The sequence below is a fragment of the Sorex araneus genome, chromosome 5 (assembly GCF_027595985.1).
Source record: "Sorex araneus isolate mSorAra2 chromosome 5, mSorAra2.pri, whole genome shotgun sequence".
NCBI classification, from domain to species: domain Eukaryota; kingdom Metazoa; phylum Chordata; class Mammalia; order Eulipotyphla; family Soricidae; genus Sorex; species Sorex araneus.
The window spans coordinates 118,930,455-118,994,422 of record NC_073306.1 but is presented as its reverse complement, the minus strand read 5'-3'; the positions used below and the strand labels follow the sequence as shown (position 1 = coordinate 118,994,422).

General features: G+C 47.4%; 2 protein-coding genes and 1 pseudogene across 3 annotated transcripts; 1 reads left to right on the top strand and 2 right to left on the bottom strand.

Moving 5' to 3' along the window:
- Positions 1-3,670: 3,670 nt before the first annotated feature.
- PROCR (protein C receptor) lies at positions 3,671-8,527 on the bottom strand. The gene is made up of 4 exons (XM_004612541.2): positions 8,319-8,527; positions 5,888-6,139; positions 4,511-4,792; positions 3,671-4,308 (listed from the first exon to the last, which is right to left on the bottom strand). Exons 1-4 carry the CDS (start codon positions 8,401-8,403, stop codon positions 4,190-4,192), a joined length of 738 nt encoding a protein of 245 aa, XP_004612598.1. The 5' UTR covers positions 8,404-8,527; the 3' UTR covers positions 3,671-4,189.
- Positions 8,528-33,564: 25,037 nt separating this feature from the next.
- EDEM2 (ER degradation enhancing alpha-mannosidase like protein 2) lies at positions 33,565-63,608 on the top strand. 2 transcript variants are annotated; one of them, XM_004612543.3, is made up of 11 exons: positions 33,565-33,763; positions 33,987-34,097; positions 36,756-36,795; positions 38,678-38,783; positions 42,542-42,667; positions 45,253-45,464; positions 47,991-48,132; positions 50,725-50,849; positions 54,026-54,170; positions 58,263-58,384; positions 63,034-63,608. In XM_004612543.3, the coding sequence occupies exons 1-11, from the start codon at positions 33,657-33,659 to the stop codon at positions 63,532-63,534; spliced, it is 1,737 nt and encodes a 578-aa protein (XP_004612600.1). In that variant the 5' UTR covers positions 33,565-33,656; the 3' UTR covers positions 63,535-63,608. The 2 variants fall into 2 exon arrangements, with proteins under 2 accessions (XP_004612600.1, XP_054994975.1); XM_055139000.1 differs by lacking the exons at positions 33,565-33,763; positions 33,987-34,097; positions 36,756-36,795 and adding an exon at positions 39,074-39,200.
- Positions 60,010-60,214, bottom strand: LOC129405478 (U2 spliceosomal RNA; annotated as a pseudogene).
- Positions 63,609-63,968: the final 360 nt, after the last annotated feature.

Genomic DNA, 63,968 nt, shown 5'->3' with positions numbered 1-63,968 from the left:
AGGACTGTTTTTATTTTGCAGGTGCAAAGATCCTCTAGGAATTGAAGCTAGAGGTTATCTACTGGCCATCTTCCCTGTGTAGGCGAGCAGCAAGTTTTCCCTGGACAGGACAACAGGGAAGCACAAATCGGTGCCTAGCTCAGCTTACCACAGAGAAAGGGGAAGAATGCTGCTGCTGCAAACAAATGCAGTGCGGGTGGGAAGGCTTCTGTGGAGTCCGCATTTTCCAGGGGCGGGGGGTGAACAGCAAGTAAAAAAAGGTTAGCACAGGTCTCTAAACCAATGGGCTTTGATGATAGCCTATTTAGTGGACAATAGATGAAGCTTGGGTGATACGTAAGTGTAGGATAACATTGGTTTGTCCCTCCTCCCTTGCCACAAGGAGTTTAGGTTTAAGTGCTCTGGAGACACTCCAATTCCTTTGTTTATCTGTAAACTCTTCTCTGTATCCTCCTTCCCAACCAGTTAATCACCTTTTCCTAATCAGATTCTGTTATCTTGTAAGATTAGGTCCTTTTAAGGACTCTGAACTTGTATTATAAGTTAGTGTCTTTTGCATAGTTTACCTTAAAGCAATGTCCTTTCTGTATGGACACAAGGAGACAGTTAATATTGTGTTTATAACTTGGGAGTTGATTGAGCCCAATAATATTTACTCCTGAGCATCTGCTTTCTCAACTCAGTTGCCCTTAGTTCCTAGCACCCCAAGAGCAGGGTCCCGACGAGGGACGAAATGGACCCACGGCAAGCTGTGAGCTACCCTGGCATCGAAATGGGCCAGGCCAAAGTGCCACAATACTCAACTATAAGTTGAGGGCATGATCATGACAATGCTGTCATGATCCAAAGGTAACGACAAGACTAGGACCCTGCTGGGGTTAGGAAGATTAACCTGGCCTGAGGACTGTGGTCTGGAATGTATTGTAAGATGTCCTCAGGAAGAACCAAACTTTATATCTCTTACTGTGCTCATAGAGAATGACATTGCTAGAAATATTAGAAGTAGATTTACTATAACTATTTAAGCAGATTACTAGCTCACACCCTGACACACCCTTGTTTGGAATCACACCCTTGAGTGGATCTCCTTGGATGAGATTTCCTTAGATGAGATTTTGTTAACCTCCTCAAGAAATGGTCTTACCCTTCTTTGTTGATTTGTTGATGTTAAACCCACCTTTGTGCTACTGCCCTATGTAATTTGCTATAAAAACTGAGACTGTGGGGCAGAGAGGGATATAGAAGAAGATCGAGAGAGATCGAGGGCCAGGAGAGAAGGAGAGAGAGGATGAAATAAACTGATCAAGCAACTAGTTTGGCGTTCATCCTTCCCTCGCCTGCCCTTGACCAACAGCCACACACAGCGGTTCCAGAGCACCGAACACGAGCAGTGAGACAGACCCGCCCAGAGAGCCCAAGAATGCAGCGAATGCACATGCCCTTCGGCAAGCCTTAGTTTTTTACACGTAAGGAATTTAGTTTTGGACATGTTTCTAAAATGTCTACAAAATAGTAAGGTAAAGATGACTTGTAAGAATCAATGCAAGAAGATGATGGGAAAGTGTAATGGTGGTGGGATTGGTGTTGAAATATTGAATGTATTCAATTAGTGTGAATAACTTTATGATATTAAAATTAAAAAATTAAAATAAAACAAGACAAAAAGATCCATGCAAGGGCACCGGAGAGGTAATATAGGAGAGTACAGAACTTAAGGTGCTTGCCTCGTCTGTGGCTGACCTGTTTGATCTCCAGTACCACATATGGTCCTTTAAGCACCTTTAGGGGCGAATCCTAAGCACAGAGCCAGGAGTAAGCCCTGAACACAGCAAGCCATGGCACAACATAAAAAAATAAATGCAAGTGGGTGGTCAGCAGTAAATTCTTATATGTACTAATACATATTATCATATTATACCATATTATGAATGCTTGGGTTTTAGGTCACACCCAGCAGTGCTTAGGTCAGGGCCTACTCCTGGCATTGTGTTCAGGGGTCATTCCAGGCAATGCTCAGGGACAAAGATCATGCTGGAAATGGAACTAGGGTCAGTCTTGTGCAAGTCTAGAACCTTTTCTCTTGACTTAGCTCTCCAGTACCTATATTATCTGATTTATTCACAATGCCTTTTTGAGGTAAGAAAAGTTTCTTATACACTTTTTGTGTATTTTCTTATATCATTGGTTTATAAAAAACTGAAACTTGAAGAAATTAAATGACTAGTTCAAAGAAGTCAGACTTGAATGTGTCTGACAACAAGGCCGATAAATTTTTTTTCTTTTTGGGTCACACCCGATGATGCACAGGGGTCACTCCTGGCTCTGCACTCAGGAACTACCCCTGGCGGTGCTCAGGGGACCATATGGGATGCTGGGAATCGAACCCAGGTCGGCCGTGTGCAAGACAAACACCCTACCCACTGTGCTATCGCTCCAGCCCCCAAGGTGGATAATCTTAAAGATGAAATTAGATTGTGTCTCTGGGAATCTGCCACAGAGAGATGCTATTTTAAGACACAGAAGTGAGCAGGTTATCCAGAAAGACCTCAGTTGAAAGGGATCCCCCTAAAATGGAATTCAGGTGCCCCATAGTACAGCGGGTAGGGTAGGGTGATTGCTTTGCAGGCGGCCAAGCAGGGTTTGATCCCAGGCATCCCATATAGTCCTCTGAGCACTACAGGTGTGATCCCTGAGCACAGAGCCAGGAGAAAGCCCTGAGCACTGCTGGTGTGGCCCAAAAACAAAAACAAAAAAATTTGGGGGGGCTGGATTGATAGCATAGCGGGTAGGGCGTTTGCCTTGCACGCGGCCGACCCGGGTCCAATTCCCAGCATCCCATATGGTCCCCTGAGCACCGCCAGGAGTAATTCCTGAGTGCAGAGCCAGGAATAACCCCTGTGCATCATCACCAGGTGTGACCCAAAAAGAAAAAAAAATTTTTAATTAACTTAAAGGAAGTCAACATTTCCAAGGTGAACTCAGCAAAATGGGTTGAACAAAGGAATTGTCTGAGAGGCCAGTTTCTATAAATTAGAAGTATCATATCTCAGATATAAGGGTTAACCATCTGAAATAGTAGGCTGGAGAGATTGCTCAGAGGAGTGGGGCACATGCATTACATGCAAGAGTCCTGGGTTCCATCACTGGCACCACATGGTCCCCTGAGTACTTCCAGGAACAACCACCAAGCACCAAGCTGGGCGTATTCCTTAAGCACTGCCAGGTATAGCCTCTGGATTGAAAAATAAATGAGAAGGGCTAGAGAGATAGTACAGCAGGTAGGGAGTTTGCCTTGACAACATAGCCAACCCAGGTTCAATCCCTGGCATTCCATATGGTCCCTCGAGCACAACCAGAAGTAATTCCTGCAGAGCCAAGAGTAACCCCTGAGAATCACTGGGTGTGATCCAACCCCCGTCACCCCCACCCCCCAAAAAATAAATAGTGCGTAATGTGAAATGTTGTAGATATCGGGAAGGATGCAGGTCTCCTAATTAGAGGTCACTGATGATCTTAGAATGGTTTATAGAGGTCAGACTTCAGTGGGTGGAAGTGTGAGTTGAGATGAGGAAGGGGAAACAAATAAAGGCTGCCTTTCTGGAAGTAAGTAGAGGAAATCATAATGCTTTACAATCAAAATGCAAGGAATTTATTAGTTTTATGCATAAGTTGGATAATTGTTAACTCCTTGCTCCCACATTGCTTGGAATTTACACTCCCACCATTTTTCTGTTTCTTTCTACTTGCATTAGACCAGGGTCCCTCTTGCATCTGACTCACCTCGCAACACTGAGCATGATTTCTCTTGGTCGTGGATGGTTTGTTTGGTCTGGTTCTATTTTCTGAATCCCTCAGGTGATTCTTTTTTTAGTTGGATGATAGGCCACAGACACACCAGCCCTCACCCTCACTCCATTCTCTTTCAGGCATAGATTAGCATTGCCTTCTTGGACCCATTCTGCACAGCATGCAGTTCTGATGCGCTTAGCAAGTACTCTGTCTCCCTAGCGTCTTTGCCTCCCCTTGCCCAAGCTCCGGGTGGGCAGATCTGGGAGAGGAAAGGTACTGCCGCTCCAAGCCTTCTGGGCTGTCATGTCCCCGTAGGGGAATCTGGTTCTGCAGTCAGCTGAAACCCTCCCATGTCAGCCTCCCTCAGTTCAGCCTTATGACAGAGGGGGCTGGAGAGTCCCTAACACCGCCGCCGTCCACCTGTGCACAGGAAGATGCCAACAGCCACACCAGCAATGATGAAGCAACCCATCAGGACGCCCAGGACCAGCGAAGTGTAGGAGCGGCCTTTTTGGCTGCCTGCAGAAAATGAAGAACCAATGTCTTTGACTTGATGATTCCCCCTCCCCCCAACCCTTCCCCAGGATTTTTGCCCCCAAAGAAGGTAGCAAGTGACTTAACATCATCAAGCTACTTAAGCTGTGTGTGATCTGACTCAAACCTCCAGCCCTGGGCCCCTCTTGCTGGAGGCATCGCCCGCCCGGCTGCAAGCCCTCCCTACCTGTCCCATCATCCTTCACGCTGCTGTGTTCCTGCACATACTGCACACACGTGTCCTGCAGGAACTCCTGCAGCTCAAACCGAGTCCGGTTGTAGGCGTTGAGCTGCTGCAGGGTGTAGCTGGCCACGTTGGAGGTCTTGCCGGACCCTGCCACCCACAGGGCTGTCTTGGGCTGGAAGCTCACGAAGGCGCTCCCATTCACGGTCACATCAAAGAAGGCGCTGGCTTTGGAACCCTCCGTCGGCAGCTCACAGCCCAGGGAGCAGCGAACAGTCATGGGAACTGTGGGCAGGACTTAGGGTCAGGGGCGTGTGGACAAGGGAATTGGGTGCGAAGGAAGCCCTCGAGGGGCATGTGGGGTGGGGGGTGTCTTGGGGCTCTGTGAAGAGAGACCAGGGGCTTGAAAGAAGGTGGAGGGGTGTGTGTGTGTGTGTGTGTGTGTGTGTGTGTGTGTGTGTGTGTGTGTCTAGAATATGAAAGAAAGGAGTTGGAGGTTAGGGGAAGAAATTGAGAGCTTTGAATGTTTTTCAGTTTTTATTTAGTTTTTGTTTGGGGGCCATGCCTGGTGTGCTCAGAGGTGACTCCTGGCTCTGGGCTCAGAGATCACTCCTGGTGGCCTCCGGTACCATATGAGGTGCTGGGGATGGAACCTGTGTCAGACGCCTGCAGGTTAAGTGCCCTACCTGCTATATACTGTTGTTCCCACCCGCGTGGATCTGACTCAGTGGTGCTCAGAGACTTCTAGCTCTGCACTTGGGGGCTGCTCCCAGCAGTACTAAGGGGAGCACGCAGTGCCAGAGATTGAACTGAGCTTCCCCTCAGGAGCCACTTCTGTGAGAGGAAGGATTTGGGGGAGTGTGAGGAGAGGGGAGCTCTAAGGGAGGCGGACAGCTGCTAGGAGAAAGGAGATTAGAGACTGAGGGTAAAGGCCTAGGGTGAGTGTGACGGAAGGAGGGATCTGAGAAGGAGTCAGACGTCTGGAAGTCTTCAGTGAATTTTTGTGGGGTCAGGGCAGCTCTGGCACGGGACCTCCAAACAGGGTCCACCTCGAGACCATGCCGGAAGGGTCTACCCCACCACCCCACCTCCTGGACGAGTCCACTCCAGACCGTGCCAGCCAGGTTCCCCACTCTCTCCAGCCTAGAACTCTCACTAGCAATCACCGCGGGTCAGCGTCCAAGAACCCCGAGAAGCTGGGATCCCCTGCACAGGACCAAGCTCACCCCGGGGCGGGGCGACCCCTCCTTAACCGGCTCCTTTGCCCAGGCCCCGCCCCATCTCCCTAAAGACCCGCCTCCCCCAAAGACACGCCCCGCCCACAGGCCACGCCCCCGCCGCCCAGTCCAGGGTTCCACTCTGAGCCGCCTCCCCACTCACAGTCCAGGTGGCGCTCCTGGTGCACCAGCCTCACGAGGCTGTGGAACTGCTCGATGTAGAGCCGTAAGCTTTCTTCCATGATCGCCCAGCTCTCTGGGTCCTGCAAGGGCTGCAGCTGGACGAACGTGACATTGGTGCCCCAGCCTTCCAGTTTGTGCGTGGGACGCCCCCCGAGCGACGCGTTGCCGTGATGCCACACTTGATTGGGGTTGCGGAAGTAGGAGATCTGGAGCATGTGGAGGTTCTGTGGGCCTGGGGGCAGAGGTCAGTGCGTTGGGGCCTAGGCCAGCGTAGGAGGGGTCAGCGTGGAGCGGGAGATAATGACCTCCTACCCAGAGGCAGGCCGCCCACCTTCTCTGCCCTATATAAACTATAAAGTGCCTTCCCACACAGCCTCCCACTGGGCACCCCCTGTAACTGTGCCAGGAGGGCAGGATAGGGGTTATTAGCTTTGTTTTACAGATGGGGAAACTGAGGCCGGAAGGGCAACAGCCATTTGCCCCAGGTTACTCCTGTCAGTGGAGGAACCTCTCTGGTCCTCCTTTCTCTCTCTCCTTCCTGCTCCGTTTCCGGTTGACCTGCAAATCCTGACCCATACTGCAATCCTAACTCCATGTCCTATTCTGAGTTTCTTCTGCCACCTCCCTCCTTCAGTTCTCCACGCCTGTGGTCTGGACTAGAGAATTAACTAACTTCCTCACCTCCAGTCCTGACACTTCCACTCCACTCCTCATCTGACCTCCAGTTGACCAGGAGTCAGATCCTCGGAGGAGACCCCTCCCTACGACATTCCTAATGATGACAGCTGAGCAATGGGCACTGTACTCATTAGCTTGTTTGTGCCCTCCTCCCCGAGCTGAGGGCGGTGACCACTATGATTAACCCCCTCGACAAGGGAAATAGCCTACAATGGTAAGACAGTGGAGGTTCCAATGGAGGGAGTCCAAGTCCCTCACCTTTTTTTGGGGGGGGTAGAGGGGGGAGAAGGGTAGCCACACGGTGAAACCAATCCAGTGGTGCTCCGGGCCTTGTGGTGCTGGGGGTTAAACCAATAGGCACTTTAGCTTGCTGAGCATCTTCCTCAGCCCAAGTCCACCACTTTGGCAGTGGAGGGGGAGTTGGGCTGCAGGTGGTGCTCACGGGGCTATTCCCAGCTCAGTGCTCGGGGGGACCTCAGAGGTGCCATGGATTGAACCAGGATAGGCTGCGTGGAGGGCCATTGTGTTACCCACTATACTACACACCCCCACGTCCATTACTCTCAGCTGCTCGGTTGCCCTGCTCCGCTCAGCTCTCTCTCTCCGCATAGTCAAGTCCAAAATCGCAAGTCAAGTCCAAGTCCACCTGCCTTTCACCCCTTCCCTACGCTTCCACTCAGCAAACGACCTGCAGTTCCCCTGTGCTGTTCTAGCTGCATGTGCACAGCCACAGGGCCGGCTCCCCTCGGCCCTCCCAGACTCAGAGAATCCCCGCGTCTGTGTACCCATCTCCATATGCCCCGGCTGCTCTGGGCTCCTCTAGACTATTACCAATTCTGGTTAGCTCCGCCGCTGTCTACACCCCCAAGGGAGTTGGCCCAGAGTTAGTGCCTGGAGCCCTCCTGAGGAGGGATGAGTCTCGGCAATGCCTTGGTGTGTCTGGTCCGGGTCTGCAGGTGTGGGAAGGTCTGTCTGTGTGTGGAAGCCTGGCGGGGCGCTTAGCAGTGCTGCCCCCCATCTCCTCTGTGAAATGGAGTGGTCAGGGGGCTTTTCAAGGGGGCCAGGGGGTCAGTCAGGTAGTGAGGAGCCCTCCCAGAATCCATGTCTTTATTTGTTCCCTTTCTGAGCAGAAAAGCCCAAGAGGAGAGGGCAGGTCACCTGCGCCTGGAGTGCAGGAAAGTCACTTCCCTTTTCTACTGACTCGGAGCCACTTGGAGTTTTCCCATAGACCTCAGCTTCTCCCACCCCATCCTCTTCCCACCCCTTCTCCACACTCCCCTTCTGCCTCATGCATCTCATCTGGGCTGTGGTCTTTCCCTCAACTTCTCCCAGGGTCTTCTGTTCCTTCCACTTCTCGTCACATCACAGAGTCTTTCTCTCCCATCTTCCCTGAACTCGCCCCAGTCCACGGCCCGACGCCGGTGCCCCTTCAGACCTCCGTCTCTCTGTCCTCCTCCCTGGGGCTAATTTCTTTACCTTTCTACCCACTCCTTTCCCAGCTCCGGCCTCTGCCAGGCTCCCTTTCTGCTGGCCCCATGGTGACCTCCTCACCTTAACTTCGGACCCCCCCCCCCCCCCCCCCCGACACACACACCAGACAGCACACTGGGCAGTGCCGGACCCTCTGGTCCCCTGGAGTGCTCCAGTTGCCTGTGGCATGAGCTCTCCGGTTTTGCCCAGGGACTGTCCTGGGGACAGCCACCAACACTCGGGCAGAAGCGTCCCTGACTCACCCTCCGAGGCTTCCTGGCCGCAAAGGGCCCCGCCAGGCAGGAGAAGTAGTGGCAGCAGAGACAGCAGCAGCGGCGGCGTCAACATCCTGCAGCTGACGTTCTGAACCCCACCTGGATCTGGCAGTCTGGCTGCAGCCGAGGGAAGAAGTGAGGGCTGTCTGGGGAGGAGGCTGGAAGGTGGCCAGTGGGACGGGAGGAGAATGAGGGCGGCGGGCTTATAAAGTGTTATTCCTCCCCCCTGCCTCATTTCCTACTCCGGGGCCGGCCCTCACTTACCCTCCCTCCGCCCCGCCCCGCCCCGCCGCTGCTGCAAGCACCCTCCTGCCCTGACCTGACTTTTCCCTTTTCCCTGCGCTGCTTCCGAGGAATCTTCGGAGCGGAAAGGGGGGAGCAGTGCTGGGAGAGAAGTCCTGCCCTCTCTGAGTCAGAGGGTGGGGCATCTGCGTCCAATTTTGCCCTGAAGGATCCACAGGTTCCGAAAGGGGAAACTGAGGGCCAGAGAGCTGCAAGGACTTGCTCAAAGCTTATTCCTCACAACGGGACAGATCAGGGATGGGAATTCAATTTTCTGATTGAATTTAGCCGCGTTGTGTCAGAAACGTACGTAGAGAGCAGTGAACTACCCAGTCAGGAGTGTCGCAAAAGCAGAGCCTCTTGCTCACTGAGACACGCTTGTCATAGGAAAGAGTTACGAACACCCTAAATCTCACCAGAGGACTGTTTTTCCATGTGCGAAAGCTTAGATTTAATCTCCAGAACCAAAAAATGAAATCAAAATTTCAGTGCATTGCCTTTTTCATGAAATAGTTGTTTAGTTGTTTATATGTGTGTGTATGTTTTTTAGCTTTGTGTGTGTATGTTTTATGAGTTTTGTTTTTTGTTTTGCTTTGGGATGACATCCAGCGTTCTCAGGGCTTATTCCTGGTCTGAGCTCAGGGATCACTCCTGGTGGGGGTCGAGGTGACCATCCATGGTGCTGGGATCAAACCCAGGTCAACAGCATGTAAGGTAAGTGCCTCACTGCATTATCTCTCTGGCCACTGTTTCATTGATTTTGCAAAGTGTTAAGTTACACTTTATATGGGGCTAGAGTGATAGTACTGGAGGTAGGGCATTTGCCTTGCATTCAGCTGACCCAGATTCAGTCCCCGATATCCCATATGGTCCCCCAAGCACCATTAAGAGTAATTCCTGAGGGCTGAGCTAGGAGTAACCCCTGAGCATAACCAGGTGTGACTCAATTACCCCCCCCAAAAAAAATCCCCAAACAATCAAACAAAAAGTGTATCTTGCTCAAGAAACAAATAGAAAATGTTCCCATTTTCAAAATTTATCTATTTTTTTCGCTTTTTGGGTCACACCTGGCGATGCACAGGGGTTACTCCTGGCTCTGCACTCAGAAATTACTCCTGGCGGTGCTCAGGGGACTATATGGGATGCTGGGATTTGAACCCGGGTCGGCCGCGTGCAAGACAAACGCCCTACCCGCTGTGCTATCGCTCCAGCCCCAATTTATCTATTTCTTTAGAAATACATACATAGGCATATATATGTCTCCCTGCATTTTTTATCGACTTATTATTAGTTTACAGTTTAATAGGATTTCAGGGGTATGTCTCAACTCCTAGTGTCCCTAGACTTGAGAGGACACATGGATATGACATTCCCACCACAAAAGTTCTAGTGCCATTCAATGACCATAAAGACCCTCTACCATGTAATCAACTATTGTGAACTACTTTATAAAATAAAAAGATTTTTAAAAGACTCTCTACCCATTTCTCCCATACGCTGCAAATAGAAAACTCTGAAAGTAATCCCCCCAAACTATGGAAATCTGTACAGTTCAATATTATGCAATTTTAAAAACCTCCTCTGCTCAGATCCTGGCAAGCTACCTGTGGCGTATTGGATATGCCAAAGACAGTAACAGATAAGTCTCACAATGAGAGACGTTACTGGTGCCCGCTTAAACAAATCGATGAGCAACGGGATGACTGTGACCTGTGCTCAGCGCCGAATTGTTTTCATCCTATCACTGAGCATGATCTGAAACGATGATATTTGTTGGTTTACATGGTTTTTGTCTGAAGATTCCACCAGATGTCTGCTCCCTGAAGGCTGGCTCTCCATTTTGTTCTTTACTGCTCCTGGAATTGTGTGCATATCTGATCAATAGTAAATGTTGGTTCTGGGGCCAGAGAGATAATACAGTGAGTAGGGAGCTTTCCTTGCATGTGGCTGACCAGGGTTCGATCCCCAGCACCTCATATGGTCCTGCTCGAGTCTACCTGAGTGTGGTGCTAAGAGAAAATCCTGAGCACTTCCAGGTGTGACTCCAAAACATACCAAAGATGTCAGTTCTGCCAATGACTGAATGAGGTAGAAGGATACACATAGGTCTTCAAGAGTACATCACATAGGAGGATTGCCCCATAGCTGGAAGCCTGCTTCATGAGCAGAGGGAAGAAGGCAGATGGAATACAGAAGGGATCACTAAGAAAATGATGGCTGGAGAAATTGGTCGGGATGGGAGATGTGTGCTGAAAGTAGATAAAGGTCATCAAACATGATGACCTCTCAGTGTCTGTGTTGCAAGCCATAATGCCCAAAAGTAGAGAGTATGGGGAATATTGTCTGCCATGGAGGCAGGGGGAGGGTGGGAAAGGGGGGCATACCGGGGATATTGGTGGTGGGGAATGTGCACTGGTGGAGGAATGGGTGTTTGATCGCATTGTGTGATTATAACACAAACATGAAAGCTTGTAACTATCTCACAGTGATTCAATAAAATTAAAAAAAAAAGTACATCACAGAACACCGTGTATGGTTGAGATCTGATTAGGTGCCAAACACATACAACTACTAGACAAGCTATTTCTCTAGAGAACAATGAGTCTGGAACCAATAATTGCAGTGGTGGATCTCCAGGGAAGGGCCAGAGATGAGGAGTGTATATGCCCCCACCCTGCTATGGTAGCATCCAGTACAAGACTTGGTTCTTCAAATGATCTTTGTATTGTCTGGAAATTCTCTATCTAGAGTATGGTTATCTCTCTATGGTTATCTACTTGTTCACTTGAAAATAAGAGTTTAAGTAATAAATTATGGCATAAGAAGGGGGTAGATCATTAGGATCTATGATATTGACATGAGACATTGATGGGGAAGAAGGAAGTGAATGAATGCAGATCATGTGAATTCCACTTCTACTTATTTCTTCTCTCCTTTCCCACCTTTCCTTTGTGGCTGTAATGACCAGGTGAGTGCGGCGCAGGCACCTACCTGCCTACCTGGCTGCGGTCCTTGCACATTGAGTCGTCTTGCTTGCCAGGCACAGCACCAGCACGCCATGCCCCTCTGTGGTGCTCCCTGAGATTTACACTTCTTTATTTCATTTTTCAATTTTTCAATATTTTTATTTTTTAATATTTTTTAAAAAATTGAATCAGTGAGACAGACCCTTACAAACCTGTTCAAACACCTATCCTTCCACCAGTTACACTCCTCTAGTTGTGCTGCCTGCACATGTTTTCACGGAGGGGTCAGGGTGCCACATTCTTGATTTGTTGCTGTCATTTTTCGTATTGGAGCCATACCCAGGTCAAGGCTGGTGGGACTCAGGGGACCATCCAGGCCTCCCCTATGCAAAGCGTGTGCTCTAGCCTGCTGAGCTAGTTAGCTCCCTGGCCCAGGGGTTGTGTTCTTTAGCCGAGGCACATGTTCTGCTGGCAGAGCTTTTTTTTTTTCTTTTTGGGTCACACCTGGCAATGCACGGGGGTTACTCCTGGCTCTGCACTAAGGAATTACTCCTGGCAGTACTCGGGGGACTATATGGGACTCTGGGAGTCGAACCTGGGTTGGCAAGGCAAACGCCCTACGCGCTGTGCTATCGCTCCGGCCCCTGGCAGTGCTTGTTGAGAGTTGCCTCGGTGCTCACATGCCTCTCACCAGGGGCTGTGATTCTTGGCCTGGAAATCACACAGTTTTGTATTGTGCTCACCAGAGCACACCCTTTGTGGGTGAGCTTATGCACCCCTTTGACGGTCAGTTTATACCCACCTGACTAAGGTACAGCCAGAAATCCTGCAGTACTCAGGGTCACTGTCGATCCTGTGGAGCTGCCAGGATCATTCCGTGGGACACCAGGGATTTGAACTAACTCTGTGCTTGCAAGACAGATGGTCTGAGCCACTGCCCTACTTCTCTGGGGCCTGCATTTCATCTATCTTTATTTTAAAATATTGCTTCTATCCAAGTGAAATGTACTTAATCCCATTCTTATATTAAAAAAGGATGAGTGTATCAGTGTATTTACATCTGCAAAGAAAAAATGACTGGAAGGATAATGCCTGAGATTATGCCTGAGGGAATAAGATTAGATTTAGGGTAGAGGATGGATAACTTTTTACTTTCCATACTGTTCTTTGGAGGGAAAACTAAAGTCCTGGTGGAATCAGGGCCAGCTCTGGATTCCCGTCAGGCTCCCAGCCTTGAAATTGAGTACATATGCATGAGTGGTCCTCATCACCTCTCAGTGGCAAGCTATCTTAGAAATAATATTCAGGTTCTTTTTTTTTTCTTTTTGGATCACACCCGACAATGCACAGGGGTTTCTTCTGGCTCTGCCTCAGGAATTACTCCGGGCGGTGCTCAGGGGACCATATGGGATGCTGGGAATCGAACCAGGGTCGGCCACGTGCAAGGCAAAAGCCCTACCCGCTGTGCTATCACTCCAGCCCCACATTCAGGTTCTTTTACCAGTTCATTAAAAATGGTCTAATGGGGAGAAAGGGACTCAGGAAATGGAAGAACTTAAATCACTGATAATTATAATGTCTTTACTTTTGTGAAAAATTGTGCTGGACTATTTTATGTTTGGAGAATTTTATTGCAAACATAAATGCCCCCCCTCAACATAATAAAATATTACAAATAAAAAGGAAGTCTCCTCTTCAGTGTGTCTCTTTCCCTCCACTCTACCATTAATTGGAATCTGCTACTCTTGGTTTCCTTACATTTCTATACATGTATGCCATGTATGTGTATATACATAAGTACTTGGCAACTTCTATTTTTGTATGGTTGGTTGGTTTTTGGGTTTGGGGCCACACCCAGTGATGCTTAGGGGTTACTTCTGGCTCTGTGCTCAGGACTCAGGAATAACTCCTGGAGGTGGTTAGGGAATCATATGGGACCCCAGAGATAAAACTCAGGCCAGCCGTGTGCAAGACAAGTGCTCTACCTGCTGTACTATCTCTCTAGCACAACTTGGTTTGGTTGTTTTTTAGAAATATATATTCATAAGATTCCTCTATGCTGCTATAGGTCCATTAATTCTCACTTCTTTATAATATGCCCGATTAGAAATATGCCATATTTATCTATTCTCCTGTTGTTAGACATAAGTGTTTTTCAGCACTCTTACCAACAATGATGCTATGAACATTCCAGTGCATGTTCTCTTGTGTATATGTGGAAAGTTTCTTTCCCCCAGTTTGTATTTAGACACTGAGATTTAGAATGCTGTTCCCAATCATTTCAGGCATACAGTCTTCCCACACCACACCCACCAGCAGTGTCTGCGTCCTTCCACCAATGTCTCAAGATTCCCCCCACCTCTGCTTCACCCCCTGGGTCTACTCAGTTCTGAAGGCAGACTCTCAGGACCTGTTGCCATTGGCCGTTTGTTATGCCCTTACTGTGTTTCTTTATATTTCTCATATGAAGGAGATCATTCAGTATTTGTCCTTCTCTGACTCATTTTACTCAGTCTGATATGCTCCAGTTCCATCCAAGCTGCAGTGGATTGCAGGTTTTCATCTTTTCTTAGAGCTAAGCCATATTCCATTGTGTATATGTACACAGTTTCTTTTTCCCCTCATCTGTTTGAGGGCACTGGGGCTGTTTCCAAACGTTGGTTATTGGGAATAGCACTGAAATGAGCATGGGAGCACAAGACATATTTTGGAAATATCTGTTGGGGGCTCTTTGGGTAGACACCAAGAAGTCGAATTGCTTTTCATATGAAGCACAATTCTTTTTTCTTTTTTTTTTTTGACGGGGGGGGGGATGTTGGCATGTTCTCCATAGAGGGACTTGTGGGTTAGTTTTGTAAACAAAGCAGTGGAATTGCTGAATCATAATATATATTACATCTTCAATTTGACTAGATATTGCTGCATTGTTTAACACAAAGCTTTCACCATTTCACATCCCCAGCAGTGCATGAGAGTTCCCCCTCTCCACAATTTCACCAACCCTTGGCATGACAGGTAGTTGGGCATAGGATGGCATTTCTTGGTTTTACCTGGCTTTGTCTGACTCCAGGTGAATCTGAACCTGTTTTTTCTTTGCCTTTTTTCTTCCTTGAGGTCTTAAAGAAAGAGTAAAAATGAAAGTAATGAAATATTATGATTGGACTTACTTGGAAATGAGTGCTATGAGGATCTCTGAACACATATTTCCAGCATGCTTGGATCATTATGCTATGACGGAAAACAAGTCAGAAATTTATACTATGTGCTAACCCTTTGTGTTTATCACTTCCTCTGGAGCTGACCACACGAGGCTCATTGTTTCCATAATACAGAGGAGATCAAAATTAAAGCACAGAAAAGTTTAGTAACTTGCCCAAAGTCACACAGCTTAGAGTTTCTGGGCAGAGAATTAAAATAAAAGAGAATAGGGGATGGGATTGGGTCCAGAGAGAATGAGGAGACTATTGGGAATACAAAAACTGGGGTGAGGGGCCAGAGTGCACAGAGTATGTAGGACACATACTTTGCACCTGGCCGATCTGTGCTCAATCCTCAGCACCCCATAGGATCCCCTGAGCCCCCCAAGGGTGTCCCCTGAGCACAGCGAAGTGTGACCCTCAAACAAGAAACCAGCGAAATGAAAGAAAACGGGTGTGTGCAGAAGTTTGAGGGGTCCTGGGATTGGGGAGGTGGCAGACGAGAATGACTTGGAGCAAGAGCGCCCACCCCCCCTGCTGCATCTCCGGAAACGCCCAGGGCAGAAAATCACCAGGCAGAGTGGGCGCAGGGCCAGCAGCTGGGATTTCACAGGATCTAAAGAATGAGGGTCCGGGGGAGCCAGGGGAAACGAAGGAAGCGAGGGGCAGTGTTTCCCACCCCAGAAAGCACATGCAGAGGGGAGATAAGGGAGCAGGAAGCTGCGCAGTGGCCAGAGCTGGTGCAGCCCCAGTGGGCGAGGAGAAGCCCTGCCAGGCCCTGGAACCCAGCCCAGCTGGACTTCAGAGCTGACCGAAAGCTTCGCTAGTCCGCCCAAATCCGACAGCAACAGTGGGGGCCCTTCGGAGGTTCCCGCCCCCTCCACACACACACTTAGGAGGAGAAATAGTAGCTATTGATTGACAGCATCTAGTTCCCTCCACACAGGCACTCTGGTCCCCTCAGCCCTGTGAAAAGCAGGAAGGAAAGCTGAGTGTTCCCATTTTACAGATGAGGAAACAGAGCAGCCAGTAGATCTCCTTGAAGAGCCCCCAGGGAAGGAGCGGGCTGGGACTCGAACCCAGGAGATGGGCTCCTGACCAGGCTTTCTTTATTAAGATGGTAGAAATTCAGTCTCGGAGACAAGAAAATTGCTTGACCTTGGGGGCAGCAAGCCAAATGAAGCCTGTTGCAGGAAATGGAGGGTCAACTTAAGTGTGGCTTTCTGAAGAGGCAAAGGTTTAGTGAAGCGTTTTAGCTGGCGTTTTCCCCTCTAGATGTACACACCCAACACAGAGAATTTGAGAAGGCTCAGCAGGGCCCTTCCTGCCCCTGCCAGCAGGCGGCGTGACGCTTACTAGACTGGGCTTGGCTCTGGGCCTCTCTTTAGCCTTATCTTTTTTTATTATTATAATTTAAATTTTTTTCTTTTTAATTTATTCTTTTATTGAATCACCATGTGGAAAGTTACAAAGCTTTCAGGTTTCAGTCTCAGTAATACAATGCTCGAACACCCATCCCTTCACCAGTGCACATATTCCACCACCAAGAATCACAGTATACCTCCCCCCACCCCCCACTTCCCCAGCCCCCCATCCCGCCTGTGTAACTGATAAATTTCACTTTACTTTCACTTTACTTTGATTACATTTAATATTTCAACAAAAAACTCATTATTGTTTGGAGTTTCTCCCTCCTAAAGTCTGACCTGCTGAAAAGGAAGCATTTGATAATTTGTTTTCCATTGCTGAGAATGAAGAGATATGAGGTCAAGCAGCTGCACTAGCAGCCGCACGGTTTTGGATTTCTGTATGTTAGTAACTAAGTTCAGAGAAATATCTGCCAGAAATTGCATCATTGCAAGCTTTATTAGAGAATCACTATGATGTACAGTTACAAACTTATGAACTTTTGTGTTTGCATTTTACTCATACAGTGATCATTTACCCATCTCTCCACCAGTGCCCATTCACCTCCACCAATTTTCCCAAGTATCCCTCCCATCACCCCCACCCCATCCCCACCCCACCCCACCCTACCCTGCCTCTTCGGCAGGGCATTCCCTTTTGTTCTCTCTCCTTTTGGGTGTTTTTCTAGCCTTATCTTGCTCTGTGCTCAGTCTCCACATCTGCTCCTCCTGGCTTCCTGTTCACAAAGTACACAAATGTTATCTTTTCGTGCCCTTTATCTTGTTTTTCTTTTCTTTTCTTTTGGTTTTTGGACCACACTCTCAGAGGCCCTGGGGTTACTCCTGCTCAGGGGTCATCCCTGGCTGTGCTTTGGGGATCTTGCGATGTTGAGGATCAAACTTCAGCCTCTTGCATGAAAAGCATGTGCTCCAGTGCTTAAGCTGAGTCTCTCTCCCCAACCCCCGCCTAGTCAATCCCCGAGCTTGTCTTTAAATAGATGTTTCTAAATGGTAGAGAATCACTTGTATCAGTCTTCTTCACCATATCATGCCTTTTTATGCCTTGTTTTGAGAATCCTTTTCTAGGCATGGTAGTGGAAAGATAGTTCAATGGTTCAATTTCTGGAACCATGTAGTTTCCTGAACACAGCCAGGGATGACCCTGGAGTGTCAATACAAAAATAACTCCTGAGCATTGCTAGGTGTGGCCCCAAATACTGTCACTGTCACTGTCATCCTTTTGCTCACTGATTTGCTTGAGCGGGCACCAGTTACATCTCCATTGTAAGACTTGTTACTGTTTTTGCCATATTGAATACACCACAGGTAGCTTGCCAGGCTCTCCCATGTGGGCGAGATACTTTTGGTAGCTTGCCAGGCTCTCCGAGAGGGGCGAAGAAATCGAACCCAGGGTGGCCGCATGCAAGACAAACACCCTACCTGCTGTGCTATCACTCCAGCAGATCCCAAATCCAAAAAACAAAAACCAAGAAAACTCCCAAAAAACCCCTAAAGTTGTTTTTTTTTTAAGGGAAAAAAATGTGATTTTGTGATTTTTTTTAATTAATTTTTTTAAATTAGTGAATCACTGTGAGGGTACAGTTACAGATTTACACATTTTCGTGCTCGTGTTTCCTTCATACAATGTTCAAGAACCCATCCCTTCACCAGTGCCCATTCTCCACCACCAATAAACCCAGTATCCCTCCCACCCCCCAACCCATCTCCCCCCACCCCACACTGTCTCTGTGGCAGGGTATTCCCTTTTGTTCTCTCTCTCCAATTGGGTGTTGTGATTTGCAATGAACCCTTAAAGTTTTAATTTGAAAAAATCCTTCCATGATAATGGGATCATGAAAATATTCTATTTATTTCCAAAGGTTTACGTTTTCTCTTTTGCCTTTAATTTTATGGTGGGAAGTGTCCTCTCTAATTTACAGCAAATAGGACATGCTTTCTTTTTGTGTGTTTTGTTTTTTAAATAAGAAAATTAAAACCATTCAATACAACAGAATAAAATGCCTATTCTCATTTACATATATATGTTTTCAATTCTGGAATTTAAAGTACATTACATTAAATTTTACTTTATACCTGGATCTCTGGGCTGGAGCGATAGCACAGCAGTTGGGCTCTCGCCTTTCACTCGGCCAACCCATGTTCGATTCCTCCGCCCCTCTCAAAGAGCCCGGCAAGCTACCAAGAGTATTGAGCCCTCACGGCAGAGACTGGCAAGATACCTGTGCATATTGGATATGCCAGAAACAGCAACAATAAGGCTCTCAATGAGAGATGTTACTGGTGCCCGCTCAAACAAATCGATGAGCAACAGGATGAGAGTGACAGTGACCTGGATCTCTGGCAAGGTACCCGTGGCATATTCGATATGCCAAAAACAGTAACAAGTCAGTCTCACAATGGAGACGTTACTGGTGCCCGCTTGAGCAAATCAATGAACAAGGGGACGACAGTGCTATAGTGCTTACCTGGATCTCATTGTGGTAATAATCACCTGTCATTTAAAGCAATTATGTGTTAATATATTTTGGAGTTTTTATGGAATAGGTAAAGCCTACGTAGATATGTAAATTTTCTCCTTATGCTTATATAAACACTGTAGTTTACAAAGTTGTTCAAAGACGATTTGCTTAAAATATTTAATATTCCAACACCAATCCCACCACTATTACACCTTCCCTCCAGTACTGTCTCTAATTTTCTCAACCAGCCCATAAACCTGCACCCATAGCAGTCCCTTAATAATTTATTTTATATTGCTTGTTTTCAATAATTTGCTAACAGAATGATAAAAAAAACTTTCTTTAGAAGGAAGTTAGTGAAAATCTTTGTATCTCACCATGAAACCATTAAGTCCTTGTATAAGTGATTACTAAGATGTTGTTACAGATTAAACCTTCTGTGTTTATGTTTTGTTAATCGAGTTTGGTTGCCTTCCATATTACATCCTGTCCAATCTGGGATACTGCCACTGATTTATCAGTGTTGTAGAATTTGAGATGTAGCTCCAGGAAGTTCAGGATTTTAAAATATATATATATATATATATTTTTTTTTTTTACAGGCTTACAAACTTTCGTGATTATGTTTCAGGCATACAATGTTTGAGTACCCATCCCTCCACACCACTGCCCATTCTCCATCACTGATATTCCCAGTATCCCTTCCGCCATCCTCACACCTTCCTACTCCCTGTCTCTGTAGCATGCACAAGTTCAGGATTTTTAACGGGTGGTACAGCTGGAATTAAATTTTTAACTGAGTGGAGGCTTTGGGGTGTGTCTGGGGCTTCTGGAAGTACAGGGAGATGCGGGGAGGTAGCCATCCTGACTCTACGAAAGCCTGGAGATTTCAGTCATAAGCCCCACATACCTGAATTTTCAACAGATTAATTTCTGGGTGAGGCTCGGTCCTGGGGTGGTGGAGTCCGGCCAGGGCCATGGTGGCGATTTTGAGATGTGGGAGCAATTGGCTGCAGGGGTTCTATTTGCGCAGGTCAGCCCAGAGCCTGCCCCACTCCAGGGTGCCCCAGATGACTCAGTCATACACAGATGTCCAGAAAAAATTTTTTCTGTGATTTGATCTCTTTTGAGATTTATTTATGGATCTCTGGATCATGGCCAGTGGATGAGCTTACATGGTGCCCTTTTGTGTTTTGTTTTTATTTGGGGCCATACTTGGTGATGCTCAGGAGTTACTTCTGTCTCTGCACTCAGGAATTCCTCCTGGTGGTAACTGGGGGACCATATGTAGTGCCAGGGATCGAACTTGTATCGGTGGCATGCAAGAAAGGCACCCTACCCATTGTATTATCTATCTCTCCAGCCCATACTATCTTCTCTTAATGACCTTTACCCCTTCCTGTACTCAGGTCATTTTATCCCAATCAGGATAGTTCTTCCCTCCACAGTGTATTTTTTTTTTAGTGTATTTTATTTTTTATCGACACATTGGTTTACTTCACTGTCTACATCCCAGGATTGCTTTTACACACCTCTTCAAGAATAAGTTGTAATATCATACCTGTTAGCCAGGAAATTTTCAAGGCTGGCAGGTTGTTGCAAAGAGCTTTCCATGATAGAGACTGAGATATATAGCTCGTTTAATTTTAATTTTATTTTTAAATCTCTTTGCTCTTGCGCCACACCCAGCAGTGCTCAGCACTTCTGGTTCTATACACAAGGATCACTTCTGACAGGCTTGGGGGGACCACATGGAGTGCAGAGGATTCAATTTGGTTGGCAGCATATAAAGCAAGCCCCCTACCTGCTGTTTTATTGCTCTGGTCCCTCCATCTTTAATTTTCTAGTGTGCCAAATGCAGTAATTTCTAGTGGTAACTTTGAATTGGTGAGATTAAACAACTCAACTTCTTTGTGTGCTATTATTGTGTGCCATTGTTCTCCAGATAATATCCAAATCATCCTAAGGCCTCCAAGACTTGGCTTACTTGATGCCTCCTTCTGAAAGCCTTCCCAAATGCTCCTGCTAGAAGCAACCTCAGCATCCTCATGAAAACAACAGAACCAGGCCTGTCTCTGGAGCTTCAGGGTCATGTTCTAGCCCCCTCTCCTTTCTTCTAGGAAGCATCTTTGGGTTCTCTCCTCCACTAACTCATCTGGAACCATATATAGATGCAGTATAATATGTAACCCTGCAGTTACATTGCCTGGGTTTACATTTGCTACTTGCTATTACATTTTGGGTGTACCATTTGGCATCTTAGACTCATCAGCAAAAAGGGAAGAGTAATAGTACCTGCCTCAGAGAGTTATTATGAGAATGAAGTGAAATAATATAAGTGAATCACAGTACAGCCCTGGTTCATACTATTTTTGTTACCTTGATTTCTTAGCGGTTACCATTACATGCTATACCTCTATTGTGAACTGCTCACTATTTTCTTTCTTTCTTTTTAAAAATTGTAGTGTAAGTAACTGATTTATGTAAACTCGTGTTTTTGGTTTTGATGTGTCACACTCTACCACGAAATTACCCCAGACTCTCTAACCTATATGCTTTATATTATTTTAGTCTACTTCTTCATTCCCTCCTCTTCTTGGTAATCTGTAATCCAAGGTCAAAGGTTTGTCAGTGTTCAATACTGTCTATTACCTCTCATAATTTCTCTATATCCTTATCCCTCTGACTTATTTAATCTAATATAAAACCCTTTAGTTCCACCCACACTATAGCAAACTGCAAGATGTTCATCTTACAATTTTCTTAGAATTCCATGGTGTATATGTACCATAAATTCTTTATCCACTCATCTGTCATTGGATATCTGGGTTCTTTTTATATCCTAGCTATAATTCTAATCATTGCAAAGAACATAGTTGTGCATTTATCTTTTCAGATTAGTATTATTGGCATTTTGGGGATAGATGCCAAGAAGTAGAATTTCTGGGTCACAAAGAAGCTCTAATATTACTTTTTTTGAACAGTCGCTATACTGTTTACTCCATATTTCATACTTTATAGCGGCTCAACCAGATGACAGTCCCATTAACAGTGGAAAAGGGTTCCTTTTGAACCACATCTCCACTAATACTGGCTATTTCTAGGCTTTTAGATATATATCATTCTCAGTGGTGTGAGATTGTATTCCTGGACATCTAATTTTCATTTCCTTGATAATAAGTTATGAATATTCTCTCATAAATTGCTCAGTTTTTTATTTCCTGTAATTATTTCGCTGTTGTTGTTGTTTATTTGTTAAATGTTTGTTTATTTGGGGTCATACCTGGTGATGCTCAGGGGTTACTCCTGGCTCTGCACTCAGGAATTACTCCTAATGGTGCTCAAGGGACCATATGAGATGCCGGAGATCAGACCCAGATTGAGCTGTGTGCAAGGCAAGCGGCCTATCTACTGTACTATTGTTCTGGCCCCTGTTTTGCTATTTTTTGTTCGATTCCTCTGCCCATAGCAGAGCCTGGCAAGCTACCCGTGGTGTATTCAATACGCCAAAAACAGTAACAACAAGTCTCACAATGGAGATGTTACTGGTGCCCACTCGAGCAAATAGATGAACAATGGGATGACAGTGATACAATGATACAGAATTGTCTGTGTTGTGTTTTTTTTTTGCGTCACACCCGGTGTTGCACAGGGGTTACTCCTGGCTCTGCACTCAGGAACCACCCTTGGTGGTGCTCAGGGGACCATATGGGATGCTGGGAATTAAACCTGGTCGGCCGTGTGCAAGGCAAACACCCCACCCGCTGTGCTATCGCTCCAGCCCCCAGAATTGTTTTTTAATCTTTTTTTTATTATTATTGTTGGGATACACCTAGTGATGCTCAGGGACTGTTTCTGGCTATGTGCTTAGGAGTGATCCCTAGCGGTGCTCAGGGTACTGACCATATGTAGTGCTGGAGATTCCAACCACAGTCAGTCTCATGCAAGGCAAACACCTTAACCTCTTTGCTATATACCTAGCTCCACCTCATACTGTGTGTGTGGTAGAAGGTGGTCATACCCAGTGATACTTAGGGGTTACTCCTGGCTTTCCTCTCAGGGATTTCTCCTGACAGTGTTCAAGGGATCAGAATGGGTGCAGGGGATTGAATCCAGGTTGAGCACGTGCAAAGCAAATGCCTTGCCCACTGTACTATCTCTTAGATCTCTAAAATCATACTTATTTGAAATAGTTACTGAGAGTCATCTCCCTCCTTCCATTACTTCTTCTAGAATCGTTAATATGTGCTTTATTCTTTCTTCTCCAATGAGCATTTATTGAGCCCTGGCTAAGTGTTATGACCCAAAGCCAACAAGAGTTCTTCTCAGGAAACATACAAAAGATAATAGATGCATTTGTATATACAGACAGTGACAGTGTACTCTGTTAAGCACTCTGATAGAAGACTGGGACTGGGCTTCGTGAGGGGTTCTGGGGGAGAAAAGAGTCCCCTAACTCAGCCTGACAGCTAGAGAAGAATTCCCGGAGGGGATAATGTCTAAGTGGTCCTGAAGGATATCTGAAGGTTGGAGTGGGCAGAACAGAAGTAGTGGGGAAACTTGTTTTAGATAGAGGGAGAAGAAAGTACAAAAGCACAACAGATGGGGCGGAGGGGTGCTGGGGAGAGATTATAAGATGTTTGAAAAATATGGCTGAACAGAAAAGTAGAGAGAAAGAAGTGATTTTAAGGGTAAGCAGGAGTCTAGTGAAGATCTTAATGTTCTACACAAGGGAACTGAGACTTTGTCTAGAGATGTTTCTCACCCACTTCTTGTGTTCACCTAATACCTAGTATAATAATGCTACCTACTCCAAGAAGGCTCCCCTGACTTCATGACTACAAGTCTCAACTCATTACTCCCGTTGCTCTACCACAGTCCTCTCAATTCATCACAGCCCTTTTTTCTTTAGACAGTAAATACCCATGTTCTACACCCCAAAATAACAAAAAGGAAACCACACCTGAAAATGAAAAATGGTATTTACATCCTTTTGTGTCACCAGCTTAGAAGATTACTTGGCTGTAATAAATGCTCAATAGATATTTATTGGCTGAACAAACAGATAAATCCAGAGAATGAGAGAAAATTGTGTGTAGAAGATGCCTGGCACATAACTAAGAAAATGAATCTTTTTTTTGCGCCCAGTTTTCTCATCTGGAAGATGGAAATAAAACAGAAATTATTTCAAAGGGGTATCAGGACTCTACAATTTGCTTTCTGCAGGGTGTAAAACTTAACTCATGTTAAAAATATAAAATATAATTATCATACATATAGTGAGCATAGGTGAAAATGTCATGCAACCCATCAATAAGGGAACTAGCAGAATGACAATGCCAGTTCAAAGTAGAACACGGGGTTGGAGCAATAATCCAGCAGATAAGGCTCTTGCTTTGTGTGCAGTGAACCTGGGTTCTATCCCAGGCACCACATATGGTCTCCCAAGCCCCATCAGAGTGACCCTGTGCACAGAGCCAGGAGAGCCAGGAGTACCCCTTTAGCACTACTGGATGTTGAACCAAAACTCTGTATGTGTGTGTGTGTGTTTGTGCAATAATGGGGATTTTTATAGTAAGTGGAAAAAATTGAATGAGAGTCCTAAATTGTTTACAAAATATATTAGTGTCCTCCAGGTTAATAAAACCATAACTTTTAGGATTACCTTCTCTACCAGACAGAAAGGCAAATTGTCGCACTTATTACTTTACCAAATTACGAACTGTCTGGGTCTGGGTCATCATCAGTTGTGTAAATAATGTTGTTTTTCTTCAGATACAAATGACTCTTAAGTCAACTTGCTAGTTAATGTTTTATTATGACATCACAAGTGTCTTGATACTTCAGTAACATTCTGGGTAATTTTTTTCAATTACAAAATCCAATTCAATAAATTATTGGATTATTCCAATGAAGAAAAATTAATTATTGTCTTAATTTATTTTTGTTTTGGAGGCCATACCAGGAAGTGATCAGGTCTTCCACCTGGCTCTGTACTAACGGATCACTCCTGGAAGGGCTTGGGGGCCCATATGGGGTGCTGGGAATCAAAGCTGGGTCAGCCATATGTGAAGCAAGTGCTCTGTCTGCTGTACTATCTCTCCAGCTCCAGGATTTTAAAGCATTTTCATTCTCTCCAGTTCCCTACTCTTTACTAGACACCAGTAATCAGCAGCAGCAGAATTTGGGGGCTCTGGGCTAGATAGGATGACAAGGAATCCCATAGGACATCTCTAATCTTCCCTTGCTCAGTCTAGGGGATGGTGTCAGGCTAATTCTATATAATTCAACAGGCGAAAAAAGTGTCTGTTCTGGGCAGATCAGCAAAGTAGGTACCTTCCAAATTGCATGTCACATGGATTTTACCACAATTTTCCAACCAAAAAGTTAAAGTAATTGATATTGAGGTCAGAGAGATTATAGAGGGGTGGAGGTGGATGCCTTGCATGTGGCAGACCCTGGTTTGATCCCTGGCATCACATGGGTTTTACATTTCATTCTTCTGTTGGTGGGCACTTATCTTGTTTCCACCTTCTTCCTACTGTCATTTCTTATTTCGTAGTAAAGGGTTATTTTTGTTTTGAATTGCATCTCAATTTTTGAATTGCATAAGTTGGGCAGTTCACAAGATTGTAATTTGGCTCAGTACCTAGGGCTGACCAGACTATATTTATGGCCACTTCTTATTTTGTTTATTTTTGGGACTCAGGAGCCCCACCCAGTGATATTTGGCCAGCTGTGCATCAATTTATTGTGAGGGCCATGGATGCAGTGCTGCTTGGGCCCTGCAGTGCCGGGGACTATGTAACCATAAAAGAGGGCAGCGACAATCTATTTCTTCCGTCGGCCGTGTTCTGTATGAGCACAGTAAGAAATATAAACTTAAAGTTTGGTTCTTCCTGAGGACCTCTCACTATACGTTCCAGACCACAGTCCTCAGGCCAGGTTAATCTTCCTAACCCCAGCAGGGCCCTAGTCTCGTCGTTACATTTGGAGATCATGACAGCATTTGTCCATGATCATGCCCTCAATTTATAGTTGAGTATTGTGGTGCTTTGGCCTGGCCCATTTTGATGCCAGGGTAGCTCACAGCTTGCCCAGGGTCCCTCGTCTGGACCCTGCTTTGGGGGTGTTAGGAACTAAGGGCAACTGAGTTGAGAAAGCACATGCCCAGGAGTAAATAGTATTCGGAGTCAGTCAACTCCCAAGTTACAAGAGCATAACATTAACTGTCTTCCTGTGTCCCTACAGGAAGGACATTGCTTGAAGGTAAACTACACAAAAGACACTAACTTACAATATAAGTTCAGAGTCCTTAGAAGAATCTGATCTTACAAGCTAACAGAATCTGATTAGGGAAAAGGTGATTAGCTAGTTGGAAAGGAGGGTACAGAGAAGAGTTTACAGATAAACAAAGGAATGGGAGTGACTCGGGAGCACTGTGATGGGTGTAACCAGGTAAACCTAAGTTCCCTGCAGCAAGGCTGAAAGGACAAATGGACAAACCCAATGTTATCCTACAGGGGACCACCAAAGTCATTTCAGCAGTGCTCTGGAACCTCCAGGGCTGTACTTGATGATATTTGGGGGACCATGTGGTGCTAGGTTTGGCTGCATGTAAGGCATGGGCATGTGCCTTAACCCTCCACTATCTTTCTAGCCTTGTGGTCATTTTTGTTGTTGTTTTGTTTTATAGGGCACAGTTGGTGATGCTTGGGGCTTACTCCTGGCTCTGCACTCAGGCATAACTCCTGGAGATGCTCTGGGGTCCATTTTGGATGTTGGAGATAAAACCCAGGTTGGGGATATGCAAGGCAAACACCCTATCTTCTGTACTATTGCTCCGGTCCCTCGTGGTCATTTCTTATCCTATACTTGTGGAAAAATACAAGCAGAGTGGATAGATTTCTCAAAGCAGATTTTGCTATAAATCCCAAGTTCACTTGGACCCTGAATTGTAAAATGTTCTGGGGATCTGACCAATAAGTGATTGCTCTATGGTTTGAACATGTTGGTGAGGAGTGAGGGAGGGGGAATTCAAGAATTTCTACAAGGCGATGGAATGGAGATTTCCCAGGAATAAATTAGTTACTTCTTGGCAGTCCAACAGTATGTAGTGTGTGAGCTTTGCTCTGGGGCTTGGGAGAATCCACTTGAACCACAGACCTCCAGATGCCAGAAAAGAAATTCCCAGATAACTTCCCTGCTAAAAGTAGCCAAGAATGATTATGCATCAAACGGGAGCAAATGCCATGGCTTTCAGTAACAGAAAATGAAACCTCTTACTCTTTCCAGCCATAAGGAAGAAAATATTGGTTCACATAAAGTAAGAGGACACTGCAGAAGACAATCAAATCTCTACTTTGTGGGAACAGGGAAGGCTCCCACATTGTACTCAGGGGTGCTCAGCCCCATTCCTGATTAGTCTTGCACTGGGATCACTGGAACACAGCCAGGGGTGCTCGGGGACATCCAGAGTTTCACTTGGTAGTGCTCAGGAGGGGCATGTGCTACTGAGGTTTGAGCCCAGTCTCAATTGCTCTTGCTCCCAGGTCTTCACTTTTAAATTCCCTTTTGTTCTTTTATGCATACAAGTCTTTTTACATAAAAAAAAGTTTTGGGGGCTGGAGCGATAGAACATCGGGTAGGGCATTTGCCTTGCACGGGGCCAATCCGGGTTTGATTCCCAGCATCCCATATGGTCCCCCGAGCATGGCCAGGAGTAGTTCCTGAGTGCATGAGCCAGGAGTAATCCCTGTGCAATGTCGGATGTGACCCAAAAAGCCAAAAAAAATGTTTTGGGGACCAGAGTGATAGTACAGCCTTGCATGGGCACATGCCTTGCACTCGGCCAATCTGGGTTCAATTCCCGGCATCCCATATGGTCCCCTAAGCACCACCAGGAGTGATTCCTGAACACAGAGTTAGGAGTAACCCCTGAGCATTGCCAGGTGTGGCCCAAAAACCAAACAAAATAACGTAAAATAAAATAAATTTTGCTATTGTGCTTAAGGCCATACCCAGGTAGGCTTGGAGGCATCAAGGCTAGACCTGGCAGTGATTAGAGGACCATGAAGAGCTCAGGATCAAACCACATGGAAGGCAAGTTGGACCACATCCATGATCTTAATAAGTATTTTGTTTATATGTAGCACAGTATTGACTAGGTCCAAACTGTGGCTCTATCCTTTATTTAATGTGAGAAACTGGTTGTTACTAAACCTCTCTTTCATTTTGAAATTTTAAGCTTTAATTTTTTTTCTCTGTAATGTGATTATAAAAATACTGTCTTAAGAGGTATAGCAAAAAACTAAGAATAGTGCCTGCCACATAGTAAAATGCAAATAAGGTTTTTTTCTCTCTCTCTGTGATTTTTGGGCCACACCTGATGGTGTTCAGAATTTGTTCCTGGTGGTGCTTTGGGGACCGTATGTGGTGCTGGGTTAAACCCAAGTCAGCTGTGTGCAAGGCAAACACCCTATCAAGTAGATTAACTCTTAGGCCCCACATATGTCTTATTTATCTCTACATTTTGGCCATTTCCTTCCTCTCCTTATGACCACTATTATTACTCTGTTGTCAAATTGTTGAACTTTATTTGAAGTATTGTACTGCAGCTTTGTTCTGCTTCATGACTGTTTCTAGAGGAAAATATCATCACCTGATGTCTGTTAAATTCTGATCTGTTTGTTTGTTTTTTCAATTTGGGGGGGGCATTAATATTTATGGAACTGTTAATATTTTCCTTGTGCTGATAGTCTCATTTTCCAGTTCTGTCATTTTCCAGATAAGGAAGCTAAATCCATCGCAGGGAAACTGACTTGCCTAAGTGCATACAGAGCAGAAGCAGCGGCTAAACAAATAATCAAACTAAGGGCTCTGGTGGGGCTGGAGCGATAGCGCAGCGGTTGGGTGTTTGCCTTTCACGCAGCCGACCCAAGTTCGATTCCTCCACCCCTCTCGGAGAGCCCAGCAAGCTACTGAGAGTATCGAGTCCGTGCGGCAGCAACCTAACTGTACATATTGGATATGCCAAAAACAGTAACAATAAGTCTCTCAATGAGAGACGTTACTGGTGTCCACTCGAACAAATCGATGAGCAACGGGATGACAGTGACAGTGACAAGGGCTCTGGCTACCAGGCTGAGGCTTGTTTTACTCTGCACAAGTTCAGAGACATTGGTCTTGAGTGTTGCTACAATTTGAGTAACCTCTGAGTCTGTGGTTTTCAATCCCAAATCCATGGTCCTGTGCTAGTACACATTAGGTGTTAAAGAGGTCAAAAGCTATGTTATGGGACCACCTCATTCAGTTCTCCATGGATGCTATGAACACTTTGTATTTCCAAGTATTTGGAAACAGACATCTTTTTTTTTATATCAAGATGGTCAATGCTTCCAAGGAAAGGTCTGTGATTTGACTGCTTTGGAATCTTCATTGCATCCCAAACGCTTGGTTCAAACTGCTGGGGGCAGGAATTATAACCTAATACATCTAGGTTACTAGAGGTAGATGCTCAGTAAATGAAACTAATAAATTGCTCCAACTGAAAGAAATAAAGGACAAGAGAGCAGAAGAGAGAATATCCATCACAAATTAAACATGCACCACTCACGATGTGGAGAATTTTCTCCACATGCTCAAATCAATCCCCAGAAGTCCTTTTCGGCATTGTCCATTTTCACATTTCAAAGCAGGAAATTAAAGTTCAGAAAGGTCAGGCAATTTACACTGTCTTCACAAGTAAATAAATAGATTAGATACCTTACTGGTAGAGTACTACATACAGCCTTTTAGAATCCAATGTGATAAACAGAGAAATAAAGATGGAAAGGACGATTCTTAATGTTTTCCAGAGGGTAAACAATTTTCTCTTGAGACAACAATAAAATCAACCACATACACTGAGAAAATATAAGGCATGGGTTCATTTGTTCTGTGACAGTGTCAGGCTAGGAAAATAAAACAAAAATGGATTGTGAGCATTCCTCATACTAATAGAGATCTATTAGAGCAGAGAGATAGTTTAAGGGATACTTGGCTCCATCCTTGCATATGGCCAACTCCGGTTCAATCCTCAGCACTGCAAATGGTCCCCTGAGCATAGAGCCAGGAGTGGCCCCTGAATACCACTGGGGGAAACTCCGTCCCCTGCCACCAAGAGACCTAGTGTTACCAAATCCAGGCAATCTGGTCCTACTTTCCCTACACATTATCCATACCAGAGGGCAGAAGGGGAGACAATAAGATTAACTACAGGACTGACCTGGAGCAGGGAAAGGCCCAGGACTGAAAAATGCTTAGTAGCTGCAGGCTGGAGCGATAGCACAGCAGTAGGGCGTTCGCCTTTCGCACGGCTGACCCATGTTCGATTCCTCTGCCCCTCTCGGAGAGCCCGGCAAGCTACTGAGAGTATCGCGCCTGCACGGCAGAGTCTGGCAAGCTACCTGTGGCATGTTGGATATGCCAAAAACAGTAACAATAAGTCTCACAATGAGAGACGTTGCTGGAGCCCGCTTGAACAAATCGATGAGCAACAGGATGACAGTGATAGTGACAGCTGTACTAACTGTAAATGGTCCCCTACACAAACTAGGTCCTAACCTCTGGGATTTGTGTTACCCTACTTAGAAAAGGGTCCCTGCGGATGGAGTTAGGATTTTGAGATAGAAGATCTTACCCTGATGGGCTCTAAGTGTTTGCACTCACCAGTGTTCTTATAGAACAGGCAGAGGGCCATGTGACCCCCCTCCCCCACATTCACAGGGAAGCAGGGAGAATGAGGGTGAGGAGAGACTGCAGACACAGAAGCAGGGTGCCAGCCACCTTCTCTTCTCCAGGAGAATCAAGGAAGCCAGGAGTAGATCCTCCCCTCCTACTCTGGAGGGAATGTGGCACTGCACAGCTACATTTTGATCCAGTAAATCTGAATTCAGACTTTAAAGAGAATATTTCTCACAGTTGGAGGCAGGCAGCCATTTACTTTTGTGATACTTTGTGGTAAGAGCCACAGGAAATGACCTTGAGAGCTTGTTTGGAGACTCTAAGCAGGGGAACACAGCAACTTATATACCTTCAATGGTCTAGTCCATCTCTATCCAGGGTTGGCTGTCCTCTTGATGGAGCCACAGTTTTGGGAGGGACTCACACAGAGCAGCGAGGGAGGACGGGCACACTTGCCTCACTAGCCAGATCTGTTGAATCAACCCTGGTGATCAATGGTGTGACAAATGTTGCAGTCAGATGGCCCTCACATCCATCCACAGGAAATGAATACAGTTCCCCTGTGTGGCAACCCAAATTTCAGTTTGGATAGTTGTCACCTCCTTTTTTTTTCCTGGCATATTAAAGAAGGGTTTCTCAGAACATCCTAATATATGTTGAGTGTCTACTCCCACAGTGAACATGACAAGCTTTATATGCAATAGCTAATGGATTCTCATAATCCTTCTAGGTAGGTCCTAAGTTATTCCTATTTTATTTTTATTTTTTGGTCATTGGCTATACCTGGCAATGCTCAGAGGCTACTCCTGGCTTTGTGCTGAGGGGTTTGTCTCAGCAGGTCTCAGTTGATCATGAGGCGCAGGGGATCAGACCTCCTGCCCGCAAAGCATGTATGCCAGCCCACTGAGCTCTCTCTCTGCCCCTAATTTATTCCTCTTTTATAGGTGACTAAAATAAGTGTCAGAAGCAAAATGGGTTACACTCCTGATAGGTGATGAACCTAGGATTCTTACACAAGTCTGCTCAAATCTAACAGATTCTTGGTCTTTGTTTTTTTGGCTACACCTGGTGGTGCTGGGGTGCCCACACATGATGCCAGGGATCCAATCAGGGTTGGCTGCATGGAAGGCAAGGACCTTATCCCCTGTGCTTTCTCTTTAGCCCAGGAACCCACAGTTGTTAACATCTGCTCTATACTCCCATAAGCACTCTGGGTTAGGTCAGGGTTTTAATGCTCGTATAATCTGATAGCATTTCAGAACATTTATCTGAGAAATATTTATTACTTTATAAATATTTTATTTTTCACTGTCACTGTCATCCCGTTGTTCATCGATTTGTTCGAGCGGGCACCAGTAATGTCTCTCATTGTGAGACTTATTGTTACTGTTTTGGCATATCCGATACGCCACGGGTAGCTTGTCAGGCTCTGCCATGCAGGCGCGATACTCTTGGTAGCTTGCCAGGCTCTCCGAGAGGGGCGGAGGAATCGAACACAGGTTGGCTGCGTGAAAGGCAAACGCCCTACCGCTATTTTATTATTTATATTTATACAATTTTATTTTTATAAAGAGTTTCATGGGCCCCTTGAGGTACAGGGAGGCCCAACCAAGCCAGAGGTTCAGTGTGAGATCCTGGGGATACCATGCTGATCCAGTATAGAACTTTTACCCATCGAGTTGGGGGTGCTGCGGGTGGTGGTGGAGGTACAGCATGTATCTCCAGGACCAGACCTGCCAGGGTTGGGGGACCATGTGGTTCCTGGGCTCCAGTCTGAATCCACTGCATGAAAGACATATGCTTTAACTTACCTCTTGGCCACCGAGAGATCAAGGATCCTGGGCAGAAGAAATCAAACCTCAAGGAATTGAGCTACCACGGAAGTCTTAATTTTTCAGCCAAGAGAAGCAAATAACCATTCCAGAACACAGAAAGCTCAAGCTAAAAGGCTGTCAGAGGTGCTGGAGAAATAGCATAGGGGGTAGAACATTTACCTTGCTCACGGATGTATCAGGGTACCATCTCCAGCATCCCATACGGTTCACTGAGCAATTGCTATTTTGTTCAAACTCAAGAGGCTTTTGTTTTTGTTTGGTTTTTAAGCCACACCCAGCAATACTTTGGGCTTACTCCTGACTCTGTGCTCAGGAATCACTCCTGGCGGGCTCTGGGGACCATATGGGATTCTGGGAATGGAACCAGGGTTGGTTGAGTGTAAGTCAAGCGCTTTACCCTCTATTTCATTGCTCAGACCCCAGGCTCTTCATTTTATAGACAAGGAAACTGTATCTGATAATGGGGAGGGTCTCCCCCCTCCACACCCCACCACCACTATACAGAAGTTGGAAGTAGGCAAGCTAGAATTAAATCCACATCTCATTTAAAATTCAGGGTTTATTCTACTGCTTATCACATTGCACAAAGCCATGTGTGTTTCTCGGGTTGCTAAACAAAATCTGGGAACTTGCATGATGCCAAAAAAAGGATCCCAAACTGTTTCAAACAGTAGTGCCCCGGAGTCTTAGTTCTCTCCTGGGATACTCTACAGGGCTGAAGCCTCTGAGAATGTCTAGGAAATGAAGAAAGGAAAGCATCTACATTGAGATGGCCCAAAGAGACCAGAATTGTTTGACATATTAAATGATAAGGAACAGCAAAAATCTCATTAATTCCTAGAATAACCATTTGTCATCTTCAATGACTTGGAACAACAAAAATCTCATTAATTCCTAGAATAAAAGAGTTTGTAGGACTCTTGGGAGTGGCAACGTTGGACAAATAAATGAAAGTACCTTATACAAACATCAGGGAACTGGCGAAGGAAACTCAATTTCGTTAATAATGGTAAAGGCTGAGCGTTCATCCTTACATACACCCACTCAACGTACACAGAGTCCCCTGCTGGTTCTTGCCTTCTTGCTTAATAAGGTAGCTTGGAAATGGCTTTAAAGCGCTCCCCAACGACTTATCACACAATATATGCTCAATAAATGCTGTTACTGAAACACCACCCGCTAAGAGACAGTAACAGCCAGCCACTGTCCTTACGACACGTTGATCTCCACTTCTGAGACTATATATCCCAAGATGCTCTTTGCCTGGGGTCCGAAACCCACTGCATTCTGGGATTTGTAGTCCGGAAGTGAGTGACTGCTCGCTCAGCGCGCAGGCGCGGCGACGCGGATTCCCGGAAGAACCGGCAGAATCGCCCAGGATGACCGGGTGGTGGTGGCTGCTGCTGCTGTGGCAGCGCTGACAGGACACGCGCTCTATGCCTTTCCGGCTGCTCGCCCCGCTCGGCCTTCTGTGCGCGCTGTTGCCCCTGCACCATGGTGCGCCGGGCCCGGACGGCACCGCGCCCGACCCCGCCCACTACAGGTGAAGGGGGCCAGGCTCCCAGCCGTTCCAGGGTTGGGGAACGGGGCGCTCAGACCCAGACCCTTCCCGTTCCCTCGCCCAGAGCCCCCACCCGACCCTCTCGGACCCCGCCACTGGGCTCGCGCCAGGGGCTGATTCCCACTCTCCGCCCTCTGTCTCGCCCCTTCCCCTGCGTGGTTTCCCCTTTATGCCCCCCTGCCTTATTTCTCCTACCCCGCACCAGGGAGCGTGTCAAGGCCATGTTCTACCACGCCTACGACAGCTACCTGGAGAATGCCTTTCCCTACGACGAGCTGCGACCTCTCACCTGTGACGGGCATGACACCTGGGGCAGGTAGTGCGAGCGGAGGAACAAGGGGGCGGCCGGGGTCTGGCTGTCTGGTCCTAGGCGGGCGGGTCGGCTATGGTTGTTGGCGTCAAGGTCTCACCAGCTCCGAGCCAGGGCGAGGGCACATTGCTCTGCACCCCACACACCCCAACACACACACAGACACATACACACACCCCACACACCCCAACACACACACACGCGCGCGCGCGCGCACACACGCACACGCAGAGCACATGCACTCACTTTCCCACTCCGATTCAGGCCTGCACCGCCAGGAACCACTCCTGGAAAATCGGATCCCACTTTGGGTATCCACCAAAAGGTGGATGGACCTCTGCGCTCTGGTCACAGCAGTAACAGGCACCAGCTGTGGGGACCCGGGCAGATCACTGGAGTCCTGGGATATCCACGGCTCTACTCTTTCGTGTTTTTTATTTTAAAAACTTTTTTTGGGGGGTGGGGTGGGGTGCATACCCAGAGATACTTAGGTCTTAACTCCTGGTGTGCTTGGGGGACCATATGGGCGTCCAGGATCTAACCAGGGCCCACCAGGTGCGGGCAAACGCCCCACTATACTGTCTCTCCGGTCTCCAACCCTTTGTGTTTTACCTTTGTGGTCTATGAAGGTAAAACTAACTGGCCATGGAGGGAACAGAACTCTCGACCATAAAGGTACAGAACCTTTGTGGTTAGTGTAGTGAAACACACCATCCCCTCTCTTCACATCACAGACTGCTTCCTGAGATCTTGGGGCCCAGAGTGGCCTCCCTAGCTCCTCGCCTTCCACAGCACTCTTACAAGTCCACCCTCGTATCTCCCAGGAACCCTGCATTTCTCATTCTCTGATACTGTCACTTCCCGCCTCGTTACTAGTTTGTCTTTCTCACTTGCACTAGAATATAAAGCTTGTGAGAAGTGGAATTCTCAGTCTTATTCCTTGCTGAGTGAAGAAGCATTGCTTTTAGCGAAGCTGACATTGATCTCTGTGCTGCTAAGCATTTCACTTGTGTCATTGCTTTTTAATTCTCTTTAACACTCCTAGGAGTGAAGTGCTGTTATCTCTGTTCTACAAATGAGCATGCTAAGTACAGGAGAAATTAAGTGAATTCAACAATATTTGTACCTATTTTTCCGCCCTCTTGAAAGCAGTACAAGCAAATGGCAGTTCAAGCAGTACAAAATCATTAAAGTAACTAGCTCCCTTACCCTTGAATTCAACCACTCTTTATTGTCTGTCTTGTAGTCAAATATTTATTTTATACTTTTATGAGGATATATATGTATATATTTACATATATATATGGGTACATCTTTTAAAATGAACCTTTTATTCTTAAAAAATTCTTTAGTTTTTGGGGCCACATCCAGAGATGCTCAGGGTCTACTCCTAGCTCTGCACTCAGGAATCACTCCTGGAAATGCTTAGGGGACCATTTGGGATTGAACCCGGTCTGCCATGTGCAAAGCAAGTCCCTACTTGCCGTACTATCTCACCAGCCCATAAAGTGAACTTTTTAAAGTTTATACTAACATACAAGAAAATATCTCATTTGGAATGTATGGTAACCACTGGCACAATTAAAAGTTTAGAGTGCTAGAAAAGGCATGGAACATTTCTAGCACCCTAAAGAGTTTCCTTTTTTCCCTTTATAAGTAATCCCCGAACCACCATTGGCCTGAACAACTGCCCATCTGCTCTCTGCCTTCTTGTCTCTTTTTAAAAATGTACACAGATGCATACTACACTCTCTGTCTGTGCCTTGTCTTTTCCACTTTACAGTGTAGTTTGAATGTCCTAACATTGATAGGACTTATCATTGATAAGTCTTTTGACAACTTAGTTTCACCTTGTTTTAAGATACTGCAGTTTAGTTCATCTTTCTGCAACTGGAGCACATTTGTTTGCTTGCTTCTCTTTTCCTTCTTTTTTCATTTTTGCCTTTTGCTTTTTGAACAACACAACTGTGAGTATTTTCAAATCACAAAGCTCCATGCACTGAGGTAAATTCTGCCATATGAAAAAAATCTGTACCCTTAGAGTCTTTTACTGTCTCCCTATGGCAGAGGATTCCAGAGTTGAGATGATGTCTTCACCTATTATAGAGCTGCTCTTGGGAGCGCAGTCCATTCTCCCAGGTGCATTGGTGCCCAGCCATTCTCATGGTGGTGTCTTTATTTCTGGACATGGGATGGGCAGAGGGACGGGCTGGAGCTATCATACAGTGGGGAGGATGTTTGCCTTGCATGCAGTGGACCCAGGTTTGAACCCTGGCATCCCATATGGTCCCCCAAGCACTGCCAGGGGTAATTCTTTTTTTTTTTTTTTTTTTGGATCACACTTGGCGATGCTCAAGGGTTACTCCTGGCTCTGTACTCAGAAATTACTCCTGGCAGTGTTGGGGGGACCATATGGGATGCCAGGGATTGAACTCTGGTTGTCTGCTTGAAAGGCAAACGCCCTCCCTACCGTGCTATTGCTCCGGTCCCGGGGTAATTCTTGAATGCAGAGCCAGGAGTAACCCTTGAGCATTGCCGGATATGATCCCCCCAAAAAAACAAAACAAAACAAAATAGAAGTTTTGTGGCAATCTGGTCTGGGGCAATCTTAGTATCTGCTGTTTGATTTTCTTACTAAACAGCTGGTATTTCTGTCCTTTACAGTTTTTCTCTGACTCTAATTGATGCTCTGGACACCTTGCTGGTAAGTGTCTTGTCTATTTCTTTTCCCCTTATCATAATATAACCTTCACCCCTATACTGCTCTCCCTGGTCCTATTGTTAGTATGCACATGACTGTGATGAGTGCTAGAGAGATAATTTAGATTGTTTTGCTTAATGTTAATGTGTAGATACTTGTTCATCAAATATTTATTGAGAGTCAGTTGTTAGGTGTATACCAAACACAGTTTTAAGTCCTGGAGAGATAATGATAAATGAGTTCATGAAAGCATTAAAACAATCTTCCTATTAATTTTTATTTTGGGCTTTTTGTGTTCTTGGGTTACCCCTGGTGGGTTGCTTGGAGGCTGCCCCTGGTGGTGCTGAGAGGTTCATGCCGTGCCAGGCATTGTACCTGGGGCTCCTTGCATGCAAAACATGAGGTCTAGTTTTTGAGCCATCTCCTTGGTCCCGGGTGAGCTTAAAAAGACATGACCCCTGTTTTCTTGGAGCCTGTGATTTTAGGGAGGGATGCAAAAAATTGGAATAAAGGACTCCAGATTAAGTTCTGGGCTCTGTAGTAAAAAAAAAAACACAGGTTCTGTGAGTGGACTGAGGAGGTTACTCCCAAGGGAGGGATATGACACTTATTTGGAATTGGAAGTAGAAGCCAGTGGTGCTGAGGGAAAAGTGTGGGGTGGGGGTGTGAGGGGGGGGGAGTGTTCCAGGCAGAGGGGAGCAGCCTGTGCAGAGGATTCATGGCGGGGCAGAGTGTGGCAAGTGTAGTAAAATAAAGGAAGTCCATTATGTCTGGCATATGAAAAAGGAAAAAAGAAGATGCAGAAGGGAAACTGGAGCGATATATGGGGACCAGATGCTGCCAGGCCTTGTTCACTATGTTAAGGATTTTGATCCTTAAATTTGGGAATAGTTAAAACACACTGAAATATCTTAAACAGAGGGCAGGAATGCTGTGCTTTCTGATCTAAGATCAGTGGCCGCTGCAGTGTGGGGTAAGATTCATGTTCTCATGCAACAAACATCTGTTGAGTAATTGCTTCCTGGGCTGCCCTTCACTCCCTGGGGGAACACAGGAGAGAATGGGGCCTCGTCAGCAGAGATCTCTTCAGAAGAGAGAAATAGATAGATACCCTGAGATTTGTGTGGATAGACTTATTGGAGGTTTTGTTTGTTTATTTGTTTTTAAGGAAGAATAGATTCATTTGAGTTGGTGGAATGAATGATTCCCTAGAGAAGGTGCTAATTGATCAATTGTTGGAGTCAACCACAAGTGTATATGGGGCGGAGAGTAGGTAAGATAGAGAAGGGACCAGTATGACAGTCATAGCTGGAAATGATCACGCTGGACAAGAATTGAGTGTTGAAAGTAGGTGAAGGGATATATCTGATAACTTTTCAGTATCTGTTTTGCAAACCACAGCCCAAACTGGGAGGGGGGGAGGGAGAGGGATCAAACCAGGGTCTGCCAAAATTGGGGGAAGGGAAGGGGAGGGAGGAGAGGAAAGAGGAAAGGGGAGGGGGACAGGGAAGAAAAGTGCCCTGCCATAAAGCCAGGCTGGGGGTAGGGTGGGGGGTGATGGGAGGGAAAGTAGGGGCACTGGTACTGGGAAATGAGTGCGTTGGTGGAGGGATGGGTATTGGAACACTGTATGACTGAAACCTAATCATGAGCAGCTTTGTAAGGGTCTATCTCACAATGATTCAATAAGAAAAAATCCTTTAAAAAGAGAGAGAGGGGATGCTAATTGAGGGTAGGTTTCGTTGGGAGATGGGAAGACATGATTTCTGGCAGAGGGAACTGCATGTTTGAAGGCAGGAAATCCTGGAATAGTGGGTCGTGTTTTAGTGTAGTACATGAGGATAGCGACAACCTTACTGTCTGCCGTGTCCTCCTTTGCTTCCAGATTTTGGGGAATGTCTCAGAATTCCAAAGAGTAGTTGAAGTGCTCCAAGACAATGTGGACTTTGATATTGATGTGAATGCTTCTGTGTTTGAAACCAACATCCGAGGTAAGGGCTGCCTTAGAAGGTTTTTGGAAGAAAACTGTGGAGTTGTTTTTTTTTTTTTTTTTTTTGGTCTATCAACCAGGAGTTAAGAAATAGGTATCTTAAGGGCTGAGCCAGCAGTTGTGCCAAATCATTGACTGAGCTCTCTTCTCATAAAGAAGTCTCAAGGAGAGAGGTGAGAGGTCTTGTGACCCTACCTCAATTTCAGACACATGATTGAGCGGAGGATGGAGAAAAGACTGGGAAGAAATATGCCAGAACTACTTACCTTTATAACATGTATTTGGTACTAGGTATACAGCCATGAATAAGAAAGATGTGCACCCACCTTCTTGGAGCATATTGGCTAGGAGACCTTCCCAATGGAGCTTTCTGCCAGGAGAGAGACGTTTTATAGGGGCTGGAGACATAGTACAGCGGGTAAGGCGCTTGCCTTGCATGCACCTAACCGAGGTTTGATTCCTGGCCCCACGTATGGTCCCTCACATCCACCAAAAATTATCCCTGAGCTCAGAGCCAGGAGTAAGCCCAGAGCACCACTGGGTGTGACCCCAAAACAAACAAAAGAATTGTTTCATATTTATGATTTTGGTACAACAGCTATTAGTCACATTTAGCTATTGACCATTTGAAATGTGTGCAATTAAAGGACTGAACTTTTTATTTCGTTAAATTATAGTGAGTTTAAATTTAAACAGTGACTAAATGGTTTAAAGTTAAATAGATTTGAAATGTGAGTAATGATTACTGTAGTATAGCAAGTCAAGGGAGTTAGTTTCCAAGCCTTGATGCCCATAAAACCACTTAGAACCCTTAAGATGTTAAATATCGGGGCTGGAGCGATAGCATAGTGGGTAGGGCGTTTGCCTTGCACGCGGCCAACCCAGGTTCGAATCCCAGCATCCCTGAGCACCGCCAGGAGTAATTCCTGAGTGCAAAGCCAGGAGTAACCCCTGTGCATTGCCAGGTGTGACCCAAAAAGCAAAAAAACAAAACAAAACAAAACAAAAAATAGATGTTAAATATCTTGGTTCCTCTCGAAACCTAGTGAGTTGGCTTATCTGGGCTGCATCCTAGAATCAGTACTTTTGGTAGGTTTCCAATGATTCTGCAGACACTGCTACAACCCTACGTGCAGTAAGCCTCTATCAAGACCACAAGTCATTTACCAGCTGTCCCATCTGGTTGTCCTTCACCCTTATTTTGCTCATCTTTATTGTATATGTTTTTCTGCAATAGAAAATTCATATTACAGAGAAGTCGCATATTTTTTAAGAAATGATGGGAGGACAGTGTGATAGTACAGTGGTATGGCACTTGCCTTGCATGCAGCTGACTTGACCTTTTAGAAGAACATCGTGGTATCAAATCCTAGTGTAGGAATCAGACCTGAATTTGAGACCAAGCTTACTGCTGGGTCGAAACTTCTGAGCCCAACTGATCATCTATCAATTAATATGGATCCTTCACCTTTATTTCTCATGTAAATATAATACTTTCCACTTTTTTGGTTGGCCCATTATATCTTTTTTATACCCTTTTACTTTTAGTATTTCTGCATTTTATGATTATATATTTCTTCTCTAAATTATGCATGATTTTTTGTCTTCATTTATTTATTTACTTATTTTTTAATTTTATTTTTATAAAGTTGTTCACAAAAGTTCATTACAGATAATATTCAAACACTAATCCCACAACCGTGCACCTTCCCACCACCATAAGAGGAAAGTGTGTGAAGATTGTTGTATTTCATCCCGGAGCCATTTAAGCCCCTGTATGAGAGATTACAAACATATGTGTTAAACCCAAACAAATGTGTATACTTTTATTTCATCAGTTGGCTAGAGTATAAGAGGTGCTGCCGCATGCTCCAGGACATTCTATGTTGCTCTCTTTCGGGAGCTTTATTTCATAGTCTCTGGATCTTGTCCATTGATGAGATTATATGGCTCCAGGGTCAGTTTGTGGATGTGGCTGCCAAGCTACTGGAAAAGTGGGGAGCCGGGGGAAGGAGGTCCAGTCCCGTTCCAAGTAAGCTTGGAGATCTCAGTCACGGGTTCTGTATACCTGGGTTTTTCTGCAGGTTCTCTGTAGGTGAGACTCATCTGAGCCTGTGGAAAGCGGCCTTGATGTATGATTTTTCATTCATTCTAGCAATCTTTCTTTTAGAGTTGACCCACTTAGAGTAATTGCAAATATATTTATATTAGTCTTTATTGTATTGTGCTATTTTTCCCATCTTCTACCTGTTTTTTTTTTGGGGGGGGGTGGAGGGGAAGGGGAAGGGGCCACACCTGGCTCAGGGCTTACTCCTGGCTCTGCTCAGGGATCATTGCAGTGGGCTCATGTGATCATATGGGCACCAGGGAGTCAGCCCTGAGTTGGCTGTGTGCCAGGCAAATGTTTTCATGCCTTCTGTAGATTTTTTTCCCTTTCATTTTCTGACTAGATTTTTTTTCTTTTCTCAGTGCTCAGGCTCTGTGCTCAGGAGTGACTCCTGGGGGTTCTTAGTAAGGTGCCCATAGGCAGTGCTGGGGATCAAACCTGCTCAGCTGTGTGCAAGTCAAACACCTTACCCCCATACTCTCTCCGGATGGCTGATCTAGAAATTGTGCATGACTTCTAAACATATCATAGGAAATTCACAAATGTAATTTGACAGAGTCTAAAGTTATTGAAAATTTTAATTTTCCTCTGAACAATATAAAATCTGATCTATGGTTTTCCCCAACAGTGTGCTGTAGTTATGAAATTTAGTTCTCTTTTGTTTTATATGTTATTGTTTCAAATTTATTCAAGTTTTTTGCTTGTTTCTTTTTGGTTTGTTTTGGGGCCAGATCCAGCAGTGCTCAGGGCTTACTCCTGACTTTATGCTCAGGAATTTCTCCTAGCAGTGCTCAGGGGACAATATGGGATGCCAGGGATTGAACCTGGGTCAGCCACGTGCAAGGCAAACATCCTATTGACTGTACTATCCCTCTGGCCCTTAGATTTCTTCAAATTTACCACTTTTTCTTCTTATGTGGCAGACCTTGGGTCTGTGATCCTTTCCCTGTCTCCAAAGTACTTCCTTTAGAAGGACCTTCAGTGCAGCTGTGCTCTTGGGAAACTTTCTCAGCTTCTGTTTGTAGAAACCTGTCTTTATCTCACTGAGTTTGACAAGGAATAATCTTGCCAGAGCCAGGGAGATAGCTCAAAGGGCTGAAGCCCTGCATGGTCCCCACTCTAGTTTCTTTTTTGCCTGGGGAGAGAGTGGGGAAAGTGGGCACACCCGGTGATGCTCAGGGGTTACTCCTGGCTCAGCATTCAGGGACCACTCCTGGTGTTGCACAGGGGACCATATAGGGTTCCAGGGGTGGAACCCAGGTCAGCTGCATGCAGAGCCAGGAGTAACCCCTGAGCATCACTGGGTATGACCCCAAAACCAAACCAAAACAAAACAGAAAGAGCTTTAGAGCCAGAAGACCTGGCCCTGCCGCCGCCGAGAGCCTCAATATCTAAGAGGGACTGCAGTTGCCTGGTGCTGGGTCTGCCACAGACCTGAAGGCTCGTGATGGCTCTCGCTTCTGTAACTCACCAGGAGGGGGGGAGTGTTCTAAGCTCGACACTGTCCCAGTGTGTGAGGCTCAGGGACCCTTCTTTCCCCAGAAGACCCAAGGCCCTTCCCATCGATCTGTCCGAGCGCGGGATCAGGTAGGATGTGCACACGAGAGATCCCCCTCCAAGCCTGACTCTCCTCTCTGTGTGTGCTGCTCTAGTGGTGGGGGGACTGCTGTCGGCTCACCTGCTCTCAAAGAAGGCGGGCGTGGAGGTGGAGGCCGGGTGGCCCTGCTCGGGACCGCTCCTGAGGATGGCCGAGGAGGCGGCCCGAAAACTCCTGCCAGGTAACGCCCGCACGAGGTGGAGGAGGGAGGCAATCGGGAGGTTCCGCTTCTCTTACTGGGGAGAGGGATGCCAGCACTCACTTCATTCCTGATGTCTCTCCCCCAGACACTTGGCATTCTGACTGCCATGCGCCCGGAACGAGATCAAAAGAGCCTGGGGCATTTTGAGGGTTTGCCCGGGCACTGGCCCTGAAGGGATGAGCTGATAACTCTGTTTGTGGCAGTGAAGGACAAAGGAGTAAAGGCGGGACGTGCAGCTAAAGGGCAGTCTGCGGGGTAGAAGGCCTCGGTCCTGTTCGAGCGCGAGTCCTTTCACTCACGCCCAGAGCTGCTGGGATGAAAGGGTCCTGAGAACAGGAACCCTTCTCCTGAGGTTGTAGGCTCAGCACTGCTGGCCCCTGGCTTGCCGGAGCCAGGCTTCCCTTTTCGGGTCCCTGCGTACCCAACAGGGACCCTCATTCTGGCCTCCCCGCCACTGTGGGCTACACTGAAGATGAAGCCAGGAAGGAGAAAGTGCTTGGGGAGCCTCAGGAAGCGCTGAAGTGAGAGGGACTTGTCTGGAAGCTGTGTCCAGGGCTGGAGGCCAAGCTTGGGGTGTTTGTCTGGTGTGGGGGGGGGGGGAGAGGGCAGCATCAGCTGGACACTGTGTTCTCTTTGGGGTGTGGTCAAAGCCCTCAGGGCTGTTTCCACCCTAGCTTGCTGTGGTCAGCTCCGCCCACCCTCCCTCTCTCCCCCCCCCCCCCAATCCCCAGGCCTCCCAAAGCTCCCACTCTCTGTGTCTCTCCTTGGGGCCGAGCCTGAGGGCAGGAGCAGTCTGGGTTCACAGCAAGTGGACCGTGTTTCTCCTCGCTGCACAGCCACTTGTGCAGTTCATTCCCATAGGAAGTTGCCTGCTGGCCTCCCCACCTCTTTTTCTTTTTCCTTCTTTCTTTTTTTCTTTTTGGCACTATTGGGGATCAAACCCAGGCCCTCATTTGGACAAAGCATGTGCTCTACTGCTAGCCTCTATCCCTGTCCCCTCAGTGCCCACGCCTCCCATTTTGGATCATTTAAGGAGCTTGCATCTTAGGACACATGCACGTTAAATGCCCACTGGAGCAATCACCCGCATCTCTACCATTCTGGTCAAGAAAGCAGATTTTGTCATGCCCCTTCTTTCCTGAAATAGTCTCTCGCAGCCTTTTCAGTTGGGAATTATATTCTCCTTACTTGTCACCTCGTGGCTGCCACATAACAAGTTTGTCATCTCCAGCAGCGTTACTAGACCTCTGCCGTTGTCTGTTTTTGCTTGGGGGCCGATACCTGGCTGGCCATGGCCAGAAGCTCTTCCGGTTTGCTGCTTGGGGTCGTGTCTCGCATTGTTTGGGGGCACCTTGCAGGACCCGGAACTAAACCCAGGTCTCCTGCCTGCAAAGCCTGTGCTCCAGCCCTTCGGGCCATCTCCCTGGCCTGGAAGTTTTGGCAGCTTTGTCCACAAGTTGGTGCCACATACGGGTCTCCCTGGGATTGTTCAACTTTAGGCTGGGCGGAAATCTCTGCCTCCAACTGGCTGGCACTGAGGGCAGAGGGTGGGGTGTGGGGTGCTTCCCTTGGCAGGGTAAAGGAAGTGAGTGCCTCACCACTGCTTCCAGCCCAGCTCTCTTTGGCGCTCTCTGTGCCCATTTGAGGTACTTCTTTCCAGGCGTGACTTTTCCTACTGTAAATTGGAAAACATCAGCCATTTGGTGGCTCATCTGCTTTCTTATATCATTATTGTTGTAGGGTTTTTCCCCCTTTATTTTTTGGTCACACCCAGCAGTGTTCAGGGCTGCCCACTCCTGCACTGGCTCAGTGATCACTCCCAATGGTGCCCTAGGCACCTAGCAGTGTCCAAGAGCAAGCCTGGGCCCCCTTCATGCAAAGCATGCAACTGCCTAGTGAACTGTCTCTCCGGCCTGTGTGGTCGTTTGAAATACTTTAGCTCCCACACTGTACTTAAGGCACCAAATTTGAGATTGGCTTCCAGGGGAGCCAAGGAATTGGTGAGGCCTGCAGATGAGTTTTGTCACCACGGTGTTATAGAAACTGTATGAATCGGGCCGGGATATAGCTCGGCAGTAGAGTACTTGCCTTGCCTGTGTGAGGCCCTAATTTCAGTCCCCAGCACCACTAAAATGCTTTAGTTCATCTATTTTATTAGAAGTAAATAAAAGCAAAGGAAAACAAGAAAAATACTCCTAGGTCTGAGTGGCTTCAAATGGGGCTGCACTTCAGTGGCCACAAGCACCGCCCCTGCATTGGCCTAATCCCACCTGCCTTAGACGGTCACCTGCCTGCCTCCCCGCCCTGACGAAGTGCGGAGAAACACATGAGCTGCTGCAGTGAGAGAGTGTGTGTGGTGGGTGGGCGCGGGGACGCGTGCAGGGCCAGACCCCAGGGCTCATGCAGAGCAGCGTGTGACACTAACCCCTCTCTCGTTGGGGCATCACCTTTGCTCTGACTGAGCCTCTAGCAGACACTCAGGAGATGAGGCCATAGACTGCTTCCTGGCTTAGGCCTCCCCACCTCCCCGGTCTGCCTGGGGTCCTCATTTTGCCCTGGTGCAGCCTTTCAGACCCCCACGGGTATGCCATATGGAACGGTGAACCTGCTTCACGGCGTGAACCCAGGCGAGACCCCTGTCACCTGTACCGCCGGGATCGGAACCTTCATTGTGGAATTTGCCACCCTCAGCAGCCTCACCGGTGACCCCGTGTTTGAAGACGTAGCCAGAGCGGCGCTGACACGCCTCTGGGAGAGCCGGTCGGACATCGGGCTGGTAAGGTGACTGCCACCCTTCCGGCCACTGTGGGCCCCTGTCCTTGTGGCTCAGTGCCCAGTAGCACGCTGCAGCCCTGCCAAGGGAAACTCAGGGTGACATCCGGGATGGCGTAGGACTTAGGCACTGGATGCTGAAAGGAAATCGAGCCTCTAAATCAAGTTTTTGGCCCAGAGAGCAGGAGGGAACATTCTCCGGCAGGCAGAGGGGCTGTCTTAAGCTTTGACTCGTTGAATATCTCAGAATCCTAGGAGTAGATCTTATGTGCCCGCAACTTATTGACACCCCAAGATCAGCAGTCTAACTAGGACCTCTTTTTTTTTTTTTTCTAAATGGTTGGCTTGGGCTTCTGATAATACCTGTTCTGAGATCTGGTGCATGAAAAAAGTGATTTTTGGCCAATTAAGTTTGGGGAACACTTCAAAGATTGTCTTTTTTATTGGTGGTGGTGGCAGGAGGTGGGGGATTATAATGAACATGAACAGAACAAGTTAAAGATTAATGAAATTCTATGATAAATCTCTAATTTTGCTTAACTCACCATTTCCCAAATCTGTTTGACCCCAGATATTCCCTTTCCTCTCCAATACCTGTTGACTCATGGAAATTTCACACTTCGGACCAGATAACCTTTCAGGGTGTTTTCAGTTCCTAAACTGGATAATCCAAGGAAACTAACTGTAGTTGTGCCAGAGCTGCCCAGGAAATAGCACCAGATTTAGTCAGAACTGGGTTTGAGTTCCTTGGCCTTGCTACCTCAAAACTGCGTGACTCTGGGCAAGTTACTCAAACTTTCTGGTCCTCAGTGACTTCAGCGATAACTGGGATGTGTTGATACCTCCTGGGCGAGTCATCGTGACTTACAGAGATTGCATTATCCCAAGGTGATTCAGATGGAGGCTCAATTTAGGCAAAGTCTGGTTCTGAGTTTAAAAAGAGAAACTTGGGTGAGGGATCCTTGACAGTCCCTTAGTCTGTAACTAGGCCAAACTCAGCAGCTTCTTCTCCAGACTAGAACTGCAGTGGACGGTGTGGGTGCCCTACCTGGACCCCCTCACACCTGGCCTGTCTAACCACAGCTCTGCCTTGGGCCTTAATGAGCGCCGGAAGCCTCCTTGGCTGGCTCTCAGCTGGGTGAGTGGGACTCACTGCTCCCCGCACAGAGTACCCTATCAAAGACAGGTGCTAATGGGGCCTCTGGAGAAACACCCCAGGTCCCTGCCCATGACTGGGATGACCTTGAGCCACCCATCAGGCTCCAGTGCCATTTCCCATGGTTGGTGCCTGCCTGGGGCCTTCTCACCCTTTATGGGTGCCTCCCTCCGCCACCTTCCATGCCCCTCCTCTCCCTTGTTTCCGGGGACTTACCTTCCATACCGACCATTAGAGTCATCCTCGCTGAGGGGCGGCTGCTGGGAGGTGGGGTTGGGGGTCCAGGTGCCTGATGCAGAACAGCAAAGCTCTTTCTTTGACATGGTATATTCAGTGAAGTCACCTGCTTCGCCAAGGGGCTCAGTTAGATAAGAAACACAGCTCTTCAGTTTAATCTTTAAAACTTCTTTAGTTGGTTTTGTTTGGGGGCCATACCAGGGGATGCTCAAGGGCTTACTCCTGGCTCTGTGCTCAGGGATCACTCCTGGCAGGCTCAGGGGACCATATGGGGTACCAGGGATCAAACCTGGGTCAGCCACCTGTAAGGCAAGTGCCCTACCTTCAATACTATCTCTCCAGTCCCTGGATTTATTTTGTTTAACATCTTGGGGCTCAAGAGATAGCTCAACAAGCTGAGCTTGTTGCAGGAGCTCCAGTTTTAATCCCCAGCACCACATGGTCCTCCACCCCTCCCCCCAGCTTTCTGCCCCCACCACCTCCTTCTTCTCCCATGCTACTGAGAGTATCTCTGAGTGCTGAGCCAGAAGTAGCCCCTGAGGACTGTAGGGATGTCCTAAAAGCTTCATAATCATTCCCCTTGGCCCCTTACGCCCCCCACCAACATCCTTAAAGTCACACAGATCACAAAAAAGCTCCAGTGGCATCTCTGCCATCTCCCCTGACCCCTGTCACCCTGTCACTACCTTCTTAGAGCCTCTCCTATCTTGGGGGTCTTTCCTAGGTTGATTTGTCCAAGTGTGGAGGGTGTGTCTTGTATCTTTGGCTGCTGGATCACGTGCAGCGTGCTGAGACGTCCCGACAACTGTGGGCACAGCAAGCTCTCATCTTCCCACTCACATTTTCTCCTGGCAGGGCCTTCCAGACACATACACATTCCAGTCATTGTTTTGTTTCATTTTCCCCAGTGTGTGTAAGCAAGACTTCACAGAGGTCTAAGAGATCCAGCCTCAATGTACAGATCTGCAGGAAAGCTGGCCGTGATCCAGCCTCATGCCTCCACACTCCGTCCTGCCCGCCTGTCTGCCTTCCAGGAAGTGCTGGGGTGCCTGCCTGGCATCTCACTAAGCCATCAGGAGTGTGGAGGGCCTCACTGGGCACAGGGCCTTTCCCTGGGACCGTGTATCTTTCCTCCAGGTCGGCAACCACATCGACGTGCTCACCGGCAACTGGGTGGCCCAGGACGCAGGCATCGGGGCTGGCGTGGACTCCTATTTTGAGTACCTGGTGAAGGGAGCTATCTTGCTTCAGGATAAGACGCTCATGGCCATGTTCCTAGGTAAAAAAGGGCAGGGTCAGGGGGTCTTTCCCATGATTTTTCTGATGGAAATTCTCACTGATAACAACTTTCCATTGTTCCCAGGCACCACGGGGTCAATTCTGAATATCTGAGTCTATACCCGGAGTCTCAATGGGCTGACACTGCCCATTTGACCCCACTCACGCTTCTTTATGCTCTCTTGCAAGGGAAGCTGAACCATGCTGCAATTCTCTGCATGCTGCATTTTCTAGATTTTTTTTTTCTTGCTCCACCATTGCACGTGTACTCGCCTTTTTGTCTTGAATACTAACTTTTTTCCTGTGTCCGAGTTCTATCCACCTTTCAAGGCCCATTCTGTGATTTTTGTGTGTTGTTGTCATGGGGCCATACCCAGTAGTGCCAGTGCCTGGGGGCTGCTCCCAACATGTTCCTGGCAGTGCTGAGGATCAGATCTGGGCCTCTGCACACACCCAGCCCTTTGAACAGCCTCCGTGTAAGCCTTCCTCTTCTGTCTTGCCATCAGCTCTGATGCTCACTGATTGCTCTGCCAATCGAATGCAGCCCCATGCCTTATTCAGCTGTTTCCCACAGTGCTTTGTGTATGTGGGTAGCAGATTAATGCTTGGGAATAAAAACATTTCCCCGAAGCCTTAGACATGAACAATAATACTGAGGAGTTCTTGGGTACTACTACTAATTATTATGATGATGGCCACTCCTTTATTTATTAGATATTAAGCACTGTGATATGTCAAGTGCCATGCTGAATATGGACCATTTTATTTAATCTCTGTTACACACTGTTTAGGCTATCTTATTTATTTGTATGTATACTTGCTACTTTATGCAAATTTATTATGGACCCTCTAGTGTTGGGAATTCTTTCGTGAACTAAACAAAATCCTGGCCCTCATGGATTTGCAATCTGAACAGTGGGGAGGTGAGATATAATTTCATTTTGGTTTCCTGAGAGCCAAACTCTTATTTCTCTCCCTCACTGCCTGGCACCTAGTAGGTGCTCAGTGCCTGTCACTGAGTGAGTGAGTGAGTGAGTGAGTGAGTGAGTGAGTGAGTGAGTGAGTAGATGAGGTAACAATATGATGGGGCATATACCTTTACTCTCCTCTTTGACTGTTATTGAGGCAAGTATTGTAGCATTGTAGCACTGTTGTCCCATTGCTCATCGATTTGCTCGAGCGGGCACCAATAACGTCTCCATTGTGAGACTTGTTACTGTTTTTGGCATATCAAATACGCCACGGGTAGCTTGCCAGGCTCTGCCATGTGGGCAGGATACTCTCGGTAGGTTGCCGGGCTCTCCGAGAAGGGCAGAGGAATTGAACCTGGGTCGGCTGCATGCAAGGCAAACGCCGAGTATTAAGATGCAAAAACTTGGGGCAGGAGAGACAGTTCGAGGGCTAGAGGGCTGATGTGCCTTTTCTGTGGGAGGCCTAGGTTTGATCTGTAGCACTGTAGGTTCCACCAAGAAACACTAGGTGTGACTCATTGAGCACAGAGCTGAGAGTAACTTCTGAGCACTGCTAGGGGATGTAAACCCATGCCCTTTTCTTTTTCTTTCTCTTTTTTCTTTTTAAGTTTATTTCAAAATTTGTGGGGTGTGGTGCACCTGGTCGGGGGCACACCTGGCTATACTCAGGGCTTACTCCTGGCTCTGTACTCAGGGGTCACTCCTGGTGGAACTTGGGGTCAAATGGGGTGCTGGGGAATCAAACCGGGGCCCAGTGCATGCAAAACAAGCACCTTACATATTGTACTATCTCTCCAACCTCACAGAGGGAATGTAAACATTCTTTTTGTTTGTTTATTTATTTATTTTCCACATCCACTTGTGCTCAGGAATCACTCCTGATATGCCTGGGGAACCATATGGGGTTCTAATGCCTTAACCCTCAAACTATCTTTCCCAATTTAAGCATTCTTTATAGTTCCACCTGCAGAAGGTTATGACACACACCCTGGCTAGCGTTTCTCCCTCACTCCCCATTCCACTGCTGCTCGGTGTGCTGTAGCTTTAAGGTGTGGAGAAGGTGAAAGATTCTGCCCAGGCCCTTTTCTTGCAAAAAGGAAAAAGGAAGGTGGTAGGAAGGAAGGAATAGAACAAAAGGAAGGAACGAAAGAAAACAAAGGAAGGAAATAAAGGAGGTATGGATGGAGGGAAAGAGAGATAGGGAGGGGAACTTGCCGAATGCCACAGCCAGCCAGTGGTAAAAAAAATGAAGCTGGAATTTGATCTGGAATTTGACACCAGAACCTACGCTCCTTCTCCTGGGTTTTGTGGCCTCCTAGTCTGTGGCGAAGCTAGGCCTTCACAGGATCTATTGCAAAAGTGTTTGTTGGGGCTGGATGGAGAGTACAATGGGTAGGACGCTTGCCTTGCCTGCAGCTGGCCTGGGTTCAATCCCTCACACCCCATATGGTCCCTCGAGCCCTGCGGGAGTTTAAGGCAGAAATAAGCCTGGAATGCTACTGGGTGGCCTCCCTCTTCCCCAACACAACAACAAAATAACTCTTTGTTTATGCTTCTGTTGTCCAGTCCTCCGTGTTGTCTCCCTGATCACTGACAGTTTCATTTTCCCATCTCTGCTGCAGAGTATAACAAAGCCATTCGGAACTACACCCGTTTTGATGACTGGTATCTATGGGTGCAGATGTACAAGGGGACGGTGTCCATGCCTGTCTTCCAGTCCTTGGAGGCTTACTGGCCTGGTCTTCAGGTAGGCACCATCACAGAGCGAACAGCGTTCCATGGCACCAGAAGCAAGCTCCTTCTGATGTCCTCATCTAATATGTTCTATGAGTTCTCATTTCTGTTTTCTATTTTGAAGTGCTGGGTTGGAGGTGGAGGACAGATTTAGAGTGAGTTAGTAGATTTAAGATTTTGTCAGATTGCAGCTCAGATAGAGAAGGAAACACCAAGTAAAATGTGATTGGAGATCTCGCGCGGGAAGGGAGATGTATGCTGAAAGTAGACTAGAGACTGAACATAATGGCCACTCAATACCCCTATTGCAAACCACAACACCCAAAAGAGAGAACAAAATGGAATACCCTGCCACAGAGGCAGGGTGGGATGGGGGGGAATGGGATTGGGAGGTTGGAGGGATACTGGGTTCATTGGTGGTGGAGAATGGACACTGGTGGAGGAATGGGTTCTTGAACATTATATGAGGGAAACACAAGCACAAAAATGTGTAAATCTGTAACTGTACCCTCACGGTGATTCACTAATTAAAAAATAAATTAATAAAAAGAAGATTTTGTCAGGTTGAGGGTCTGGAGCAATAGCATGACGGGTAGGGCATTGGCCTTGCATGCGGCCGACCCAGGTTTGATTCCCAGCATCCTGTATGGTCCCCTGATCACCACCAGGAGTGATTCCTAAGTGTAAAACTAGGAGTAACCCCTGAGCATTGCTAGGTGTGACCCAAAAAACAAAAAAAGATTTTTTCAGATTGAATTTTTCAAGGGAAGCCTTTGAGGTGTCAGGAATCAAGCTTCCTGTTTGTTTGGTGCATGTTGGATCACTTAATAAAAAGTAGACAGTACCATGTCAGCCCGAGAGATGGTACAGAGGTTAACGACTTGTGCCTTCTACACGGCCAACCCCAGTTTGCTCCCCAATACTACATATATTCCCCCAAGCACTGGTAGAAATGAGAATGGTCCCTGACACTGAGCCAGGTGAAAGCCCTGAGCCTCCTCCCAGTGTGGACCCCAAAACAAAAACAAGTAGTCAGCTTGTTTCCAGGTTGTGCTGTGATAGCTGTCAGCAACAACCGTTTCTCTCTCCTGAACATATCTCTCTAGTTTCCCCTTTATGACAGCAGGAGAAAGGGGTAAAAGCCTCTTGGGTGCTCTGCCTGCCGTCACTGTTTCCATTAAATTTTGTTGTTGTTGTTTTGATTTATTTTGGGGTAATACCCAGCATTGTTTAGGGGTTACTCCTGGCAGTGCTCAGGGAGCCAAATGGGATGCCAGGGATTAAACCTGGGTTGGCCGTGTGCAAGGTCCTATCCACTGGATTACCTCTCAGATCCTGGAGGGATTTTTTAATTCATCTAATAATCCACCTCCTCTGTGTGCCAAAGTGCACTTACAAATTAGTATTTAAAACAAACAAACCATAGATGGCAGTTGCTTTGCATGCAGCCAGGTTCAGTGCATGCCAGGTGTGGCCCCCAAACAAACAAAAATCATCTGTTCATTCACTTGCTTACCAAGTATTTAAATGTCTCTGTGCTCCTGATCTCTGCCCTAGTTAACCTTATAGAGGAAGAGAAACAAATTAATAATTAGACAGATGTACAGTAATGAAGGCAAGAAGAGCCTGAGAGAGAATATTGGATGGAGCCCTGATTGGCGAGAACTGGGGTGGGGTGAAGGATGGTGTTCTAAGAAGCAGCAGCATGTGTGAAGGTCCTGGAGCAAGGAGGAGTTGGGTGCATGGCCAGAGACTGACAGGAGTGAGAAGGAATAAGGAGGCAGCTTTATGGGAAAGTGAAGGAACCAAGAATTTTCCCAGGGAAGTGTTGAGTTTATGTCAACCATGGGACATGCAGTGAAAATGTCCAGAAAGCCAGCTGTTCCCTTGCGGGTCTCCTTCAGTAGTATTAGCTAGCAGAAGGACAACTGCATGGATTCTCTGACCAGAAACCCTAGCTGGAAATTTCTCTCACCAATATACTTTTTGTACATTGAGGTCACATGTGTAGAGTTATTTTTTGCAATTTTGATTTTTATAGTAAATAGCAAAAGATTGGAATGAACTCAGCAGGCTAAGGGATGAAATACTATACAGCTAATCACTGCAAGGAGTGATTCCTGAGTGCATAAGGGATCGAGCATGCTTTTTATGTACACATGAAAAAACAAGCTATATTGTATAGTTTTTTTTTAAATATATTTAGAACCATGTACCTAATAAGCTAAATTTAATAAGGAAGGAAAAGACGTATTTATATTTGCTTATGTTTCAAAACTAATACCAAAAGAAGGCAAAAACATACAGAATTATTTATTTGCTGGGGTGTAGGTAGAAGTGAGATTTTAGTATAATAAAACTTTTTAGATTATAATTTCATATTAGATGGCTGATTGGGGCTGGAGTGATAGCACAGCGGGTAGGGCGTTTGCCTTGCACGCGGCCGACCCAGGTTCAGTTCCCAGCATCCCATATGGTCCCCCAAGCACTGCCAGGAGTAATTCCTGAGGGCAGAGCCAGGAGTAACCCCTGAGTATTGCCGGGTATGACCCAAAAAAGCAAAAAAAAAAAAAAATAGATGGCTGACTTACCTACTTAAAAACTGCTAGTAGAGGGGCAGACGTGATAGTACAGTGAGTAGGGTACTTACCTTACACACAGCCAACCTGGGTTTGATCCCCAGCATCCCACATGGTCCCCTGAGCACTGCAAGGAGTGATTCCTGAGTGCAGAACCAGGAGTAACATGTGAGTACTGACAAGTGTGGCCCAAAACCAACAAACAAAACTGCTAGTTTACCTCCAGTGGTGCTCAGGATTCATTCCTGGTTCAGCACTTAGGATCGCTCCTGGCAGAGGCTTAGGGAACCATATGGGATACCGGGGATGGAACCCTGGTCAGCCTCTTGCAAGGCTGACAGCAGGTCTGCTGTACCGTGTAACTCTGGCCCCCCTGAACACGTACCTCAGGGCAAGGACTTCGTATATGATCTTTGCCCCTTTCCAACAACATGGAGATATGTTGTATTTTGTCTTCTAGAGATGTAGCTCTGATAAGTTAAGCATCTGACTCCAGGCCGCGCAGAGAAGTACATGACTGGCGTGGGGTTGTGTGGCGGGCATTTTTAGCTCCAGTGGATTTCTCAGGCCTTTGGTGGCTCACTTCCTAATGATTGCTTCTCTCCCACAGAGCCTTATTGGTGACATCGATAATGCCATGAGGACCTTTCTTAACTACTACACTGTGTGGAAGCAATTTGGGGGTCTCCCAGAATTCTACAACATTCCTCAGGGATATACCGTGGAGAAGCGAGAGGGCTATCCGCTTCGGCCAGGTAAGGCAGTCAGGTCCACAACCGCCAGCCCTCTGCTACCCTTGTCCAGCTCCCACCCTCGTGCCTCGTCGAGACTCCCTGCTTTGCCCAGTCTTGCACGTCCATTCCCGCCCTGCTTGGCCCCCTCGTCTCATTCTTCCAGTGGTGTTGGGTCTGTTTCCTGCTGGGAATTGTTTATCCGCATAATTTCCTGTAGGACACTGGGGCCCAGGGCTAGAAATGGTCTGCCCGAGGCTGCTGAGTACAGGAGCGCGGGCGGGAATGCTGGTCTCCTCACTTGAGCTCCTGCTCAGACCAGCTTACACAAGTAAGAAGGAAACAAAACAGGGCTGGAATGATAGCACAGCTGGTAGGGCGTTTGCCTTGCACGCGGCCGACCCGGGTTCGAATCCCAGCATCCCATATGGTCCACTGAGCACCGCCAGGAGTAATTCCTGAGTGCATGAGCAGAAGTAACCCCTGTGCATCGCCAGGTATAACCCCCCCCCAAAAAAAAAAAGAAAAAGCAAAAAAAAAGGAAACAAAACCTACTCGGCACCTGTTGACCTGGAAATTCTGCGAGTGGGATTCCAAAAGTGACAGGTTTTCAAGTCATTGGGTCAGAGAAGGGACTCTTCTATGGTATGGCACCTGAGACCTCGGCAGTGGGACTTCCGGAATGAATCACTGAGTCTTGTCCAGCTCCCCGTGTGCGGTGCGAAAAACCAAGATGCGGAGAATGAAGGGATGACATTTGGGATCATGGTCTGAAGTTCTTTTCTGGTTGCTGAGCTTCTGAGTCACTGCAGGAAAATTCAAGAAGGAAAGGAGAGGAAGGGGAAGGGAGAGAGGAAGGAAGCTTCATCAGCACAACTCATCACCCCCCCACCCCAAAAAGGTTATGTCCTATTGCCTTAGGCATTTCCCACCTTCCACCTGAACACCTTCAGACAAGCCTTCAGTGACTTGAGCCGAGCCTCCCTCCCTACCCCATTTTCCGTCTCCAGTATCCCAAGGAGTTGTGGGTGGGGGGAACAGCAGAGGAACTAAAATAGCATCCAAGAAGATGGGTCATAAAGCTGGATCTTGTAGCTTGTATATGGGGGCCCAAAGTTCGATTCCTGATATCATATTGACTCCCCCAAATCCCCAAACATCACTGGAGTGGCACCAGACTGAGTACTGCCAGGAGTAGGCCCGGGACCCTTAGAACACTGCTTGGGAGACTCCCCAAAACATTTTTTTTCTTTTTGGGTCACATTCAGCGATGCTCAGGGGTTACTCCTGGCTCTGCACTCAGGAATTACTCCTGGAAGTGCTCAGGGAACCATATGGGATGCAGGGATTGAACCTGAGTTGGCCAAGGGCAAGGCAAATGCCCTCCCCACTGTGCTCTTGTTCCAGCCCCTCAAAAGGTTTTTAAAAAGCTGGGATTGGAGATAGTATAGCAGGTGTGTGTGTGTGTGTGTGTGTGTGTGTGTGTGTGTGTGGCGGGGTGGGGGGGAGATGGGAAAGGGAGGGTGGTGGGTTGACCCAGGACACTTCATATGATTCCCCGAAGGGGTGATCCCTGAGCCAGGAGTATATCCTGAGCACCACTAGGGTGGCCGATAAACAAACTGAAGAACAAAGAACAAATGTTAGTTTCTGTTGACTCTGTGCTTGGAGTTTCTCATGTGTTTATTCTCATGGCCCCCCCTTTTTTTTTCTTTTAAAAAGAAAGCACGCAGGTGGCATTATATCCAGTGTCACCAAGAGGGTGAAAGGGAGGTCAGAGTTTGGGAGGAAATGTAAGACTTAGGCTTGTGTGGTGTCAGGGTTCAGGGGAACCTGCGTGGGCTTCCCACCAAGATCCTTGTGGGATGGCTAAGCCCACTCCATGTGGCTGGGTGGGGTGTGTGTGGGGCGGGGGTTGTCTTGCTTTGGCTGGTTCACTGCCAGCGCCAGGAGCACTCACTGGTCACAGGGCCCTCGTGTTCCACGTGCGTGATGGATGGGCAGGAAAGCCTCAGTGGAAACAAGACACTACTTCCAGGAATCCGGGAAAGCCTTAGTCACGCTTCCCACCCCAACACAATAGCCGCAAAGATAAGCATCCTGCTCAGAACCGCTGCCAGTGCCTTACTCGCTGGCACTTGGCGGTTTTTGTTGTTAGTAGTCTGGTTTGGGGACATACCTGGTGGTGCTCAGGATTTACCCCTGGCTCCATGCTCAGGGCTCACTCCTGGCAGGTTTGAAGGGCCATATGGGGTACTGGTAATCAAACGTTGGTCAACCGCGTGCAAAGCATGTGAATGCCTTCCCCGCTGTACAGTCTCTCCAGCGCACTCTGCTCCTTGGAGCTGATCGGCAGTGTTGGGAGGGCAGAGTTTTGCCGACAGGCCTCTGAGGGTCTTCACCTCCCCTAAGTCCAAATCTGAACTGAGGACCATCACAGTCTCTGAGAGCATTGACCAGATTTGCCGGAAATGGAGGCAGTTACTGGCATACTTAGGCCCAGGTGTGTGAGTGAGGGAAGATGAGATACAGGCCTCAGCGCACTGCTCTGACCAGCTGTAGGGAGCAGAGCCGGAGGTACCCCCGGAGCACTGACCTTTCGCTCCTTGAGCACGTGTGGTGTGTCCACCGCCCAGTCAATGTGACCCTACCTGAGCCGGTATGACCAGCTGGGCTAGCACTGTCGAGAGACCTGGAGTTAAGTAGCAGGGAACTGGGGAAAGAGGCAGATATATATATATTTTTTTTTTGGCTTTTTTTTTTTTTTTTTGCTTTTTGGGTCACGCCCAGCGATGCTCAAGGGTTACTCCTGGCTCATGCACTCAGGAATTACTCCTGGCGGTGCTCAGGGGACCATATGGGATGCCGGGAATAGAACCCGGGTCAGCCACGTGCAATGCAAATGCCCTACCTGCTGTGCTATTGCTCCAGCCCCAGTTGGCTATGTGCAAGGCAAATGCCCTACCTGCTATACTATCGCTCCAGCCCCCTTGCCTGGGTTTTCTTTCTGCTGGAACAAATATTCTTTAAGGACCTGGAGATACTTGCCTTGCACGTATCAGATTCAGGCTCTATCTCTATGTGGTCCCACGCCCTCCTGGAGTGATCCCTGAATGTAGACCCAGAAGTAAGTCCTGAGCACTACTAGGTGTGGCCCAAACCCACCTGTTGTTGGCTAATGTTCATCTTACCGTGAGTTGCTCCTCTGCCTGTTGTATTCTAGATGTATCGAGTAGAGTGAGACCTTCTGCTCGTTCAGAGAACTGATGGTGTATTTTTGTTAGGGTGCAGTAGGGCTCTCGAATTCCTTTTCTGGAGGGGGAGAGGGGAGCACAGGTGAGGCTCAGGGCCACACCTGACTCTGTGCTCATGGATCACACCTGGGGGTGCCCAGGAGTCTATACGTGTTGAGGGGATTTGAACCGTAGTCACAGCTGCCGTCACAGGCAAGGCCAGCGCTTACCCTCTGTCCTCTCTCTCCAGCTCAGCTCTCGAATATCTTAATCTTTGTCTTTTTACTTCATTCATGTCAGAAGCGGCCTTATCATGATAGCCTCACAATCTGACATTGCAGCTAGGTTAGGTTAGGAATAATTGGGGTGGGGGGGTGGGGGGTTAATTAAGGTAATATTTCTTTCTCTTTATTTTGCCCCTCGATCTGCAAGGCGAAGTGCCCTCTTGACCCCTGTACTCTCTCTCTCCAGTCCTTTACCCCTAGTCTGGCCTTAGAAGGCTGGCAGTGGTGTCAGGGTCCTTAATCTTCACCCCATGCCAGGCTGCTAGGAAAAGTGTTAACATCAGGAGCCCCGTGCTGGGGTAAAAGCAGAAATTCTGCGTCTGTGGAGGGAGGAAGGGACAAGTATCGGGGGATAGATGTCAGCCTCTGCCCTCTTCCCTGTCTCCGAGCCTGGCTGCGGCCTGCCTGCGGACAGACCCATCCTGCTGTTCTCCACTCATCTTCAGGCTTTGTGGATATTAGCTCTAAAACTCAACACGAGTGGGGTGTCCCATGTTCACTCCCAGATGGGAGTGGGGGGAGGAATCTGCCCCCCTAGTCGGCCCTCAGTGACCCCACTCTGCCCCCTAGGTGACGAGGGTTTCTTTGGCATTTTGCAGAACTCATTGAGAGCGCAATGTACCTCTACCGGGCCACGGGGGACCCCACCCTCTTAGAACTCGGGAGAGACGCCGTGGAATCCATTGAAAAAATCAGCAAGGTGGAGTGCGGATTTGCGACAGTAAGTATCCCCATGGGCCCAGGCACTGGGGCTGACTCCCCAGACACGGAGCAGCTGCTGAGGGGTGGGTTTCAGGAGCGCTGGGGACACCGTCTTAGAGCCGTCCAGCAGGGCCAATTTCAGAGATGGGAGAGTGGAAAAACAGAAGCTTCAGTCGTCTGGGTGGCAGATAAGTCCGCTGCAGGGAGACATAGTAAAGTGGGGAGGGAGGGAGGGAGGGAGGGAGGGAGTTGTCAGGAAAATTGTGCTTCCATCTCTCTGCTCTACCCACCTTGGCCAGCCAGGGAAACACCTGGTGTGGGTCCACTGGCCAGTCCACTACAGGCTCCTACAACGACTCGGACGCTTGCATCCCACCAACCCCACGTGGCAGCCGTCAAGCTGTGTCTGAAGCCCACTCCTGCTGCTGCTTCCCATCACCTAAGTGCTCAGGGCCCTGGACTCAGGCTGGAGCGAGGAGTTGCGCTCTGCAGGAAAGGGCTAGCCAGTCCAAACCTTGGCACTGGCGTCCTGGGTTCGTTCGCCCTCCCTCAGAGAAAAGAATTTCGGAGGGGGCGAATAGTGAAATAAAATAGTTTTATTGTTAAAACTGTAGAGAAATATAAGGGGAAAGAAAGAGGGGTACAGGTTCACTCTCCAGATTGCAAAAAGCAGAGAATAACTTTTTTTGTTTGTTTTGTTTTGTTTTGTTTTTACAGTGCAGTGCTATTTTTAATTGAATTCCAGAGAGATACAATTACAAAGTAGTTCATGATGGGTTTTAGTCATGCAATGTACCAACACCCATCCCTTCACCATTGTATATTTCTTACCACCAATATCCCCAGCTTCCCTCCCGTACCCCACCTAAACAGCAGGCAGTTTTCTCCTCCTCGTCCTCGTCCTCCTCCTCGTCTTTTTTTTTTTTTTAGAATGTAAGGGTATGATTTTTTTTTTTTTAGTGAGTCACAGTGAGGGTATAGTTACAGATTCACACCTTTTTGTGCTTGTTTTTCCCTCATGCAATATTCGAGAGTCCATCCCTCCACCAGTGTCCATTCTCCACCACCAATGAACCCAGTATCCCTCCCACCCCCCAATCTCATCCCCCCTGCCCCACCCCGCCTCTGTGGCGGGGCATTCCAATTTGTTCTCTCTCTCTCCTTTTGGGTGTTGTGGTTTGCAGTAGGGACACTGAGTGGCCATCGTGTTCAGTCTCTAGTCTACTTTCAACATGCATCTCCCTCCCTGCACAGGATCTCCAATCACATTTTACTTGGTGTTCCCTAGAGAATAACTTTTGGCTAGAATGTCAGGGTCCTCGCCAGTCGCCCTCAGCACACTGGAGTATGATCCCCCGAAGTCACCGGACTTACTCCCTATAGGAGAGGGAATGGGTAGGAGAGAAGCCTCTACCCTGTCCCTCTGCGCACCGCAAGAGCCACGAGGAGGGGGGAAAGCTGGTGGTCAATCATCGATCAGCTTATTAGCGCTCACACAGGGGTTTTTATACATACATTTCAGGGGGCAATCCACGTGTATCACACTTACCTCATCAGGCTCAGTCCAGATGTTAATGATTTGCATCTCCCGCTCTCAGGGCAGGGTGTATCAGCTCAGGCAAATGATAACTGTTACATCCCTCATCCTCAACCAGAGTGCCTGTGTGTGGAGTGCTGGAGCAAGCCCCTGGGCCCCTGTAAACAGGGCCAGCTCTTGCTTTCAGGGGCAGGGGATTTGGTCAAAGTCTCAGACTGGCTGCTGAGGCCTCAACAATAGGAGACATATTAGATATGAAACTGATAAGAACAGATACTACACTTGATCGTTGCCAAAAGGCCAAGAATCGATAGAGGGAATAATTTTTGGGAGAAGACTAGATACAGTTTTTCCAAATCCACTGCATACATGAAAGTTCTCTGGGTAGATGAATGTAGATGAAAGTTATTCTGAGTGTTGTCATAGGGAAAGCCTCGGACCCTTGATGGTCCTTTCATATTGTCACAACCTTTAGAGTCTCTTAGAGCTTTCCAGAGGGGTCCTCTGTCCACTGGGAGGTGCCTCATATCCAAAGTGCTCGGGATTCGTGTCTTAACAGGAAGTGGTCTCCATGCCTTTGGGCTACTTCAGGGCTCTTTTATTTCCCCCAAGCTCATTGCCAGGACCCCTCCTGCTCTCTGCCAGCAACACTTCCATAGCTAGCATTCTTTGCTGGGATCTTATGTCTGTGCCCTTGACATTCTCCCTGCATCAGAGACCCTTCAGTGGCCTGGATAGGCAACTTGGCCATGGTGAATTTTGGGAAAAGGCTGATAAAATGGAGCCTAGACGGGAAATACAGTCCCGGAGCCTTAAACTCAAGCCTTAAGGAAATAATCGTACAAGTCTCACAGGTATTGACTGAACATCTGCTGTGGGCCGGGCACCGAGCTAGGTCAGAGGGTTCTAGAAACGAAGAGACACTGACACTGAAGCCCCTGCGCTGATCAGAATGACCATGAGTGTGTTGTGGGTGACGGATAGAAAGTTCTGAGCGGCAGCAGTGGCGAGCCAGAGGGGAAGCCGAGGCAGGGCCCCAGCACATAGTAAGCCCCAGGGAAAGAACCTGGAATCTGTCCTAGTTGGTAGAAGTTCAGCAGTGATCTGACCTGATCTTTATTTGGAAAGAGCACTGGGTATTCTGGGGGGGGGCGGGGGGGATAGACCGACGGGGCCATCCTCAGGGGCCCTGAGCAGGCGAGATGGAAATAAACAAGAACTGCGGTCATGTAAAAACCAGATGTGTGAGAGATGAGTCTGGACGAAAATCCACCCCGAAAAGTCTGAAGGTTTTGTAGGGTTTGGGATTGGAAACAACATCCTTCTCCTTCAAAAATTTGTCCTCTGATGAGATTCTCTAAGCTCGACATCGATGTGTACTTTTAAAGACCGTACATGTAAGGGGGTATTCAAACGCTGATACTTTTTTAGTTTTCAAATATGTTGCATTTGTGAAATGCCAAAGTGGATAAGCCCACTGGGGCTTTGTTGGAAATGTCCGACGTTCTTTCCTTGAAAATGAAGCCCTTTGGAGGTCTTCCAAAGCCAATGATGGGAATAGGCGTGGGGCTCCCTGACCTTCGTCAAACGGGGTGAGAGAGTAGTGTTTGTTGCGTAGACCGTGTTTTAGTCACACTTTGGGGGACTGAAATAGAGAGCCACACTAAGAATGTCTTTTAACAAAACATATTGCTAACTCTGAGAAGCCGAGATGTTTGTGTCAAGTAAACTCACTCTTCTGTGATTGGAAACGCAGAATGAATTTCATTTTTCCCCCAAGACTCCAGTTGTTCTCTACAACTAGATTTTGGTAACCACATTCTTGCCTTTCAAGGGACTTGGGTTCAGCAAACCTTTCACCTTGTCATGAAGGATTAGCTGTGATCACAGTCGCAGAGGGGAAAGGAGAGTGTCAGGTACCATAAAGGGAGGTCGGGGACACCTTTTCTGTGAAGCAACACTTGAGCAGAGATGTGAAGGAGGTGAGGACACCAGCTCTGAGGTCTGAAGGAAGAGCGCCCAGTTCAGAAGGAACAGCCGTGCAGGGCCGGGGCTGGGCTGGGGTGGCTTGTTCCTGCCATAAAGAGAGCGAGAGAGGCCAGATCCTGAAGACCTGTTAGTAAGGGCTCTGGGGTTCTGGTTGTATGAATGGGGGTGTCAACAGTGACGTGTGACTGTCAGCTAAAATTTCTGAATGCACGTCAGTTTCCTGACTTACAATGACTGCACTTACAATTTCCCAGCTGAAGGTGTGGCTCAAGTGGAAGGGCCTGAATTCAATCCCCCATTGCTCTGAGTGGCCCTGCTCACCCCTTGTGGCCCCAGTAAAACGAAAACTTCATGATGGGTTCTCCCTCCTCCCCCCCAGCTCTATAGCTGTGAAAGTGAGACACATTCATTAGGAACCATACTAGGAATGTCCATCTTTTCCCGGGTTTGAAACAGATCGGTTGATCTTGTGGTGCTGAGCAGCAGCTGTGAGGATCGACAGCAGTGACCCACAGTCTCCTGTGCTGCCACTGTTTTGGGGGGGGGGGAATGTTGTATTTTGCGGCTGTGCATGTCACCATGCCTCCCAGTAACCCACCTGTGTCTGAGATACCCAGTCCCCTATGGTAAAATAGGCCTGCAGCTAACTGTTGACTAATACCAGGGGGCTGGGCTGGGTTCAGGTAGGCTTGGTTAAACAGTGATGCTCATTAGGTGTATCTAAATGTCTCTTTCAATTGACTGTTTTCAAGTCATGGTGGGCTTATCGGGCTGTACCCTCTTAGTAAGCGAAGGAAGAACTGTAAACTTTAAGCAATGATTTTTCAGGCCTCCGTGGGACTGGGACCATCCCACAGGCATCAGAAAGTTGAAAATGATGTGTCTGCCACAGTGGTTAATGACTGCCTGTAAGGACCAGTGCTTGGACAGGTGCTGGTCTTCAGGTACAAAAAGGCGGAAACGTTTTTGCGTGAGGACAGAGACAGGAAGCCCAACTGAAAGCCGGTTTGATGCAGGTGCTGCTTAGGAAAGGGGGAAAGTGACCGGTCCAGAGACCCTCCAGGGCTTGTCGGCCAGCTGGGCGACTCTGGCTGCCCAGGGATGCGGCTCTGACTTGCCTCCCTCTCCCTCCCTTGTGGCAGATCAAAGACCTGCGAGACCACAAGCTCGACAACCGCATGGAGTCCTTCTTCCTGGCCGAGACTGTGAAATACCTCTACCTGCTCTTCGACCCCACCAACTTCATCCACAACAATGGCTCGGCCTTCGATGCGGTGATCACCCCCTACGGGGAGTGCATCCTGGGTGCTGGGGGTTACATTTTCAACACAGAGGCGCACCCCATCGACCCCGCTGCCCTGCACTGTTGCCGGAGACTGAAGGAAGAGCAGTGGGAAGTGGAAGACTTGATGAGGGAATTCTACTCGCTCAAGAGGAACCGGTCCAGATTTCAGAAAAAAACGATGAGCTCAGGGCCATGGGCACCCCCAGCAGGACCAGAGACGTTTCCTTCGCCTGAGAACCAGGAGCAGGCCCAGGAGAAGAAGCCTTCCAAGCACAAAGCCCCCCTCCTCAGCTGCCCAAGCCAGCCCTTCACCTCCAAGTTGGCTCTGCTCGGACAGGTGTTCCTGGATTCCTCGTGACCACTGAATGATTTCTGTTTGTTTGTTCGTTTTTGAAACTAAACTATTAACAATAAATCTGCTTTTGATTATCACGTTTTTCTATGTTACATATTGGGAAGTTTGGGGATAGTTCACCCAAAAGATGAAGCACTAAAAGAACAGTAAGGGGCTGGAAAGGTAAGACAGAGATAGTTGCCTTACGCACAGCCAAGCCAGGTTTGATTCCCAGCATTCCACGTGGTTCCCCAAGCTTACCAGGAGAGTACGCCTTGAACACCACTGGGTATGGTCCATAAGACAAAATATTATAAAATAAAAATAAAAGCCATGGTGAGTCTCATGTCTTTTTCCCCATACAGGTAAGCCAGCAAAATTCAAAATTAGCTGAGTCCACAGATCTCCGGGACTGATTGTTGAATCTTCCTTCATTTCCAGATCACTCTATACTGGCA

What these genes read in the sequence shown, in the direction of transcription:
- EDEM2 (XM_004612543.3), top strand. Translation starts at nt 33,657, where the DNA reads ATGCCTTTCCGGCTGCTCGCCCCGCTCGGCCTTCTGTGCGCGCTGTTG. An exon ending in CCCGACCCCGCCCACTACAG is followed by an intron (nt 33,764 to 33,986) that starts GTGAAGGGGGCC and finishes ACCCCGCACCAG; the next exon opens with GGAGCGTGTCAAGGCCATGT. An exon ending in GGCCCGAAAACTCCTGCCAG is followed by an intron (nt 42,668 to 45,252) that starts GTAACGCCCGCA and finishes GCCCTGGTGCAG; the next exon opens with CCTTTCAGACCCCCACGGGT.
- PROCR (XM_004612541.2), bottom strand. Translation starts at nt 8,403, where the DNA reads ATGTTGACGCCGCCGCTGCTGCTGTCTCTGCTGCCACTACTTCTCCTG. An exon ending in CGGCCAGGAAGCCTCGGAGG is followed by an intron (nt 6,140 to 8,318) that starts GTGAGTCAGGGA and finishes CTCTGCCCCCAG; the next exon opens with GCCCACAGAACCTCCACATG. An exon ending in CGTGAAGGATGATGGGACAG is followed by an intron (nt 4,309 to 4,510) that starts GTAGGGAGGGCT and finishes CATTTTCTGCAG; the next exon opens with GCAGCCAAAAAGGCCGCTCC.